General features: G+C 37.5%; 2 protein-coding genes across 2 annotated transcripts; both read right to left on the bottom strand.

Annotated features, from left to right (window-relative positions):
• Positions 1–11,827: 11,827 nt before the first annotated feature.
• LOC130461852 (uncharacterized) lies at positions 11,828–13,413 on the bottom strand. Its single transcript, XM_056830090.1, has 3 exons — positions 13,176–13,413; positions 12,714–13,094; positions 11,828–11,994 (listed from the first exon to the last, which is right to left on the bottom strand). Exons 1-3 carry the CDS (start codon positions 13,411–13,413, stop codon positions 11,828–11,830), a joined length of 786 nt encoding a protein of 261 aa, XP_056686068.1.
• A 31,250-nt stretch (positions 13,414–44,663) lies between these two features.
• LOC110789966 (amino acid permease 3) lies at positions 44,664–47,404 on the bottom strand. The gene is made up of 6 exons (XM_021994697.2): positions 47,093–47,404; positions 46,357–46,590; positions 46,185–46,278; positions 45,868–46,082; positions 45,638–45,777; positions 44,664–45,540 (listed from the first exon to the last, which is right to left on the bottom strand). The coding sequence occupies exons 1-6, from the start codon at positions 47,196–47,198 to the stop codon at positions 44,878–44,880; spliced, it is 1,452 nt and encodes a 483-aa protein (XP_021850389.1). The 5' UTR covers positions 47,199–47,404; the 3' UTR covers positions 44,664–44,877.
• Positions 47,405–72,089: the final 24,685 nt, after the last annotated feature.

Genomic DNA, 72,089 nt, shown 5'->3' with positions numbered 1-72,089 from the left:
ACTAGTTGTCTTAAAATGATCTAGAAATCAATCAACTTTCAAAAGTTTATCAAAATAGAGCTTTTGAATGTTAACTTGTTGATATGGTCTAAGCAACAATGCCAAAGATTAGTGGAACTCAAATCAAGGGGTTGATTTGAACCTAGTAAAGTTCTTTAAAGAGTTGTTTGTTTTAATCAAGCATATTGACTCAACCTGTAATTGACCATTTCATTCAAATAAACAAACAAACATTGTTTTTGTTTTTCTTTGAATGTGAGTCTTTCTGTGTTTGAAGCAGAAATTTAGGTATGCTGATTATGGAACAAAATAGCCATTAAGTTCCAGCCTTTGAAAGGACTTAAAACAAACTTAGATGACCCTACAATTAATGTAGCATTGCCATGCTTCATTTCCCACTTGTAGGTCATTAGTGTATCCTAGCTTCCATTGTTTGAGTTATTACCAAAGTAAGAACCTCAAGCGGTATATGATACCAAGGAAGTTTGATTGCTAGGTCACTTCTCTTTAAACATAAACTTATAGGTAGAAACGGAATCGTAAATTCCTTTCATTTGTTCCTTTGTTTTCCTATTTCTTGTACCCTTTCTTATAGTCTTAAGAATTGAATTCTTTAGTGTTGACTTTTATACTTTGTTAGACATGTCCAATGTCACCAACAAGGTTCTTTACCATTTATGTTGAATATTTTGTTTCAACTAGATGATCTTACCAGAAGCTTCTAAAGTTCTCTAAGCATCGATCTATTCGAATGTCTAGGGACTAGACTCATTCGAGAATTAAATGGACAAAGATATTAGGTTGTTAACCATTGGTAAAGCTGAGCGTATTAAACTCAATGCTTTATGATCTCAAAACTACATTGTATTTTGAATTCACAAGCACCAATTGGTTTGCCATTCGAATTTGATATTCGAAAACAACCATAAAAGTCGCTATAAGAAACGTACATTTTAAATTGCTCACTTTCTCTCTTTTCCGTGAATCGTTCTTGGATTCACTACCAATCGAGGAAATTTACTGTTACCTTTCTAAAAGGATTTATTGCAGTGCAAGATATTTAATTATAAACAATAATTAAAACATACATTGAAGCATGCAAAGTCTAAACATTTATCATGAATAATAACTTGAAAATAAAAGCAATCATGCAATTTAAACAAGTCATTAGCATTTTATTCGAATTATGTGTTCCGGCAGGTGTGAATAAAATGATTCCAAGATCCTAAAATCATTGAAGAACTAAGCACAGTTTGTCGACTTAATCCTAGAACATCTTAGGTAAGCAAAAGCCTTTTGCTAATAGTCTAGAAACTATTCTTGGTTGATAGGTACGTCTAAGAACTTATTAGGTAAACCTATCGAATTTGCCACGACATAAAAGGACTCCTTACTTATATCGTTGAGTTTCACCAAAACTAACATGTACTCACAATTATTTGTGTACCTTGCCCCTTTAGGACCAATAAGTAACACCTCGCTGAGCGAAAACTATTACTAGATTGATGTAAAGGATATCCAAGCAAGTGTATATTTTGGCATGGCACCTTTTAACTCAATTTTTAAGTTTGGAACTTAAGGCTCTTATTATGTTGGTTAGATTTTAAGTGAACTAAAATCCTTAATCATGCAACATAATCAAGCTTTTGATCTCATGCATTTTAAGACATATTTAAAAGCAATAAATAACTTAAAACATGCATAAGATATTTGTGATCTAGTATGGCCCGACTTCATCTTGAAGCTTTGACTTCAAAGTCCGTCTTGAAAATCTCCGTGGGAGGCACCATTTTCTTCAAATAGGATAAGCTATAACTAATTACAACTATTTGATGGTACGCAGACCATATTTGAATTGAAAAATAACTTTGGTGCTTTAGACCAATTACATTCAAATTAATGGTACGCAGACCATATTTTCTATCCTATTTGGGCCATACTAGTCACTTCATAACCTGCAAAACAGTACATATACAATATATACCATTCACCCATTCATTATCATGAATGGCCCACATAGCTGGTTAGTAAAACACATTATGCATCACGTAAACATTTGCAGCAATTAATCAAGGGCACCAATAATCTACCAATTATTCAGTCCTTATTAATTCTAATCGAGTTGTTTTAACCTTAAGGATTTGTAGACCTAATCAAGAGTTTATGACTAAAAAGCGCTCCCACTCAAACCAATAAATTCATATGCTTTACTAATTTTAAACATAAAATTGTATTTCTAGTCTAACCGGAAACATACAAATTTAATTAAAATTTAAAGCTCATATAAATTTACAATTGAATCCAAAAATTTAATTTAATTTCAGTCGCATTTAAATTAATTCATGATTTTAATTTTAGTAAAATAATTAGAATAAATTCCATTTATTATAATTATAATATTCAAAATTAAAATCCAAGAAATTAATTCAAATTATTAATTTTAAAATTAATTAAAATTACGTGAACTGAAATTTTCAAATTAAACATTCAAAACGATCTAATCGTAACGCAAACACCCTACGCGTTGCACGCCCATGGGCCGTACGCACACAGCCATTGCTGGCCATGTGCGCGCACCCCATGCGCTCGTCGCATAGCTGCTGCTGTCCTATCGCAAGCCTCCGCACAGCGCCCCATCGCACGCGAGCTATCGCTCGCAGTGCGCGCGCGCGAGATCGCTCGCTGGGCGCGCGACATCGCTCGCTGGGCGCGCTGGCTCGCTCGCTGTGCGCGCGAGCCATCGCTCGCTGGGGCGCGACATCGCTCGCTGGGCGGGCGACATCGCGCGCTGTGCGCGCGAGCCATCGCTCGCTGGGGCGCGACATCGCTCGCTGGGCGAGCGACATCGCGCGCTGTGCGCGCGAGTAGTGCTGGGCGCAGCGCTCGTGGCACGCGAGCTTGCGCTCGCTGCGCGCGAGGCTGCGCGCACTTGTGCGAGGCAGCGCGCGTTGTGGCGCAGCTCGCTTGCTGCCCACACGCGACTGCCTTGGCTCGCCCCTCGCCCATGCCCATTCGTTCATTGCTCGTGGCACACGACACAAGGCAGGGCTGCTGCCTTGTGCTCGTGCACTACGCCCTTGCTCATTGCATTCGTGCCGCACGGGCGACGAGCTCCCTTGCTCGTCGTCGCATGCCCGCATTATACAACACCCCTTAAGGGTAACACGAAGCGTCCATTGCTTCGTGCGTGCAAGTTATATGAACGAATCGCATAAAAATTTAAAATTTATATTTAAAATTAATGACAAATTAATAAATATTATTAATTTCATAATTTTAGGGCGAAAAATCGAAAATTTATTATCCAATTGATTTCCGATTGTTATGGATTCAAGTCTAGGTCATAAAAATTTAAAATTTATCGTAAATTTACAATTTTTATGGTGGTTTTTAATCATAGGTTTCTAATTAAATTACAATTAATTATGAAAATCAAATTAATTCTAAATTATTCTAATTTTCAACAAATTAATCATAATTACAGATTAGATTGCATAATTAACAAGACTAGGCATTCAAACTTGTTAAACATATGCAGTAGGTCAATCAAAAATTCAAGATTTATCAACAAGAATCGCAAATATTTAATTTAACATCTTAAATTTACGAAATTTTGCATTCGAAAAACTAAAACCTTCGAAAAGTCATAGTTAGGCTTCGAATTTGAGAATTCTGGGTTCGGCAGAAAAATACTATTTTTGTCAAAATTTTAGAATGCCTTTTACATGCGGAATTGACACAAAAATTACTCAATTCGGATGAGTAATGAAGAAACTGCCGAAAAACTGCGTACATATAATTAAATAAACGCAATTTGCAATTAATTAACAATTACGAAAATTAATCACCCCTTTTAATTCTTGCAAATTTGTAATATTTAACCATGTTCATGCAATTTAGATTATGAAAATAATAAGGGGCTCGTGATACCACTGTTAGGTTATGATACATATGACATTTACATAAATCATGCGGAAACAACCATTAACCCAGGAATCATATTATTTACACATAATCATATAGCATAATTAGATGCATACTCTTTGTTGCGTGCCCTCCCTAGCTGCGCCCGAACCGAACAAGAACAAGTCTTTTAGGACTCCAAATGTCGTCCCTCCGTAGATAGTCCACAGCACGTCCGGATCCGCCTTAAGATTGACCAACTAGAATCGCCCTTAAGGTACTAGAAAATTCGGCACTTTTGAGCAAGATGTGTGTTTGATTTTCTCTCAAAAACTCACTTTTGAATACTTTGAAACTTGTGTATAAATTATGACCCCTAGGCCTTTATTTATAGAGTTATGGAAAAGGAATCGTAATCCTAGTAGGATGCGAATTAATTGGAATTAGAATCCTACATGAATTCTATTTAATTAATTTATCCAATTAGGAATAGACATTTAATCATACACTGACTCTTGCAGATTCAGGAATCACGCATGAGCACAAACTCACACACACACGGCAGCCACAAGGACTGCCCATGCGTGCGAGCTGCAGCCCACGCAGCAAGGCCCACGCATCCGTGGCCTTGGCGCGCGCTGGGCTTGTGACGTGCGTGCTTGCTGGGTGACGGCCTGGCTTCGTGCTGGGCCTTCGTCCGGCAGGCCTCGTCCGATGCTAATTCGTACGATACGCTTCCGATTAAATTTCCATTTCCGGAATCTATTTCCGATACGAACAATATTTAATATTTCCGATTCCGGAATTAATTTCCGTTTCGAACAAATATTTAATATTTCCGTTTCCGGAATTATTTTCCGATTCCGGCAATATTTCCGATTCTGACAATATTTCCGTTTCCGGCAATATTTCCGATTCTGGTAATATTTCCATTTCCAATAATATTTTCCGATACGTACCATGTTTCCGTTTCCGGCAACATCTACGACTTGGATAATATTCATATTTCCGATACGATCCATATTTCCGTTTCCGGCAATATCATTGTTTCCGGAGTATTCATTTCTTGCCTGTGACGATCTTAGCTCCCACTGAAACCAAGATCCGTCGGTTCCGAATATTCATAGATGGAGTATTTAATGCCATTAAATACTTGATCCGTTTACGTACTATTTGTGTGACCCTACGGGTTCAGTCAAGAGTAAGCTGTGGATTAATATCATTAATTCCACTTGAACTGAAGCGGCCTCTAGCTAGGCATTCAGCTCACTTGATCTCACTGAATTATTAACTTGTTAATTAATACTGAACCGCATTTATTAGACTTAACATAGAATGCATACTTGGACCAAGGGCATTATTTCCTTCAGAGGCCGCTTCAGTTCAAGTGGAATTAATGATATTAATCCACATCTTACTCTTGACTGAACCCGTAGGGTCACACAAATAGTACGTAAACGGATCAAGTATTTAATGGCATTAAATGCTCTATCTATGGATATTCGGAATCGACGGATCTTGGTTTCAGTGGGAGCTGAGATCGTCACAAGCAAGAAATGAATACTCCAGAAACGATGATATTGCCGGAAACGGAAATATGGATCGTATCGGAAATATAAATATTATCCAAATCGTAGATGTTGCCGGAAACGGAAACATGGTACGTATTGGAAAATATTATCGGAAATGGAAATATTGCCGAAATCGGAAATATTGCCGGAAACGGAAATATTGTCAGAATCAGAAATATTATCGGAATCGGAAAATAATTCCGGAGACGGAAATATTAAATATTTGTTCGAAACGGAAATTAATTCCGGAATCGGAAATATTAAATATTGTTCGTATCGGAAATAAATTCCGGAACTGGGAATTTAATCGGAAGCGTATCGTACGAATAAGCATCGGACAAGTCCTGTCGGACGAGGGCCCAACACGAAGCCAGGCCATCGCCCAGCAAGCCAAGCGCGCCACACGAACAGCCAAGGCCACGCCAGGCCCAGCACAAGGCCAGGCCCAGCAGGCCATGGCAGCGAGCGCAGCGCGCGCAGCAATGGGCTGCGAGCTATGTTGTTGCTCGCGTGGGCTTGCGGCTCGCGTGGGCTGAGCGGCCGTGTGGGCTGTGCGCGGGCATGGCCTGCACGCTCGTGGGTCATGCTCGTGTAGAGTTTGTGTTCACATACGAAACCTAAATTGTATAGGATTTGTTTGATGATTAAATTCCTAATCCTAAAAGGATAAAATTAATTAGTTAGAGTCCTACTAGGATTCTAGTTTAACTAATTAGTATCCTAATAGGATTCCAGTTCCTTTTCCATACCTCTATAAATAAGGGCCTAGGGTCATTATTTGCAGAAACGATTTAAGTATTCAAAGGGTAAGTTTTTGAAATAAAATTAACCATACACTTGCAAACATTAGCCGAAATTCCTAGTAACCTTAAGGGCGATTCTAGTTGGTCTAACTTGAGGCGGATCCGGACGTACTGTGGACTATCTACGGAGGGACGACATTTGGAGTCCTAAAGACTTGTTCTTGTTCGGTTCGGGCGCAGCTAGGGAAGGCACGCTACAACATGTATGCATCAATTCTATGCTAAATGATTATGTGAATATAATATGCTTTCCTGGCTTTATGGTTTTTCCGCATGATTTATGAATTGTCATATGTATCATAACCTAACAAAAGAATGCTAAAAAGGTATGCAAGCTTAAGAAATCCATTTACGGATTGAAGCAAGCATCAAGTAGCTGGAATATACGTTTTGATGAAGCAGTGAGTGACTTTTGTTGTGGGGTTTTTCCGATCAGTTGATGACAAGGAGATTTCCGTTTGCCTGCAACACGATCTCAGCTCTGACCTGCAAAACAAGAATATTCCTCTCGGAATATTCCCTCCGATGCTTAAGAAGTATGAGTTTATAGAGAGAGAATGTAGAGAGAAGGCAGAGCAATTAATATTTGTGGTTGTTGTGTCATTAAAAACCTTGTCCTTGGGATTTGAGGCTTTATATAGTACTATGTTTAGAGAGAATGACCTAATATTCCTTCATATAATTGCCTGAGTTAGGAGAAGAGGACAAGTGTCCTTTCCCTTTTGCAGTCATGGCTTTTTAGGACATAAATGGGCTTTTTGGGCCTTTGTGCCATCAGAACATATTTACCAAGTATGCCATTTATATATGGATATGAATACGTATGCTTATTCTTATATGGATACGAATACGTATACTCTTCGTTCACACGGAGAAGTACGTAGACTCTCGGTAATCAGACTAAAGATTTCTTACGAGGCATAATTCGTGCCACGTGTCGTATCTTTATTGCTACAAGCTGGCACGGTAATTTTGCCTACAACATTTGCCCCTCAAGAAGGGTATTTATGGAAACGATCTTTCAGATGTCTCTTCTTGACTCTTGATATTCAGATGACACTTTGGGATATGTGGTGAGATGGTGACAAGTGTCACTTTTCTCACTTTTTCCCTTCTCTATATATATGGGGGTAAAATTTTCATTTTCACTTTTCATTTCATTTTTACAGAGCTCCAGACAGGCGATTTCCGGCGAAGATCCACCACCAGTAGGCGATTTCCGGCCACCACAAAACTCAACCTGTTCTTCACCAGACTCAACCTTTTCTTCATCAAACTCAACCAGTGCTTCACTAATCTCTTTTCAGATCTTTTAAGGTTAGTTCTTCACTTCTTTTACATGTTTTCCTGTCATATGTTCGTCATTATTATTTTTGTTTGGTAAATGGGCGGCACCCTAGTGTTAGAAGAGTTAAGCCGCCCATCCTTTGTCCGGGCAGACGCCCAATCACATCTTTGTCTTCATTGTTAGTCACCCTTGAGCCGTGCTCTTTTCACTATGAACAAGGCATGGCAAGAACTAAGCAGACGGCAGATCCAACTCGCCTGCGCTTGCGAGAGAGGGCGGCTACACCTCCTATGGAAAGATATTCTTCCACTGACCCGACAGTAGACGAGGAATATGCCGATCTCTTTCAGGAGATCGATGAATATGCCGAGGCAGAGGAGGAACAAACAGCGAGCTCATCTGAGCGTACAGCGAGCCGGGCAATTGGGGAGCCAAGTGTCGCTCCAATGCCTTTGATTGCCGAGGAGCAGGCGGCTGCTCCAGCGCTAGTTAGGCCAAGGGGCCGGGAAGAAGCTCAGCTCCTTCCTTCGGAGATTCATCCAGATCTTGGTTGGATGAAATGGCCGGAGAAGAATGGGGCTGATATGAGAGACGACCTTTGTGTCGGTGAAGGGTATCAGATGCGGGTGCGGCTGGTTTGGACTCGACGGTCAGCCTGTTGGCCGAGGGAGAATTTCCCGTGTATGCCACCGCCATTAAGCTTGACATGAGGTTCCCTCCACATCCTTTTGTTGTGGAGGTTCTGGATGGGTTCAACATTGGGGTGGCCCAAATGACCCCAAATTCTCGGGCAGACGTATTCGGCTATATTGTCAAATGCGCGCTGAACAACGTGCAGCCGTCCTTCAATGCATTCTTGCATCTGGTTTCTATCTCCCGTTCCCCTAAAGCCGCCGAGGGGTGGTTTAATCTGAGCAGCCGAGGCTCGTACCAAACTGTGGTGGGAAAACTCAACAAATGGCATAAGTGAAGAAAGAGATGGGTCGTGTTTCATACTGACGACCAGGAGATTTACTATAGGATGAGCCGCTGGAGTCGCACGGCCAATTATATGGAGCATGACGAGGCTCGATCTCCCACCCCTTACAGCGGACGAATGGGATCATATAATGGTGTTGTTTAAGGCCAACACCTATCATCTGACTACTGATAAGACATTTCATGTGTCGACTGAGTGGTTGCCGCACATAAGCCAGTTACGGAATGAAGAGTTTTTAGCTGATGTGGGTTTAGGGTATTCTATGTCCCAAGGTAGAGTGTTAGATTACGCGCCGCCTGACTTTGTTCCATTCTTTCTCTAACCATTACTTCTTTTTGTGTGCAGAGGAAGGAATGAGTAAGCTGACGGAAGCGGATAAAGGCAAGGGTGATCTGACGGACTGGATGGCCGACATCTATGAGGCCAAAATGAAGAAGGCCAAGGCCGAGTTGGAGGAGAAGGTAAGCAACGAATTTTTGATATCTCTTTTCATTTTTCCTTTTTCATAAGGTTAGAATAGTGTGCAAGCGTCTTTTGTGTGGACGGGTCACCACTGTAAATTATGGCTTGTGTTTGTTGAAGTACGCTTCGTCATAAATTAATGACGAGCGTCAATTATTAATGACGAGCCATTGCTTTGAGTGGTTTGTGATTACTAAGGTACGCCTCGTCATTTATTTTGGACGAGCGTCCCTTTTTGGGTGACGAGCAACTTACTTAGAGAGTGGCTTGTGATCACTAAGGTACGCCTCGTCATTAATTTTGGACGAGCGTCCCTTTTTGGTGACGAGCCACTACTTAGAGAGTGGCTTGTGATCACTAAGGTATGCCTCGTCATTAATTTTGGACCAGCGTCCCTTTTTGGTGACGAGCCCCTACTTAGAGAGTGGCTTGTGATCACTAAGGTACGCCTAGTCATCAATTTTGGACGAGCGTCTCTTTTTGGTGACGAGCCACTACTTAGAGAGTAGCTTGTGATCACTAAGGTACGCCTCATCATTTTGGACGAGCGTCCCTTTTTGGTGACGAGCCACTACTTAGAGAGTGGCTTGTGATCACTAAGGTACGCCTCATCATTTTGGACGAGCGTCCCTTTTTGGTGACGAGCCACTACTTAGAGAGTGGCTTGTCAATACGATGGTACGCCTCGTCATACATTTTTGACGAGCGTCTCTTTTCGAGGACGAACCACTTCTTATAGAGGCTTGTGATCTCCCACTTGCCAAATTTTCTGACATTCTTGATCTGTATTCTTTGTTAGTAAGCGAAGGATGCGGCCAAGGCGACGGCTAGGGCGAAAGGGACAAATTTTCGCAGCTGAAGAAGAGATCGGTGTCGGCTGACTCGGAGACTTCGAGCACCTTTAAGAAGCCTCGGCCCAGGCCTCGTCGTCCAGCAAAGAAGGAGGAGTCACAGGCTGCTGAAGGTGCTCACCCTGTTGGGGATGAGCAAGTAGTGGACAAGCCTTCCTCGGTTGTGGACTTGGTGTCCAAATCAAAGTCGAGTGGGAACCGGACTGAGCCGGCGGATCCTTTAGCAGGAATTCTGGAAAACGTTCGTTCATAGATCCCTGCGGAGGTGGCCCGCCGAGCTAGATCATCGGGTGGTAAGTTTTACTCGAACGTCGTACAGACGTATTGAGCCTCCTCTGGAAGTTCTTCTTACTCTCCTCGTCATCCTAAGGCCATTGTTTTTCCTATAGCTAAAGAAGACAAAGGAAAGGGAGCAGCTCTAGCGGAAGACGAGCGTATCCCTGCCACTCCTCATTATACATCAAGGGAGCGGGCGGCTATTTGCCACAAAGTCTTTAAGGTCGTTCTGCAAGAATACGTCGCTTCTCTTCCTGGTCGGACAGACGCTCAGTTTGGTGCCATCCAGGCCAGCTTGCTTGACGTGAGTTTGTGTCTTTTGATTGATTTATATATATATATATAGTTGTTCTGCCGTATGGAATTCTGCAAAAGTTGGAAGAGCCACACGGCTGAGGAGCTCAAAGCTCAGGTGGCTGAGTCCGTTCATCATGGTGACTATGCTTTCAATTCAATTGAGGAAGTTCGCCTGGAGATGCAGACGACCATAGATCTTCAGGCAAAGGAGGTGGCGTCGTTAAAATCCAACAAGGCGGAGTTGCTAAAAAAGGTCTTGAAGTAGGACACGGATATGACGAAGATGGTGGAGGAAGGCAAGAGGGCCGCGGCGGAAATATTGGCACTCCAAGCTCAGCTTGAAGAATATCCTTAGATCAAGGAGGCAGCCAGCCAAGCCGAGCGACTTCAAGGGGAATTGGAGACTGCTAGGTCGCAGATTCGCACCTTGAGAGAGCGTCTCCATGACTCCTATGATCAAGGGGAGCAGGCTGTGAAGGATGCCATCAAGCATGCCTGGGAGAACCACATGGAGGAGTATGACCTCGCGTGGTTTCAGCGGCGTTTAGAGCACAGTGCTGCTGTGTTGGCTGCTGAGCGTCTCGGGATGCCGCCTCCGGAGTTTGTGCCCTCTGATGACGAAGACGATGCTGCTGCCCCCTGATTTGCTACATGTCTTTATAAATAGATCTTTTTATTTTAGTGTTCTTATGCCTGAGGGCAAAAACAATTTATATTTCTATGTTTTGCGCCGCTGGCGTGTGTACTTTTGTGCCTACTGAGCACACAACAATTTTATTTTTTTCTACTTTTGTACGCCTAACTATGGGCGTCGTTTTATGAATAGGGTTGCTTGTTTCTTCCTTATCTCGTGTTTAACTGTTTTCCATACCTGGTTTTTCTTATCAATGGTGCTTCCAATCAATAGGTATGGGCGTCACTTTTTCTGACGAGCGTGTCTATCATTGAATTGATTGACGCAAGTCAATCAACATGTATGATTGCCGCTAACAGGCTCGTCAGGAAAATGGACGGGCCATATTCTGGACAGCAAGAAACATTGCCGCTGGTCTTTTGAGCAAACCATCCTTGGTACAAGGTCCTTTATGCCGCGGTATACTTTTGTTAGGTCGTCACTTTCCCTGACGAGCGTGTCTAATATAGAATTGATTGACGCAAGTCAATTAATAGGTATGATTACCGTTAGACAGGCTCGTCAGATGAAGTGGACGACCAAAGATCGGACGGCAAGAAACGTTGCCGCGGGACTATTGAGCAAGCAACCTTTGTTCCAAGGTCTTTTTGCCGCAGGCACCAAATTATGTCGCAGTAAGCTTTTGTTAGGTCGTCACTTTCCCTGACGAGCGTGTCTAATATAGAACTGATTGACGCTAGTCAATCAATAGGTATGATTGCCGCTAGACAGGCTCGTCAGATGAAGTGGACGACCAAAGTTTGGACGGCAAGAAATGTTGCCGCGGGACTGTTGAGCAAGCAACCTTTGTTCCAAGGTCTTTTTGCCGCAGGCACCAAATTATGCCGCAGTATGCTTTTGTAAGGTCGTCACTTTCCCTGACGAGCGTGTCTAATATAGAATTGATTGACACAAGTCAATCTATAGGTATGATTGCCGCTAGACAAGCTCGTCAGATGAAGTGGACGACCAAAGTTTGGACGGCAAGAAATTTGTCTGCAGGGACATTTCTGCCAACCTATTCTTTTTTTGGTGATTAAGTCATAGAGACTTATTACGAATTCTAGTATGCCGCATGGCGGTTAGCAGAGCAAACCTTGTTTTTACGTACAAGTTTGCCATGGTGGCATGTTGTGCTGCTGGTGTGATAGTTGGATAGGTGATCAGCCTATAACTTAGTGCTAATCTAGGCCACTTCTTAGGCTTTAAACAATTATTCTTGTTATGAACATGTGCTAATCTGGGCCACTTCTTAGGCCTTTATTCAATTAGGCTTTGGTATGCATATGTTAAATAATTTTTTATTTGACGTACGAGTAATAAAGAATGTGAAACAGGAAGAGTAGTATTATTTATAACTTTGTAAGGCAAATTTAGCCGGTTACAAGAGCGATTACTACCCTATAAGGACCGTTAGAGGTCGTTCTTTAAGCAAGAAGTCCTTGTATGAAAGACGAAGCCAGCACTTATCTAGAAGAAATATTTCTTGAGATTGTCTGCATTCCAGGTGCGCGGAATAGGTCGGCCTTGCACGTCTTGGATGCGGTAAGTTCCGTCCCTGACCTCATCATAGATCTCATAAGGTCCTTCCCAGGTGGGCGTCAGCTTACCCTGCTCATTGGCTCGTCCTATTGACTCCATTTTTCGGAGAACGAAATCTCCCCCTTTGAGCACCCTTTTGGAGACTTTCTTGTTGTATTCCCTCGCCATCCTTAACTTGTACAGTTGTTGTCTTAGTGCCGCATTTCCTCTAACCTCAGGCAGGAAGTCTAAGGCCATCTTCATCATTTCCCAATTAGCATTCTCGTCATATAGCATGACCCTCAGTGTAGGTTCATACATCTCTGTGGGAAGGACAGCCTCGGCACCATAAGCTAGTAAGAAGGGGGTTTCGCCGATGGAGTTCTTAGCCGTGGTGCGGATTGACCATAAGACATTTGGCAGGTCGTCAGCCCACCGACCCTTAGCTTCGTCCAGCTTCTTTTTTATCCCTTCAGAAATTATTTTGTTGAACGCCTAGACCTGGCCATTGGCTTGGGGTCGTCCTACAAAAGCAAAACAGTTGTGTATGCCATGGTCTGTTAACCATTCCTTCAGCTTAGGAGTCTCAAAATGAGGCCCATTATCAAAGACGATAGCTTGTGGTATTCTGAAGCGAGTCATGATATTTTTCCGAATAAATGATCTTACATCACTGGTTCTTATATTCTTGAGTGCTTCCGCTTCCACCCACTTGGTGAAGTAATCTACAGCAACAATGACATAGCGCCTCCCTCCGGGAGCGGCGGTGTACGGGCCTAGGAGATCCATTCCCCACTTAGCAAAAGGTGTTGGACTCGTGATGGGTGTCAGAACTCGAGTCGGTCGATGTATCAGGTGAGCAAAGCGTTGACACTTGTCACACTTCTTGACCAATGAGATTGCATCATCCTTAAGGGTCGGCCAGTAATAGCCAGTTCGAAGTGCTTTTTCTGCCAAGGCTCTTCCCCCAATATGCGAGCTACACAATCCTTGATGAAGGTCTTCAAAATTTCCTGCCCCTTCTCTGGCGTCACACATCGCAACAAAGGGCGGGAGTAGGCATTTTTGTAAAGTGTGTCGTTCCACATTTCAAACCAGGTGCATTTTTTCTGAAGTTTCGCCGCCTGCCTTGAGTCATCTGGCAAGACTCCATTCATTTTGAAGTTAATTATGTCATCCATCCATGTGGAGGTTCTGTCTAGGGTTGCTACTTCCATTTGCTCAATACTTTTCTGATCCTTTACTTCCCAGAACACGTGACGAGGGGTATCACAGGATGCAGAACTGGCTAATTTTGACAATGTGTCGGCTTGATTGTTTTCAGAGCGAGGGACTTGCCTTACTTCAAAGATTTTCAGTTTCTCCACCTCTTGGTGGACGGCCTGCATATACTTAATCATCGTCGGATCCCTGGCTTCATAATTTCCATTGACTTGGCTCACAATTAGCTGAGAGTCAGATAGAGCTAAGATCTCCTTGGCACCAGCTGCTTTACACATTTTAATGCCGCAGAGCAGAGCCTCATATTCGGCCTCATTATTGGACACCTGAAAGTTAAACCGCATAGCATACTCAAAAGTATCTCCTTCTGGCGATTGACAGATTATCCTAGCTCCACATCCATTCTGCGTGGATGATCCGTCCACGTAAATTGTCCACACCGTCTAGGTATTCTCGGCAAAGACAGGCCTTGTCATTTCCACAAGAAAATCTGCAAAAGCTTGCCCCTTGACGGCTTTCCTTGGTTCATAAGTAATGTCAAAAGCATTCAACTCAATAGCCCAATTTAACATTCGTCCTGACGCCTCGAGCTTCGTGAACGGCAGTTTAAGTGGTTGGTTAGTGTAAACCACTAATCTGTGGGCTAGGAAGTAAGGGCGAAGCTTTTTCCGGGCCATGAACAAGGCTAGGCCAAATTAACTTTTCCACTGTTGGGTATCTAATTTCAGCGTTTTGAAGTACATGACTCACAAAGTACACTGGCATCTGTATTCCTTCCCTTTCTGTCAGCAAACGGCACTCAGCGAGTGTTCAGATACCTCAAGGTACATGTATAAAGTCTCTCCCTGCAAAGGGCTAACAAGGGGGGGTAATGTGTGCAAATGATCCTTTAATTTTACCAGCGCCGCCTCTGCCTCATCTCACCATTCAAACTTGGCCTTCTTTCCGATTGCTCTAAAAATGTAGTGACATTTATCCCCGGCCCTGGAAAGGAACCTGCCCAGGGCGGCCAAACAACCTGTAAGCCGCTGGATTTCTTTTACCGTCTTTGGTGAGCTCATATCAATTACTGCTTGGATCTTGTCTGGGTTGGCCTCAATTCCTCTTTCGTCAATCAAGAAACCTAGGAACTTTCCCGACGTTACCCCAAACACACACTTCTTGGGATTCAACCTCATGTTGTAAGTACGAATAGTCTTAAATGTTTCCCTCAAATCAGCTATATGCATTGCCCGCTGCTTACTTTTTACTATTATATCATCAATATAAGCTTCAATGTTTCTGCCGAGCTGTTTACTAAACACAGTGTTAATGAGGCGCTGAAAGGTGGCTGGGGCGTTCTTCAACCCAAACGGCATTACTTTGTAGCAATATAGCCCTTGTTCTGTAACAAAAAATGATCGACGTCTTTTCCTGGTCGTCAGGCCATGGAGGAATCTGATGAAATCCCGAGTATGCATCCATGAAGCTCATCATGGCATGCCCCGTCGTGGAGTCGACTAGCCGGTCGATCTTTGGCAATGGGAAGCTGTCTTTAGGGCATGCCTTGTTGAGGTTGGTGTATTCAACGCACATCCTCCAGGTGCCGTTTGGTTTTGGGACGAGGCCCACATTAGCAACCCAGTCCGGATATTGGCTAGGTCGAACAAACCCTGCATCCATCAGCTTTTTTACTTCTGCCGTTGCCGCCTGATTTCTAATTTCTCCATGGTTCCTTTTCTTCTGACGGACCGGTTTAAAATTTGGGTCCACATTTAGCTTATGGACGGCCACAGCAGGGTCAATTTCGGGCATCTCCTCAACTGTAAAAGCGAAGATGTCTTCAAATTCTCTTAGTAAGTGGACCAACTCCGCCGCCAGCGGATCGTCAGGAGAAATTCCAATGGGCACTACTCTGTCTGGTTTGTCCGTATTCAACACCACATTGTAATGAGCCCCAACAGGCTCTGGCCGTCGCCCTTCCATGTGCGCCGTTGATATGGTTAGTGTTTCTTTCAAAGATTTGGGATGTGTGCCGCTACACTTTCGCTTGTTGCCTGACACATCTTTCTCCTCACCTGACCCCCATGCCTTTGGGCTCAAGGTGGTTAAATAGTAGTCTCTAGCTAGTTGCTGATCACCATGTATGGTGCTGACGCTCCCATCATCACAAACAAACTTTAGGAGCATTAGATGAGTAACGATGACAGCCTTTGCCCTGTTCAAAGTAGGACGCCCCAAAATGACATTGTAAGAAGTCAGATCTTTCACTATGAGGAAACGGACGTCCATTTGACGAAATTCTTTCTTATTTCCCATCCGCAGAGGGAGAGAAATGATGCCGACTGGATGGATGATACTACCCCCAAAGCCTATAATGGGATAGTGAATTTTTTCTATTTTTGAGGGGTCATGCTACAATCGATTTAAGCACTCCAGGCTAATTATATCTGACGAACTCCCTGTATCAACCAGGATGCGCCTAACCCTCAGGTTGGCAATTTTCAGCTCGATCACTAGTGGGTCGTCATGTGGAGTAGCTATTTTTCCACGGTCGGCCTCGCCGATTTCTACTTTTGGGAACAGGTCGGCTGTGGCTTTTCCCGACAACATCACTTGCCCTAGCCGCTTGGCATAGTCTTTGTGACCTCTCATGGTTGGCCCTCCGGCGGCCAACCCTCCTGATATGACGGCCACACACTCCAGATCAGTACGATTTCCATCCTCCTCCGAGGGAGGTGACTTGTTCTTTTTGTAGAACGGTTTTCCTGAACCTCCAGTATTTCTGCTGATATAACTCTTTAAGAAACCCTTAGCGGCAAGGCCGTCCAGTGCCCTTTTCAGGCTCTTACATTCCTTGGTGTCATGCCCAATGTCACTATGAAAGTGGCAATACAGCTTGGGGTCCCTACTTTCCGGCGGCCATTTCATGGGAAACGGCCGATCAATCTCAAACTTGGACCCTACGTCCATCAGAATTGTGTACATATCTGTGTTGTATTAAAATCGCTCCCGGTCATAGGTTATGGACCTCTTCTGACCAGCAGGTGTTGGAGCTCTATCTGACTCTTTTGCAATAGCCCAGGTCCCATTAGGCCGGCACTTCTTCTCAAATTTTTCTTTCTTTGCCGCCGGCTCAGCAGTATCACTTACTCGAGGCTCCTTTGGGACGCTGCAAATTTCCGTGGCATGGATAAAGGCTTCGGCCTCATCTAGCACCTCCGCCATGGTTCGCACACTTTTCTTTACCAAGTCAAACTTGAAGGAGCCTTTCTTAAGCCCCTTGATGAAATTATCAAATGCAACCCCATCCGGCAAATCTGGGATTTACCCTGCTTCTAAGTTGAATCTTTTCACATAACTCCTCAAAGACTCGTCCTTCCCTTGCTGGATCCGACTCAAATTCATGCTCGTCTTCTTTTCTTCCTTGTGAGCCATGAACCGAGTGGAAAACAGTAGCCATGAACCGAGGGTATGATACATATGACAATTCATAAATCATGCGGAAAAACCATTTAGCCAGGAATACATATTATTTACACATAATCATTTAGCATAGTTTAGATGCATACTCTTTGTTGCGTGCCTTCCCTAGCTGCGCCCGAACCGAACAAGAACAAGTCTTTAGGACTCCAAGTGTCGTCCCTCCGTAGATAGTCCACAGCACGTCCGGATCCGCCTTAAGATTGACCAACTAGAATCGCCCTTAAGGTACTAAAGATTTCGGCACTTTTGAGCAAGGAATGTGTCTGAATTTTTCTCTCAAAAACTCACTTTGAATACTTGAAAAACTTGTTATAAATTGTGAACCCAGGCCACATATTTATAGGGGTATGGAAAGAGAATTGGAATCGAATTAGGATACGAATTAATTAAATTAGAATCACAATAAAACTCTTATTTAATTAATTTATCAAATAGAATTAGGAATTTAATCATTAAACGAATCCTGTACGTTTTAGGTTTCGTATGTGAACACAAACACCCACGCACGCACAGCAGCCCACGAGGGGCGCCATGCGCGCGCGCGCACAGCCCGAGCATCGCAGCCCACGACTGCCGCGGCCTTGGGCGCGCGCTGGGCCTGCCTTGCGGTGGGCCTGGCGCAGCCTTGGGCTGGCGTGTTGTGCCGCGCGTTTCCCTTGCTGGACGTGGGCCTGGCTTCGTGCTGGGCCTTCGTCTAACAAGCTCGTCCGATGCTAATTCGTACGACGCGCTTCCGATTAATTTTCCGATTCCGGAATTCATTTCCGATACGAACAATATTTAACATTTCCGATTCCGGAATTAATTTCCGTTTCGAACAAATATTTAATATTTCCGTTTCCGGAATTATTTTCCGATTCCGATAATATTTCCGATTCAGACAATATTTCCGTTTCCGGCAATATTTCCGATTCCGGCAATATTTCTATTTCCGATAATATTTTCCGATACGTACCATGTTTCCGTTTCCGGCAACATCTACGACTTGGATAATATTTATATTTCCGATACGATCCATATTTCCGTTTCCGGCAATATCATCGTTTCCGGAGTATTCATTTCTTGCCTGTGACGATCTCAGCTCCCACTGAAACCAAGATCCGTCGATTCCGAATATCCATAGATGGAGTATTTAATGCCATTAAATACTTGATCCGTTTACGTACTATTTGTGTGACCCTACGGGTTCAGTCAAGAGTAAGCTGTGGATTAATATCATTAATTCCACTTGAACTGAAGCGGCCTCTAGCTAGGCATTCAGCTCACTTGATCTCACTGAATTATTAACTTGTTAATTAATACTGAACCGCATTTATTAGACTTAACATAGAATGCATACTTGGACCAAGGGCATTATTTCCTTCAGTCTCCCACTTGTCCTTAGGGACAAGTGTGCATTTCCTAATTCCTTTGTCGCTCGATGCTTGCTCTTGAACATAAGGTAAGAGTTGTCATCCTTATTATGTCCAGAGGTGTTCCTCGATTTCAGAGTTCAAATGATCAAATAAACAGATAATCATAGCCTATGATTCATCCGAGCACGGCCATGCATTTCACAGTTTCTAGCTCTCCGAGTGGCCTTGTACAACTTTTAAGCATCTCATCCCGATTTATGGGAGGACAATCCCAATCTTGCGATCTTGAGATTAGACTTCGTTTGATAGGTGATTACCTGAGTGTTGCCTTTATAGCCTCCTTTTACGGTGCGACGGTTGGTCAACGTCAAAGCAACCAGTTCTCAAACAAGTAATCTCAAATCACTCAGGTATTGAGGATTTAGTGTCTAATAATTTTAATGAAATTTACTTATGACAGATTTTCATCTCTTACAGTAAAGTTTCATAGGTCTCGTCCGATACTAGTCTTCCCAAAGTAAGTATCTATGCAAATGATTATGACATTGCCATGTCCACATAGTTCAAGAAACAGAACTACTAGTTATCTTGCATTCTAATCGTCTAACGTTTTCTATGCGTCCAATTTTATAGAAAACTCCGACTAGGGACCATATTCAACCTTTGACATTCAAGTTCACTTGATAGACATTTCTTAGTCACAGGACTGGTCCTGACAGTCTATCTTGAATACATCGTCAAATTGAAGGGACTCATCATTTAATACTAAACCAAGATTAAATGGAATATGAAAATGCATTTCATATATGATAAATGTTCAACCCCAATGTTTTACAACCATGGGCCTCAAACCCATCTTCTAAAACAGTTCATGGAATTTCAAAGCTTTGCTTGATTTCCAGTGCTACAATGTAAGTGTTGCTTCTCACTTGTTGCATAGGTTTAGTTATCATGCTTTGCCAATCTTAATATCCTTTTCATCGAATGTTCTTCGAGATAGATGATAAGATCTTTTGAGTATGTTTATTTTGTGATCTAGTCTTTCTCGCTACAATGGTGGTTCTACGCATTTCTCAATGAAGAACCATCAATTTAGCAGACCTTTTTCTTGCTTCAAGAGTGGTTCCACGCATTTTTCAATGAAGAACCATCAAGCCAGCAGATAGGTGATCTTCCCAAGTTCAGTGAAGAACTCTTTAACATAAACAACCCTGTTTTATTGCTTCTTAGGCAATAAGTACTTTTACTTCAACTGTTTAGGTTGCTAGTGATGCTTTGTTTGGATTTGCTTATCCAAGCAGTTCACAGATATGTGGAAGACTTTCCAGCTGTATCTTAGAACATAGAAATTAATATTTTAATTTCCCACGCAACAACTCATGGTCTCCAATCCATGTTGCCATTTCGAAACACGATGCTCTTTAGCTCGTCCTTGTCAATGGTTAACTCCAAAGGGTCTTTGCTTGATCCTTTGCCAGTGTTTATGCGTGTAGCATCAATATTTAGCATATCTTTATTTCCTTGAATCAAGAACTATTCCTATGTACCTTTTCAAGTACCATAAGTATTCTTGATCTCAATCTAGTTGATCTTCAGTTAGATCAATAGAGACTGGTATATGTTCGTCATGCCTAAAGTCATACGATACGTTTTTGGCGATCCTCATATTATATCATACATGATAAATTCTTTTGCAGAATAATTCTCAATTGAATTGTATTCATGTAACTTTAGCTCATTCAATTTCAGTAGATACTGAATCCAGCTAAATTCTTTGACATATAATATAGGTTAAGAATCTCACTTAGATCCTTTGATGTTTTAACTTAGTAAATGCTTATACATAGTTCAAACATTCTTTTACTTAGATTTATTCACATGGGTAGAATATCTCCAATGGAGTATTTCGTGTTTGATTTAGTAAATGCCATTACTTAATCCAAAACATTAATATAAGACCTTTGTAAATAGATCTTAATACCCAGTATGACCTAAGTTTCTCCATGGTCCATCTTTGATGAATAATCTCAAATCTAAGTCATTAGCATTTGAATGTTATTTCTCAATAGAGAGATATGTGTGATACACATAGGACCAATTAAGTTTTACGTACTCCCACTAAACTTCTTATATATCTATAAGAATCATGTTCATTTTATGAAACTAAAATACTTATTAGCTTCACTAAAATACAGTTCCCAATTCCCAATTGCTTGCTTAAATCTGTACTTAGATTTTATAAGCTAGCTTTCCTTTTCAAGCATTTATTTGGATCCACAAATTCTATGACATACCATGTACATATTATATTCAAACATTTGATTGAGGAATACGTTTTGTCATCCAATTGCTATACGTACCAATATGAAATCATTGCTTGAATATAGACTTGAGCATTACGATTATGCATGAGGTTTCAACACAATCCACACCGTGAATTTGCTTGTAACTTTTAGCAACTAATCTAGCTTTGTGTGTGAACACAATTCAATGTTTGATGGTTTTTATCCTTTAAAACAAACTTGCAACCAATAGGTGTGAAAGTATTCTTGCAAATCAACAAAATTTCAATTTTGTCATCAAAACATTGAGTATGTTTTATGGCCTCTAACCATTTAAAACATTTGAGTCTATATATGGCCTCTAACCATTTTAGGGAATCTGGGTTTCGTCATAGCTTTCTTACAAGTCACAAACTCATTAATCTACATGATAATAGTTTGACTGCAAGTTGTAGGTTTCTTCACTATCTAATAGAAGAATCTCATAGTTTCATTGACCAGAACTCTATGTTTCTTTACTATCTAATAGAAGAATCTCATAGTTCCAGTGACTTGAACTCTATGCCTACTTGGGTATAGAACATTAAACAATAGAATATCAATAGCCACTTGAAAGTCCTTTGAATATTCTGTTCTCCTTGAAGCACTTGTAAAGTCTTCTAAGAGATGTCTATTCTTTAAAGCCACTTGTAAAGTCCTTACAGAATAAGTTCGGATTTTCTGAAGCACTTCGAAAAGCCTCCGGAATGTCCGTTTATGTTTGTTGTTCGCCTCGAAGACTTTCGAGGTCTATTTTCTCCCACTTGTCATTTTGGAAACGAATCTCCAAAAGGACATCATTTCGAGCAAACAAACATTATGTTCTCAAAAATTCGTGGTAGAAACAATACCCTTGTGTCTCATTTGAATAAATCACAATGAAACATATATCTATACTTGGGCCTTAGTTTGTCGAATAGCAAACACTAAGCTCCCACTGAGTTTAGGAACTCTTTAGATATATTATGAAAAGATATTCTGAAATTACTTTTCAATAGCTTTGACGAATTTGGTTTAGTTTGGTGGTAGTTGAGCATTTTGTTTTAGAAATTATAGGAAAAGTCTTTATGATTCATCATTGATCGAATCAAGTACTAATTGACTTCGATCATTCCAACTTAGATATGCCATATCTTATGGAGCTAGATTGTGAATTTTATTTCACACAATCATTGATGATCATTCTTGACTTAAGTAATCATTAACATGATCTAACCTAGATCTTTATGATTTCTTGCCAAGTGGATTTTATACTTCTGAATCTTTGAACTAGCCAAACAGATTCAACTTATATCACATTTGAGTAAATAAACCTATATTCACTCAAATCCATGTGAAATAATAAAGTCATAAAATCTTTCTTTAGCTTTGAACTCTATTGTCTAGGCGTTCTAACAATAGTTCATATCTTTTGTTACTTTCAACAAGTAAGACTAGCTTGTCTTGAATTGATCTAGAAATCAATCAACTTTCAAAAGTCCATCAAAATAGAGCTTATGAATGTTAACTTGTTGATATGGTCTAAGCAACAATGCTAAAGGTTAGTGGAACTCAAATCAAGAGGTTGATTTGAACCTAGTAAAGTTCTTTAAAGAATTGTTTGTTTTAATCAAGCATATTGACTCAACCTGTAATTGACCATTTCATTCAAATAAACAAACAAACATTGTTTTTGTTTTTCTTGAATGTGAGTCTTTCTGTGTTTGAAAACAGAAATTTAGGTATGTTAATTATGGAACAAAATAGCCATTAAGTTCCAGCCTTTGGAAGGACTTAAAACAAACTAGATGACCCTACAACTAATGTAGCATTGCCATGCTTCATTTCCCACTTGTAGGTCATTAGTGTATCCTAGCTTTCATTGTTTGAGTTATTACCGAAGTAAGAACCTCAAGCGGTATATGATACCAAGGAAGTTTGATTGCTAGGTCACTTCTCTTTAAACATAAACTTATAGGTAGAAACGGAATCGTAAATTCCTTTCATTTGTTCCTCGTTTTCCTATTTCTTGTACCCTTTCTTATAGTCTTAAGAATTGAATTCTTTAGTGTTGACTTTTATACTTTGTTAGACATGTCCAATGTCACCCCAACAAGGTTCTTACCATTTAATTTATGTTGAATATTAAGTTTCAACTAGATGATCTTACCAGAAGCTTCTAAAGTTCTCTAAGCATCGATCTATTCGAATGTCTAGGGACTAGACTTATTCGAGAATTAAATGGACAAAGATATTAGGTTGTTAACCATTGGTAAAGCTGAGCGTATTAGACTCAATGCTTTATGATCTCAAAACTACAGTGTATTTTGAATTCACAAGCACCAATTGGTTTGCCATTCGATTTTGATGTTCGAAAAAAACCATAAAAGTCGCTATAAGAAACGTACATTTTAAATTGCTCACTTTCTCTCATTTCCGTGAATCGTTCTTGGATTCACTACCAATCGAGGAAATTTACTGTTACCTTTCTAAAAGGATTTACTGCATTGCAAGATATTTAATTATAAACAATAATTAAGACATACATTGAAGCATGCAAAGTCTAAACATTTATCATGAGTAATAACTTGAAAATTAAAGCAATCATGCAATTTTAACAAGTTATTAGCATTTTATTCGAATTTATTGTTCCGGCAGGTGTGAATAAAATGATTCCAAGATCCTAAAATCATTGAAGAACTAAGCACAGTTTGTCGACTTAATCCTAAAACATCTTAGGTAAGCAAAAACCTTTTGCTAATAGTCTAGAAACTATTCTTGGTTGATAGGTACGTCTAAGAACTTATTAGGTAAACCTATCGATTTTGCCACGACATAAAAGGACTCCTTACTTATATCGTTGAGTTTCACCAAAACTATACTCACAATTATATGTGTACCTTGCCCCTTTAGGACCAATAAGTAACACCTCGCTGAGCGAAAACTATTACTAGATTGATGTAAAGGATATCCAAGCAAGTGTATATTTTGGCATGGCACCTTTTAACTCAATTTTTAAGTTTGGAACTTAAGGCTCTTACTATGTTGGTTAGATTTTAAGTGAACTAAAATCCTTAATCATGCAACATAATTAAGCTTTTGATCTCATGCATTTTAAGACATATTTAAAAGCAATAAATAACTTAAAACATGCATAAGATAAATGTGATCTAGTATGGCCCGACTTCATCTTGAAGCTTTAACTTCAAAGTCCATCTTGAAAATCTCCGTGGGAGGCACCATTTTCTTCAAATAGGATAAGCTATAATTAAAACTAATTACAACTATTTGATGGTACGCAGACCATATTTGAATTGAAAAACAACTTTGGTACTTTAGACCAATTACATTCAAATTAATGGTACGCAGACCATATTTTCTATCCTATTTGGGCCATACTAGTCACTTCATAACCTGCAAAACAGTACATATACAATATATATATATACCATTCACCCATTCATTATCATGAATGGCCCACATAGCTGGTTAGTAAAACACATTATGCATCACGTAAACATTTGCAGCAATTAATCAAGGGCACCAATAATCTACCAATTATTCAGTCCTTATTAATTCTAATCAAGTTGTTTTAACCTTAAGGATTTGTAGACCTAATCAAGAGTTTATGACTAAAAGGGCTCCCACTTAAACCAATAAATTCATATGCTTTACTAATTTTAAACATAAAAATGTATTTCTAGTCTAACCGGAAACATACAAATTTAATTAAAATTTAAAGCTCATATAAATTTATAATTGAATCCAAAAAAGTTTAATTTAATTTCAGTCGTATTTAAATTAATTCATGATTTTAATTTTAGTAAAATAATTAGAATAAATAAAATTTATTATAATTACAATATTCAAAATTAAAATCCAAGAAAATAATTTAAATTATTAATTTTTTTTAAAATTAATTAAAATTACGTAAACTGAAAATTTCAAATTAAACATTCATAACGATTTAATCGCAACGCAAACACCCTACGCATCTCACGCCCATGGGCCACACGCACACAGCCATCGCTGGCCATGTGCGCGCAGCCCATGCGCTCGTCGCATAGCTGCTGCTTCTACCCTTCGCAAGCCATCGCACGAGTTGGTGCTTGCTGCGCGCGCGCCAGCGCTCGATGCACGCGAGCCATCTCTCGCTGTGCGCGCTCGCCAGCGCTCGCTGCGCGCGCTCCAGCGCTCGATGCACGCGAGCCATCGCTCGCTGTGCGCGCTCGCCCGCGCTCGCTGCGCGCGCTCGCCAGCGCTCGCTGTGCGCGAGCCATCGCTCGCTGTGCGCGAGCATCGACGTTGGGCGCAGCACTCGTGGCACGCGAGCTTGCGCTCGCTGCGCGCGAGGCTGCGCGCGCTTGCGCGAGGTAGTGCGCGTTGTGGCGCAGCTCGCTTGCTGCCCACACGCGACTGCCGTGCCTTGCCTTCGCCCATGCCCATTCGTCCAGTGCTCGTAGCCCACGACACAAGGCAGGGCTGCTGCCTTGTGCTCGTGCACCATGCCCTTGCTCATTGCATTCGTGCCGCACGGGGGACGAGCTCCCTTGCTCGTCGTCGCATGCCCGCACTATACAACACCCCTTAAGGGTAACACGTAGCGTCCATTGCTTTGTGCGTGCAAGTTATATGAACGAATCGCATAAAATTTAAAAAATTTATATTTAAAATTAATGACAAATTAATAAATAATATTAATTTCATAATTTTAGGGCGAAAAATCGAAAATTTATTATTCAATTGATTTCCGATTAACATGGATTCAAGTCTAGGTCATAAAAATTTAAAATTTATCATAAATTTACAATTTTTATGGTGGTTTTTAATCATAGGTATCTAATTAAATTATAATTAATTATGAAAATCAAATTAATTCTAAATTATTCTAATTTTCAACAAATTAATCATAATTACAAATTAGATTGCATAATTAACAAGGCTAGGCATTCAAACTTGTTAAACATATACAGTAGGTCAATCAAAAATTAAAGATTTATCAACAAGAATTGCAAATATTTAATTTAACATCTTAAATTTACGAAATTTTGCATTCGAAAAACTAAAACCTTCGAAAAGTCATAGTTAGGCTTCGAATTTGAGAATTCTGGGTTCGGCAGAAAAATACTTATTTTTGTCAAAATTTTAGAATGCCTTTTACATGCGGAATTGACACAAAAATCACTCGATTCGGATGAGTAACGAAGAAACTGCCGAAAAACTGCGTACGTATAATTAAATAAACGCAATTTGCAATTAATTAACAATTACGAAAATTAATCACCCCTTTTAATTCTTGCAAATTTGTAATATTTAACCATGTTCATGCAATTTAGATTATGAAAATAATAAGAGGCTCGTGATACCACTGTTAGGGTATGATACATATGACAATTCATAAATCATGCGGAAAAACCATTTAGCCAGGAATACATATTATTTACACATAATCATTTAGCATAGTTTAGATGCATACTCTTTGTTGCGTGCCTTCCCTAGCTGCGCCCGAACCGAACAAGAACAAGTCTTTAGGACTCCAAGTGTCGTCCCTCCGTAGATAGTCCACAGCACGTCCAGATCCGCCTTAAGATTGACCAACTAGAATCGCCCTTAAGGTACTAAAGATTTCGGCACTTTTGAGCAAGGAATGTGTCTGAATTTTTCTCTCAAAAACTCACTTTGAATACTTGAAAAACTTGTTATAAATTGTGAACCCAGGCCACATATTTATAGGGGTATGGAAAGAGAATTGGAATCGAATTAGGATACGAATTAATTAAATTAGAATCACAATAAAACTCTTATTTAATTAATTTATCAAATAGAATTAGGAATTTAATCATTAAACGAATCCTGTACGTTTTAGGTTTCGTATGTGAACATAAACACCCACGCACGCACAGCAGCCCACGAGGGGCGCCATGCGCGCGCGCGCACAGCCCGAGCATCGCAGCCCACGACTGCCGCGGCCTTGGGCGCGCGCTGGGCCTGCCTTGCGGTGGGCCTGGCGCAGCCTTGGGCTGGCGTGTTGTGCCGCGCGTTTCCCTTGCTGGACGTGGGCCTGGCTTCGTGCTGGGCCTTCGTCTAACAAGCTCGTCCGATGCTAATTCGTACGACGCGCTTCCGATTAATTTTCCGATTCCGGAATTCATTTCCGATACTAACAATATTTAACATTTCCGATTCCGGAATTAATTTCCGTTTCGAACAAATATTTAATATTTCCGTTTCCGGAATTATTTTCCGATTCCGATAATATTTCCGATTCAGACAATATTTCCGTTTCCGGCAATATTTCCGATTCCGGCAATATTTCTATTTCCGATAATATTTTCCGATACGTACCATGTTTCCGTTTCCGGCAACATCTACGACTTGGATAATATTTATATTTCCGATACGATCCATATTTCCGTTTCCGGCAATATCATCGTTTCCGGAGTATTCATTTCTTGCCTGTGACGATCTCAGCTCCCACTGAAACCAAGATCCGTCGATTCCGAATATCCATAGATGGAGTATTTAATGCCATTAAATACTTGATCCGTTTACGTACTATTTGTGTGACCCTACGGGTTCAGTCAAGAGTAAGCTGTGGATTAATATCATTAATTCCACTTGAACTGAAGCGGCCTCTAGCTAGGCATTCAGCTCACTTGATCTCACTGAATTATTAACTTGTTAATTAATACTGAACCGCATTTATTAGACTTATCATTGAATGCATACTTGGACCAAGGGCATTATTTCCTTCAGATTGGACTTAGTCAAAGCACTTATGTCAATAAGGTGCTTGAAAGCTTCAATATGGCAGACTCCAAGCGAGGCTACCTACCCATGTCTCATGGAATGACTCTAAGCAAGACTCAGTGCCCAAAAACACTGGATGAGTGTATACGAATGAGTGGGATTCTATATGCATCATTGATTGGTTCAATAATGTATGCGATGATATGTACAAGCCCGGATGTTGCGTACGCACTCAGAACTACGAGCAGATACCAGTCAGACCCAGGAGAGGCACATTGGACTGCTGCCAAGAATATTCTAAAGTATCTGAAAAGGCACAAAGATGATTTCCTGGTCTATGGTGGAGATGATGAATTAATTGTTAAAGGTTATACGGACGCAAGTTTCCAAACCGACAAGGATGATTTCAGATCACAGTCTGGGTTTTTCTTCTGCCTCAACGAAGGTGCAGTAAGCTGGAAAAGTGGTAAGAAGGGCATCATTGCGGATTCTACAACTGAAGCGGAGTACATTGCTGCACATGAAGAAGCAAAGGAAGCTATTTGGCTAAGGAAGTTCATAGGTGAACTTGGTGTAGTCCCCTCCATTAAAGGACCAATAGCTCTATATTGTGACAATAACGGAGCTATTGCACAAGGAAAGGAGCCTAGACACCACCAGAGAGTCAAGCATGTACTTCGTAGATTTCACCTTCTATGAGGGTTCGTTGAAAGAAAAGAAGTCGAGATAAGAAAGATTGGAACTGACGATAATATCTCAAGTCCATTAACTAAACCTCTTCCACAAGCGAAGCACAACTCGCACACTGCGGCTATGGGAATCAAACATGTTGGAGAATGGCTTTGATGTCCTTAATTAATGTTATAAAGTTTTAGGGTTTAATACTTTGTAAAACGTTTTGGTTAACAATTCATATAAATGAATAGAATTCACTTTTTCCATTTAATTTGTGGTTAATTAAATGACGAGTCCTTTCAATTTGACGATATATTCAAGATAGACTGTCAGGACCAGTCTTGTGACTAAGAAATGTCTATCAAGTGAACTTGAATGTCAAAAGTTGAAAAAGGTCCCTGGTCGGCGTTTTCTATAAAAGTGGACGCATAGAAAACGCTAGACGACTATAATGCAAGATGACTAGTAGTTCTGTTTCTTGAACTATGTGGACATGGCAATGTCGCAATCATTTGCATAGATACTTCCTTGAGAACACTAGTATCGGACAGACCCATGAAACTTTACTGTAAGAGATGAAAATCTGTCATAAGTAAATTTCATTACATTACAAGACACTAATCCTCAATACCTGAGTGATTTGTGTTTACTTGTTTGAGAACTGGTTACTTTGACGTTGTCAAGCGTCGCACCGTAAAAGGAGACTATAACGGCAACGCTCATGAAATCACCTATCAAACGAAGTCTAACCTCAAGATAACAAGATTGGGATAGTCCTCCCATAAATCGAGATGAGATGCTGAAAGTTGTACAAGGCCACTCGGAGAGTTAGAAACTGAAAAATGCATGGCCGTGCTCAGATGAATAATAGGCTATGATTATCTGTTTATTTGATCAGTTGAACTCTGAAACCGAGAAATACCTCTGGACATAATAAGGATGACTACTCTTACCTTATGTTCATGAGTAAGCATCAAGCGACAAAGGAATTAGGCAATGCACACTTGTCCCTAAGGACAAGTGGGAGACTGAAGGAAATAATGCCCTTGGTCCAAGTATGCATTCAATGTTAAGTCTAATAAATGCAGTTCAGTATTAATTGATTAAACAAGTTAATAATTCAGTGAGATCAAGTGAGTTGTATGCCTAGTTATAGGCCGCTTCAGTTCAAGTGGAATTAATAATATTAATCCACAGCTTACTCTTGACTGAACCCATAGGGTCACACAAATTGTACGTGAACGGATCAAGTATTTAAGTGAATTAAATACTCTATTTATGAGCATTCGGAAACGACGGATCTCGGTTCCAGTGGGAGCTGAAATCGTCAAAAGGCAAAATATAGAATGCTCCGAAAATTATGATATTGCCGGAAACGGAAATATGGATCGTGACGGAAATATAAATATTATCCAAGTCGTAGATGTTGCCGGAAACGGAAACATGGTACGTATCGGAAAATATTATCGGAAATAGAAATATTGCTGGAATCGAAATATTGCCGGAAACGGAAATATTACCGGAATCAGAAATATTGTCGGAATCGGAAATAAATTCTGGAATCAGAAATAAATTCTGGAATCGGAAATATTAAATATTTGTTCGAATCGGAAATAAATTATGGAATCGTAAATATTAAATATTTGTTCGAATCGGAAATGAATTCCGGAATCGGAAAACGAATCGGAAGCGCGACGTACGAAACGATCCACGAACGAGCTTGGAAGACGCAAGGCCCAGCACGAAGCCAGGCCCGGCGCCCAGCAAGCCCGCGCGCGCCGAGCAAGCAGGTCGAGCAGCAGCAGCCCCCAGTGGGCCGTGTGCATGCTGCCAGCGCGCATGGGCCAGCGAGCAAGCAGCAACACTCGTGGGTTTGCGAGTTGCGAGTTGCGGGCTGCACAGCAGCATGGGCTCAAGGGCCACGCATGCATTGCCTTGGCCGGTTAGGATTACTTCATTGTGAAGTAATCTCGTTTTCCTAATTCTACTCAAATTGGACATTTTGTTAAATATGAAATACTTAGGTATTTGATTAAACGTAAAATTCTAATGATATAATTTAACTAGAATCCTTATGGATTTAGTTATTGGAATCCTAGTAGAATTCTAACTCCGTTATTTCCACCCTATAAATATTTTGTTCATGATCACAATTTATAATGCAATTCAATAAGCATTCACATACATTAAGTTCAAGAGAGAATTTAATAATTTGCCTAAAATTAATAATAAGCTTTCCGAGTGAACATAAAACATTAGATAATATTCTAGTTAATTGAATCTGAGTCGGATCCGAACGTGCTGTGGACTATCTACGGAGGGGCAACATTTGGAGTCCTAAACTTGTTCTTGTTCGGTTCGGGAGCAGCTAGGGAAGGCACGCATCACATTGTATGTATCCTATATATGCTTATTGACTATGTGGCAATTAATTTGGATTCCTAGCTTTATGGTTTTTCGCATGAATTATATTGTTTATAATTTTTGTAACTTAACACGTATGATGCGTGATCTGGCCATTTGTTTTTAGTAAGTTCCCCACAGACGACGCCAAATTGTGTTGGGTGTAAACAATCCCTAAGAAGGTAATATGTCTGATGGGAAGATACGTACAAGTATTGACTAATGCTCGGTGATTAGTTGTGTTTATCTTAAACACGTGTGTTAAGATAAATGAATAATATGATTAGTAGGTGTAATAAATGTGGGATGCCTTTACAATTGGAAGACAGTTGGTACTTATATGCATAATAAATACAGTCTTTTGGGCTGCAGGGTTACTTAGGCTTTGACCACCTTGTGCTATTTGGACCGTGGACTTAAATCCTGAATTCCTTATTTATTCATTGGGCAACTTGGTACCTTCTTCTAGGCCGGAGCGATAAATAGGCCTAAAGGTGTGATTAGGGCTGTCATAAATTGACCCGATCCGAGAAACCGACCGAAACCGACCGACATCCGAACCGAATATATCCGAGAAGTAGAGGCTCTTGAATCAGATCCGAACCGATCCGACATTGATTCGAAATCCGATTTGACCCGTGAATCAAAGACCCGAACCCGATCCGCTAACAACCCGAGGAGACTCGTAACCCGATTAGTACCCGATTAGCTTTAACCAAACCGAACCCGCATCCGACCCGATAGCAATCCGAAATCCGATTTTACCCGATAACAACTGCAATCGACCCGAACCGATAAAACCCGATATCCGATTTAACCCGCATTGTTCTTGACCCGATCCGAATGAACCCGAAACCGACTTTCAACCGAATTATCACCTATCCGACTTGAATCTACCCGGCATCCAAAAATAACCCGACTCGATTTAACCCGATAGCCAAAAAGTAACTACCCATACTCGATTTTATTCTATCCGATTTGATCCAACTAAAATTTAGTCTACTCATTATTAATATGACTCACCTAAACAAGTGAACTATTAATTACCTAAACTCCCAACTCGATATACACATTTTTGTCATATCATAGCTAATTTATTGTCATTATTCCCATATAATTAAAGGTCTTAAACATTATAAAACAGCATGAAATTAATTAAAAATTACAATACTAGTTTTTTATATCTTTGGTCTTCCCATTTCAGTATTATTTAATCAATCAAGAACTTAGTTGATGAAGTTTGGTTCTACAAATATTATACTTCAAAACATTTGTTAATCATTATTATGTTAGAGCGAAAATGTAACCTTCAGACAATTACAATATTCATTGTTGGGATATTTAATTGTCTAAATTTAACTTTAAAAGTTCACTTTTACTTAATTTAGATATCTTCTATCACATTTATTTTACTTAACACTCCACTATCTTCTATCACATTTATTTTTTTTCTTAAGCAATAAGTAATGTCAATCCTTCGGGTGAGTTTTATGGAAACAAGTATTAACACTCCACTATGACACTATCTTCTACCACATTTATATTTCAATAAATAATACGGAGAATCTCACTATCTCATTTCACGTCTACTTTTACAATAAATTAATATTTATATGAACAATAACTTATCTTCTACTCCGTAAAATTTAGTGTCAACGAATCTTGATAAGTGTAAAGGTTAATTTTGGACGGAGGAAGTAGAATTCTAAAAATTCATTATTTGGCATGAGATATTAGAATAATAAAACGATATGATTTGATAGTGAACTCAATAGTTACTCGATCCATAAAACATCAGAATACTACCAACCCGATCCTAGCTCAAACTGCAAACTCAATATGTAATTGACCCGGATCCGAGGTATGACCGATCTGAACTTGACCCTAACCCGAGACTCACGATCCAAACTTGACCCGAAACCGAGATTTTATCCGATCCAGACATGACACATTCCAGCAGTAAACCGCTTAAAATATTAAGTGAATCCGACATTCACCCGAACCCGAGACTTATCCGATCCGAACATGACCCGTACCCGCAGTAAACCGGTCAAAATGCAACCGTATCCGATATGCACCCGAACCAAACTAGACCCGAACCAAAATAAACCGACACAAAACCGTTTTTAACCCGAACCGGTTCAAACCGAACCCGAGATTTAGCCGAACCGAAATTACCCGACCCGAAACCGACTCGAACCCAAAACAATTAATTACCCGACTTCACCCGAACCCGAAGTTATCCGAACCGATCCGAATTGACCCGGATAGAAACATTCACCCGACATTATCCGATTTCGACAGAACCCGAACCGTTTATAACCGATCCGAAACCGATCCGATGACCCAATTTGACACCCCTAGGTGTGATTACTCATTTAGGCCCCAACGGACTCTACTATAGCACCCTCAATGTTGCATCTTCTCCCTAACTTCACCGCCAACGCAAGGGCCTTAGCTTCGACTCCAATCAAAATCGGATGAATGTAATGGAGCCGTACTAGTAGAAAATACAAAAACAGAACGAGATTAAACAAAGGTGTAATATGCACGCTTATTTTTCGATGGATTTTTGACTCGTTGACCAAAACATACATAGTACTCCCTAGTGTGTGTTATCTTTATGTGAAATTTTCTTAACTGAATTAAACCGAAGTTATTGAAATTTATTGAATCTGATTGCAATTTCTTGAAATTAACTGGCCTTGGATGAAACTAAAACTGAAAAAATGCAGTATCTTTTGAAGCTTTACTTTATACCACCCCCGTCAATGCTAATGCTAGAAGATGTCATCCAAGGCTAAAATGCTAGAAGATGTAAAAATTCCAATATATGCTCTCATAAAATTCTCAATCTACTGCCCACCTCATTAAGAAAATCAAACTACCTTTTTTTTAATGAGTTATCTCTAACTCGCAATTCACTTTGCAATGTACTATAATGGTTAATGAATTGAATTTTCAATTTTTTTTTAACTATGAGGACATCGTCAATTGAATTGATAATTTAGTCATGAACAATAAGATGGCCAACTCCGTTGGCGTGAATTTTTCTTTTTTGTAAATGCTTGTTGATGTGGACGATAGATTGTGAATATGGATAAATAGGGCGTATTTCATATTGTTTTTTGACTTTTTGTAACACTTTTGCTTGAAATCTCCCTATAAAATGATATTAGTGATATTTTATGGATGTTTTCCCTCCAAAACTTCTACGACTTCATAAACAAGATATGAAAGGCTACATTCAGAAATGGCTACAGAAAAAAAAAAAAAAAAAAAAAAAAAAAAAAAAAAAACTAAGTATATATTGTTTCTATTGATCTTACAGAAAGGAATAGAAAAGGGTGAGGGGAAATGATAGTTAAATCTAAATCCTTATATGTTTAGTCGGGAAGGAGAATGAATTATCATGGAGAAAGAATCATAAGCTTCAAACTTAAAATTTTAAAACTGGTTTCACACTTTTCTCTTTGCTTATTTGTCTTTTATCAATTAACTCATTGGGCATTTATATATCCTTAAAGGAAATTTTAATGTCATACGTCTTCATTGCCAATGTGTATCGTAGTTGCTCGTGTTCTAGGGTGCCTTGTTCCTCAGTTGAAACCCAACATGTAGTGTTTCTTTTGAGCATAATTCTGTTTATATGCTGATTAAATTTTATTTCCTCAGATATTTGGCATCTGCATCCTCTGATCGTACAGTTAACATATGGAATGTCGACAATTGTTTCACCTTGGAAAGAACTCTATCTGTGTTGATCCTAAAGTTTTGATGATGACAAAGCAAACTCCTGACAATTGGTTAAGATATGTTGCATAATAGGTTCCGAGATCCTTAGAGGGATAATGCTAAGTTAAGGAGATCCTGAGTTGGATAAACTAAGCAACGTGGAATATAAGCAAGTAATTGATCCATGTCAGACACTACATTGAAGAAATAATCATTATGCAAGGCGAGATCCTTAGGCGAGTTCCTAAGGCGAGATCCTCATATATTATGTGGATCTTCGGCGTTCCAGAGAAGGAACAAATCGGGAAGTCTTCGAGTGAAGCTTCTAAAGGTGCAACATGAAGACTACAACATATGAGTTTATGTTTTAGGATTTATGTAAGTATTTAATAAAGTTTATAAGTAATTTGGTATGAAAGGGACATAGTATTTTGGTACGTTTTAAATGAAATATGTTAACTGTAATTATAAAAGAGTTTTAACTTGGAAAATCTTTTTAATAAATAAAATGTATTTAATTAATAAATGAAACATAGGATTCTGATTTACTCCCCATTGTTTCTCAAGTAAAAGTTTTTCCACGTTCCTTGAAACTCTCCCCACGTATTTCTGTTCAACGTACATTTAGTGTTTTGATTTGGTCTCCCTTGTTTCTCTCCAACTATGCCCATGTTACTGAGCAGTAACTGCTAGTGGGTGGTTGAGGGAAACATGGGTACCAAACCCTAAGTAAAACTCTCCTATAAAAGGAGAAGAGTTTTAGCTTTTCAAGACACACAACTGATCTTTGCAAAATATATTTTAAGAGCTTAAACGTTTTAAAAGAGAATCAGTTTTCAAAAGAGTGTCCCTTGAGTTCCTTATTGCTTTGAGCTTTATTACGTACTAGAGTTTTATATCAAATTGTATTTTGGGTTTAAGGGTTGAGTGATCCTTAATTGACTTAGAGTTAAGTCAAAGAGAAACAGAGCGACTTAGAGTTAAGTCAAAGAGAAAAGGAGCGACTTAGAGTTAAGTCAGAGAGAGAAAGAGGAGCACAGTAATCAAAGGGGATTGCTGTGGGGAACTCGTGTTCGAGAGGAACTCGGGTTAAAGAGTGTATTTGTAATAGAGTTATTGCATTAATACAAAAGAGTAGTGAGGTTCTTCTTGATTAGGGTCAAGAAGGTTCCTCCATTTTATATCTTTCTTCGCTCATTATTCTCAGTCTCTTTATTGTTTAAATTCCGCAAGAAACTTACCCAAGTTCCCAAGAAACAATTCACCCCCCCTCTTGTCAAGTGTTCCTACTGAACTATCAGTTGGTATCAGAGCGGGATCTCACAAAAATACAGGAAACCCTGTTGAGAAAAAGTTCCTGGAAAGTATGAACGCTTACGAGAAACTCGAGGAAGGTTATTCCACTCAAAGACCTCCAATGTTCAACGGAAAATTCTACACCTACTGGAAGAACAGGATGGAGATCTACATCAAGGCAGAGAATTATCAAGTCTGGCGAGTCATAGAAGTCGGCGATTTCGAGGTAACAATGACCAATGCTCAAAATGAGGTAGTTCCTAAACCCATGTCTGATTTTACTAAGGAAGATTTTGAGAAATTCGAAATCAACGCAATGGCTGTGAAAATCTTGCATTGCGGCCTTGGACCTCATGAACATAACAGAGTTATGGGGTGCAAGAGCGCAAAGCAAATCTGGGATCTCCTTCAAATAACTCATGAAGGAACTAATGAGGTCAAACGTTCAAAAATTGATTTATTAATGTCTAAATATGAACGTTTTGAAATGCAACCAAGAGAAACAATACAGGAAATGTTTACTCGTTTCACTAATATCACTAATGAACTAGTTTCTCTTGGAAGAAATATTCCCTCTGATGAACAGGTTAGGAAGATCCTAAGGAGCATGCCACAGGATGATAGATGGAGAACCAAGGTCACGGCATTGTTCGAAACAAAGGATTTCACCAAATTCAACATTGAACAATTGGCGGGATCCTTGATGACGCATGAATTACATCTAGGAGCAGCTGTTCCTGAGAATCCCAAGAATCGAGGCCTTGCTCTTAAGGCTGAGGAACAGGAGGACTCGGATCCTGATGAAGAAGAAGCTGCCATGTTGGTCAGAAGAATGAAAAGATTTTACAGGAACTCTAAACCTGGAAATCTAAGAGGAAGGAACTCAATGAGAAAACCAAGCGGTTCCAAGCCTGACCAAGGATGTTTCAAGTGCGGAGAATCAGACCATCTAATCAAAGACTGCCCTCAGTGGGAAAATGAAAAAGGGAAAGGCAAGGGAAAGGATCTGTCCAAGGAAAGATTCAACAAATCAACCTTTGCCAAACCCAACTTCAAGAAGGCTATGATCGCAGCTTGGGGAGATGCTACTGACTCGGAAGAAGATGAGGATCAACAAAATGAAGAAACAGCAAACCTTTGTCTTATGGCAAAGATTGATGGAACAACCCAAGATCCATCAAAAGAAGTAAGTTCCTCAACTCTTCAATCTCTGTCTAAAAATAAGTTAGTGGAATTATTGATAGAAACTCTAGATAACTTTAAAAAGCTCAATGTAATAAAGGCTCAAAGTGACAAAGCCTTGGAACTCACCAAGGGACACATGACCTACCTTAATAATGTTAGATCTGATGTACAGGGTAGGTTCTTTGACTTGCTTGATAGAAACACTGCTCTTCAAAACTCCTTTGAGAGAGTCAAAAATGAAAACATTCTTCTCAAAGTGGAACTCAGTCAATATAAACTGTTTAATTTAAGCCTAGATCCTAGCAAGTCCACTGAGATTAGCATGGGGGTCTTTAACGTTGATTTGGAAAACTTAAACAGTGAGTTGGTCACAGTAAAGGAACAAAAGGAGAAATTAACCAAGGAACTAGCCTTAGCAAATGCACATAAACAATCTCCTAGAATCACGCCTAAGTGGATTGAGAAGGCTCAATCTAAGAGAACTGAAGGCCTAGGTTTTTACTATAAAAGGAACAATGGTAAAAAGAAAAATTATGTGGAACTGCCTAGTGTCAAAGTTTGTTCATTTTGTGGTACTGGTGATCATGTTGTGACTGAGTGTTCCAAAAAGAAGGAACTGTTCAATAAAAACCAGAACATTGTCAAGAAGATATGGATTAAGAAAGATGAACCTTTAGTAGAAATGGAACTCGAGGAAACCCGAGTTCCTGTATCTAACAATTGATAATATTGAAGGTCCTAGTGAGGGGGAACAACTCGTGGTATCTTGATAGCGGGTGTTCCAAGCACATGACAGGAGATAAAACCAAATTTCTCTCACTAGAGGCCTACAACGGAGGAACTGTGACCTTTGGAGACAACAAGAAAGGTGAAATCATCGCCATTGGAAAAGTAGGAAGGTCAAGTTCCCATTCAATTGATAATGTGTTCCTGGTAAAAGGTTTAATGCACAGTCTGCTTAGTATTTCACAATTCTGTGACAAAGGAAACTCGGTAAGCTTTACTTCAGAAAGTTGTCGAATTATTAACAATAACAGTAAGGAAGTTATCTTGGAAGGAACTCGCAAAGGGAACACATATACTGTGGATCTCAACAAAGTTCCAAGGAACAACTTAACTTGTCTTAGTGTTATTGAGGAGGATCCACTTCTATGGCACAAGAGATTCGGACATGCTAGCTTTTCTTTGCTTGACAAACTGAGATCAAAGGAACTAGTGAGAGGTTTACCTTCCATCAAGTTCCTTAAAGACAAAGTTTGTGAAGCATGTGCCAAAGGAAAGCATGTCAGGAGCTCTTTCAAGCCTAAGAAAATGGTCAGCACAACTAAACCATTGGAACTCATTCATATGGATTTGTGTGGACCTATGAGAATTCAAAGTAGAAGTGGAAAACGCTATGTCTTGGTTATTGTTGACGATTTTTCTCGATTTACCTGGGTTATTTTCTTAGCAAGTAAAGATGAAACGTTTAATGAATTTGTTGCTTTTGCTAAGAGAATACAAAGATCCACAGGACGTCAGCTAATACATATAAGGTCAGATCATGGAACTGAATTCGAGAATCACAAGTTTGATGAATACTGCAAGGAACAAGGTATGGATCACAACTTTTCTGCACCTAGGACTCCACAACAAAATGGAGTCGTTGAAAGGAAAAATAGAACCTTGGAAGACATGGCTAGAACCATGTTAATTGCCAGTTCCTTACCAAGGAACTTCTGGGCTGAAGCAGTAAACACAGCTTGCTACATTGTTAATAGAGTAATGATCAGGGCCATTTTAAACAAGACTCCCTATGAGTTATTAAAAGGAAACAAACCCAATATCTCTTACTTTAGAGCCTTTGGGTGTAAATGCTTTGTTCACAACAATGGCAAAAGGAACTTAGGGAAATTCGATGAAAGAAGTGATGAGGCCGTGTTCCTAGGATACGCCTTAAACAGTAAAGCATATAGAGTTTATAATAAAAGGTCGATGTGTATTGAAGAGAGTGTACATATAATATTTGATGAAGCTAACAATGTTGATGAGATTCAGGAACAGGAAGATTTCGAAATTGGATTAACTCCTTTTACAGATTATGATGAGGAAATCTCTCCTGGAAGAAAGCAAAATGGAATAGCAGATCCACAAACACAAGAAACTGCTACTAACCAAGGAGTTCCTGGAAGAAGAACCCCTGATCCTGAGGAACCAGAAGATGACGATTCTGAGGAACCAGAAGAAGATCAAGAGACCTCTGATGCAGAGGAACAAGGATCTCAGGAAACAGAAGGAACTAAGGAGACCTTAGATGTTCCAGTGGCACAATTTCAACCTAAGCCCTGGAAACATCAAAGTTCTCACCCAATGGATCTGATTATCAGTGATATTAGGAAAGGAACTCAAACAAGGTCTCAACTAAGGAACTTCTGTGCTTTTCATGCGTTCCTCTCCACAATCGAGCCAAGGAACCACACCGAAGCTTTGGAAGATGCTGATTGGATCACTGCCATGCAAGATGAGTTAAATGAGTTCCAAAGGAACAAGGTATGGCATCTGGAACCCAAACCAAAGAATCAGAAAGTCATAGGACTAAAGTGGGTGTTCAGGAACAAGCTCGATGAACATACTACAATCATCAGGAACAAGGCAAGGTTAGTAGTCAAGGGCTACAATCAACAGGAAGGTATTGATTTCGAAGAAACCTTTGCTCCTGTTGCTAGATTAGAAGCTATTCGTATTCTAATTGCTTTTGCAGCCTTTATGGGATTCAAGTTGTATCAGATGGACGTCAAATGTGCTTTCTTAAATGGTTTTCTTGAGGAAGACGTCTATGTGGAACAACCCCCTGGTTTTGAGAATCCCAAATTTCCGAACCACATCTATAAGCTTGATAAAGCTCTTTATGGGTTAAAGCAAGCTCCTAGATCGTGGTACGAGAGATTATCAAAGTTTCTTCTACAAAATGATTTTAAACGTGGAAGAATCGATAAAACTCTATTTTTAAAATCAAAAGGATCTGACTTATTGGTTGTACAAATTTATGTCGATGATATATTATTTGGTGCTACTAACGAAAATTTGTGCAAGGATTTTGCTAATTTAATGTGCAGTGAGTTTGAAATGAGTATGATGGGGGAACTCAATTTCTTTCTTGGTTTGCAAATCAAACAAACTAAGGAAGGAATTATGATCCACCAACAAAAATATGTGAAGGAACTCCTCAAAAAGTACGAGCTAGATTCAGTGAAAACAAATCACACTCCCATGGGAACAGCCACAAGACTAGATGAGGATCCCACAGGAAAAAGTGTGAATCAAACGACGTACAGAGGAATGATTGGATCTCTGCTATACCTAACCGCAAGCAGACCAGACATATCATTCAGTGTTGGGTTATGTGCAAGATTTCAATCAAACCCAAAGGAGTCCCACATGACTGCAGTGAAGAGGATATTCAGATACCTCAAAGGAACAGACGATCTATGTCTGTTTTATCCAAGAAGTGGAACTTTCGATTTAAAAGGATATGCAGATGCAGATTATGCAGGCGATTTAGTAAACCGAAAGAGCACATCAGGTATGGTTCAATTCCTAGGATCTTGCATGGTTTCTTGGGGTTCCAAGAAACAGAATACCGTTGCCTTATCCACAGCAGAAGCTGAATATGTAGCAGCTGCTGCATGTTGCTCTCAAATACTGTGGATAAAGCAACAGTTAAGGGATTTTGGGATCATATATGATTGTGTTCCTATTTATTGTGATAACACTAGTGCAATCTGCATTTCTAAGGATCCGGTACATCATTCCCGGGTTAAGCATATTCATATTAGGCATCACTTTCTTAAGGATAATGTTGAAAAAGGTTTAATCAAGTTGGACTTTTGTCAAACTGAGAATCAAATTGCAGATATTATGACTAAACCTTTAAGCAGAGAGAAGCATGAGAAAATGAGAATGGAACTCGGGATGATCAAAATAAGATAAGGAAGCTGACAGATCCTCATGAGGTATGACTCTTTTAGATTTATGCATTACTACTGTATACCATTATAAATACATGTGCGTAAAGCATAACTAAAGTTTACCATTGTTAAGGAACAACCAAAAATTTAGAATTAAAATGTGTATTTAATTAGTCAGTAATATGAGATACGTAATTCAAACAGTTCCACTAAAATATAAGGATCATGGATATATTTTTTATGTTACAATTTTTTCCTATCTTTTATTTTTCCACAAATTATTTTTATTTTTTTCTTTTATATATCCATAATTTTTTATTCCATTAAATTTTATTTTTCCAAAATTAAAAGCTAATGGATCACTCCTATGGATCTCATACCCAAAGCCACCACAAATTAAAAATCCCCAAATTCAAACACTAACAATGAAAATCCCCAATCTGAAACCCTAGATTTTCAAATTTCAAAATCTGAAAACCTAACCACCATGGGCGGCGGCCGGCTACAAGCAACCGCCGGCGACAGCAAACCGGCCGACTCAACCAACGACAATACCGTCGACGGCCCAACCATCACACAACCCAGTCGCGACACCACCCTCCTCGCCCTCCCAGCCGCCCTCCCAGCCGCGAATCCCCCTCCTCCACTCGACCAAATCGCGACACCACCCCACTCCATCCCACCCGCGAGCCTCACACCCTTCCCCTAAACACCGAACCCTCCGCGACTACAACCCTTGCTCCGCCTTCGCGAACGCAAACCATGATATCAGACCCGTTCGCGAACACAAACACCGCCCAGACCCGACTGCGAACCAACCCGTCCACCCGCCCAGATCAAACCCCCCAACAACCCCCTGTGTTTCTGTTCGACAAAAAAAAAAAAAAAAAAAAAAAAAAAAAAAGAGAGAAAAACGAAAAAGAAATAAGGCGGATTGTTCTAAGGGGGAAGTTACCTCGTTCCGTGTTCCTTCGGTTGAGGATGCACATTTGGTAATTAATCAGATTGGGTGCGACAAATATACTGAGGAATTCGTTGTATGATATGGTGGGTTATGATTTCTTATTAAAGGGATGTCGTTACAAAAAAAAAAAAAAAAAAAAAAAAAAAAAAAAAAAAGATTAGAATGGTAGTTGATATATCTTTTGATAATGAGAATAATGATGAGAAGGTGGGAGACTTAATGGAGGCAGTAGAAATTGAGACAGGGTGTGGATTGATATGCAGTTGAGAAAGGACCAACCTAAACTTGCTACATACCCAAACCATCTTCCCTGATCCTAGCTTTTGTGTTACATTATGCTTTTGATTTTTTTTGGAATTTTTTTTATTTTTTTTATTTCTTTTTGGTATGTAACCATCTGTTGGGAAACGTACAATTTTTCTTCCTTTATTTCTGTGGAACTCCTAAAAGATCGTATCTCTAAAAACTTGGCTTGTTATTATTATGTTTTATATTCGAATTTAGTACGTTGGAACTTAACTTTGAGGCTAACTTAGTTTGCCAACCGTTGATCGGAGGGCGCTCTAATCGGTATATATTAGTATTGTGTATTTCTACTTTTTGTTAATGCCAACAGGGGGAAATGAATGCAAACTTAACTTAAAATTGATCACTTGAATCCGTCTCACTACTCTCTTCTCGATGTAAGTTTATAAAAAATTTTATTTCTCGTTTCTAATTTTATTTTCGTTTATTAAAATTAATTTTAAATTTTCCTTAATTTCATTTAGGAAGTTTAGATTAATTTTTATAAAAATAATTTATTTAGTTTATTTAGTTTATTGCTTTATATTTATGCTAATTGATTATTGCTGCATTTAGTGAAAGTTTGCTTTTGTTGTCATCACCAAAAAGGGGGAATATTGTTGATCCTAAAGTTTTGATGATGACAAAGCAAACTCCTGACAATTGGTTAAGATATGTTGCATAATAGGTTCCGAGATCCTTAGAGGGATAATGCTAAGTTAAGGAGATCCTGAGTTGGATAAACTAAGCAACGTGGAATATAAGCAAGTAATTGATCCATGTCAGACACTACATTGAAGAAATAATCATTATGCAAGGCGAGATCCTTAGGCGAGTTCCTAAGGCGAGATCCTCATATATTATGTGGATCTTCGGCGTTCCAGAGAAGGAACAAATCGGGAAGTCTTCGAGTGAAGCTTCTAAAGGTGCAACATGAAGACTACAACATATGAGTTTATGTTTTAGGATTTATGTAAGTATTTAATAAAGTTTATAAGTAATTTGGTATGAAAGGGACATAGTATTTTGGTACGTTTTAAATGAAATATGTTAACTGTAATTATAAAAGAGTTTTAACTTGGAAAATCTTTTTAATAAATAAAATGTATTTAATTAATAAATGAAACATAGGATTCTGATTTACTCCCCATTGTTTCTCAAGTAAAAGTTTTTCCACGTTCCTTGAAACTCTCCCCACGTATTTCTGTTCAACGTACATTTAGTGTTTTGATTTGGTCTCCCTTGTTTCTCTCCAACTATGCCCATGTTACTGGGCAGTAACTGCTAGTGGGTGGTTGAGGGAAACATGGGTACCAAAGCCTAAGTAAAACTCTCCTATAAAAGGAGAAGAGTTTTAGCTTTTCAAGACACACAACTGATCTTTGCAAAATATATTTTAAGAGCTTAAACGTTTTAAAAGAGAATCAGTTTTCAAAAGAGTGTCCCTTGAGTTCCTTATTGCTTTGAGCTTTATTACGTACTAGAGTTTTATATCAAATTGTATTTTGGGTTTAAGGGTTGAGTGATCCTTAATTGACTTAGAGTTAAGTCAAAGAGAAACAGAGCGACTTAGAGTTAAGTCAAAGAGAAAAGGAGCGACTTAGAGTTAAGTCAGAGAGAGAAAGAGGAGCACAGTAATCAAAGGGGATTGCTGTGGGGAACTCGTGTTCGAGAGGAACTCGGGTTAAAGAGTGTATTTGTAATAGAGTTATTGCATTAATACAAAAGAGTAGTGAGGTTCTTCTTGATTAGGGTCAAGAAGGTTCCTCCATTTTATATCTTTCTTCGCTCATTATTCTCAGTCTCTTTATTGTTTAAATTCCGCAAGAAACTTACCCAAGTTCCCAAGAAACAATTCACCCCCCCTCTTGTCAAGTGTTCCTACTGAACTATCAATCTGGGAAAGTGGTAATTAACCACTCTTAATATTGAACCTGTTTTCTTGACCTTGTCATGTTCGATTTGTTCCTGTGTTCCATTTCCAACCCATAATTTCTCTTTAAGCTTGGTTCTGTAAATGATTGGATTTGGGTGAAAATTGAAGAAGAAGGAGGAACAAGGAGGGAGAATGAGCGATTGTGTTATAAAGAAGGTAAAGTCGTGGAAGTTTTGGAGGGAAAACATAAATAAACCCAAAAGTGGGCCTACTAACAGAAAAATTGACAGAATCCGTTAACAGGTGGTAACTTTAAAAGTTTGTGATTTTATAAGGAAGTAATTTAAAATTAAAATTTTATAAGGTGGTAAGTTTGAAAAAGTGGACTTTATAAGTTGGTAATTTTAAAATTTTCCATATTTTATTTTGAAAAGTAATTGGACGGGTAATAGAAAGAAAAGTTGACCGTGTAGACTCTATGGGATGGGATGGGTTTGGGGTGTGGAGTCTAAAAGCAAAGAAGATTATTGATTTTATGATTGAATAAGAAAAGAGAAGATATGAATTAAGCATTCAATAATATGTTCCAATGTCGCCCTGAAATTAAGAAATGGAATAAGAGCTACAGATGAAAAAGGTTACATCCATCTAGTTGTAAGATAAAGCAGCTACGTACATACAATAATCAACATAAAAGCAGAGAGCCCCTGTAAATTGTAAATTGTAAATTGTAAATTGTAAATTGTAATTGTAAAATTGTAATATTGTAAGTATTAAGTAGTCTTAAAAGAATGAATCAATAAGTGGTCTTGAAAGGCTTATAAGACTTAAGATCAATAGCCACCCCGGCAATAGATCCAGCAGCTGCAGCGATGGTGATAATGAGACAAGCAGCACTTAAAATCTGAAGGGAAACCCATTTTGTAGTCCATTTGGGTATTTTCTTCTGGGATATATACATCTCCACAGGAAAGTATACTGTCAATGGCCAAAACCCGAGTGCTCCAAGCAATCCTACTACATCATTGAAGAAGGGTAAGAGCATTGAGATTACAGTTGTAATTATCACAAACACAGTCCTCCAAATTAAGCGGAATAGGTTTAGGTTGTAAGGTTTTTTTGACAGACACATAGGAAGGGGAATTTTGATATCCTTGTTGATGAAGTCACTGTGAGGGTAGGTCTGAATGGCTATTTTCTCAATGAAAGCATAGAGTGGCTGACAGTAAACTTGGTACGCCCCAACTAGATGAATTACGATGGCAGCATTGGCTATGTCTACTAGCCAATATGGGTTGTAGAATCCAAACCCGGTTAGCAGATTTCCGGGAGATAAATCCCCAAATGCTGCATAGCCGAAGCACCCACACAACAAGTAGAAAGCGGTTGTTACTACTACACTTATTAGTGTAGCCTTCCTCATTGTCTTTGATTCTGCTGGGGGTGACCTCACTGTGTCCTACACAAATACAATCAAGAATGGAATACGAATACAAATACGAATACAAATACAAATACAAATACAAATACGAATACATAGGTAAGTACTCCGGTACCTGTATTTCAATGAGAATCATGGAGTAAGAATAGGCAAATGCAATATCACCAAGTGCTTGGAAGCTCCTCCATACTTTATCAGTTTCAGTGACCACACCAATGCTAATACCCGTCATACTGCCCATCACTTTTCCGTTTACTAAATGACCGGAAAGAATTGAATAAATTAATATGAATATATATGAGTCAAAAAAGTTATTTGACAAAAATGAAATGTATTATTACTTACCAGCCACTTTAGCGATACCAAGACCAAGACCAATGGTGGAATAAGTGAAAGACATGACCGCTGCAACTATCGATAGCCACCATATTTGATCGAAATCTTTGATTTGTGAAAAGAATATCTCAGCTATTCCAAACAGAATCATGTAAGGATTTGCTGATATGTCGCACTTTCCTTTTTCTCCTTTCTCATGGAAGCAATTTGACCTCTTTATAGCCCTGTTTATTGTCTTATGTTAAACACTTAAACCACCACCCATCTTCCAAATTATACTAATAACTAATTATATAATTCAAATTCAAACTCAAACTCAAACTTACGTCATGCTTATAGAGGCTGCTATTGTATAACCAATTGCAACTCCAAACAGGTTTAAGTACTGAATTAGTCCACATATTTTCACTTGAAGTCCACCTACAAATAAACTCAATTATTTTACTAATTTTCTTTTATTTACTTTGCTTGACTGTTAAAATGAGTATATATAAATACCAAGATTAGCTTGAACGGCGTCCATGTAAGTGTAATTCCTCTTGCCGGAGACGGAGTCGCCGGAGCGGTAGCAGTCGGCAAGGAGAACAGAAGTGTAGTAAGTGACAACGGAGAACAGCAACATGACAACTGGGCCAGCAATCCATCCTAACTGGGCCGTGGCCCATGCCAAGGACAACACTCCTGACCCAATCACAGCTGTTATTATATGGGAACTTGCCGTCCATACACTCCCTGTAAAAGTTAATTAATTAATGTTTATCAAATTCTACTTTTTAAGTACCAGTAAGTCAGTAACAGTACCAATACCAATACCAATACCTGAGTACCACCATTTCTAATTTCTATAACCACATAATGATCGCCACGTAACTCAATTTCAATTCCAAAATATCTATTTATAAAAAATTCATTGTCCAATACTGTTTTCCGATTAGGCAAAGTATCACAAAAATCATCCGATCCTAATTCCGATCAAAATTAGGATAAGCACTTTAGGTGGTTTTCTATACTGATATTAAATTGAGAAAAGAGACAATGTTGATGTTTGAAAATTGAAACAGTTATCCACCTCTAGACTCTAGTAGGTACCAGAAGATTGATTTATCACTAAGTCATGTCGTGTATTGTGTTGATGTTAGTGTTCGTGTTTGTGTTGATGAGTTGGGGGTAATTGAAATAAACTTATAAAGATTAGAGGGCAAAAGAAAGTGAAAAGTGTAGAGAAATTAAGAACCTGTTCTCTTGAGACGGCCATCATCATCATATAATTTGGAGGGTGCAACATCGTGAGCAAGATTGAAGGATTGATTGTTACCGGAAGTTTGCTGCTTGCTTCCCATGTTCGATCTCCACCACTTTTAATTTCTTTGTTTTAATTTCCGATCAAAATGAATTTGTTGTTTTAAGTGAAGCACACAGAAATTCAACCATTCAAAAAATAAAGAAAGAAAACTGAAAAATATTGGAAGAACCGAACAAGTGTATGAGTTATGAGGTTCGCATCAGTTAATTATAAGTGAATTGTGGAATAAGAATCTGCCAAGTTTGTTTAAATAACAAGAGGAGTCCGAGAGAGTGAGTGTTACTGTGTTAGAAAGTAGTCGTACCAAGTGGGTAAGAGAGCCGCGTATTTTGACTATTATTTATTCGGACTCCCCTAATTACCCACTCGATGCCGAATTCAATAGTTATTGCTTTTTTGGATCTATGCTTGTATGGTGTATCCGACATCTTTTATAAATCCCTTTTTTGGATTTACTCTATTGTCCTTTTTCCATTTACTGGACTATTATATTAAGCTGCGTTTTCTTTCAATTATACTTTTTTTTTTTCTATTTATTATATTAACTTGTTCCAATCCCTATGTCAAAAAATATTTGAAAAAAAAGTTGTTCCAATTAATTACGATTATTCATCTTAAGTCGCACCGATCCTTTCATTTGAAATTTCTCAAAATGATTTGAACTGAGTTTATTGGACATGATTTCATAATTAATTCAATAAAGGAAACTCGATAGAATAAAATCATAAATCCAATTATTCGCCATTTTTGTTAAACCTTTTTGTATATTTTTGTTTTGCAGAAACGACGTAAATGGTATGGTATGTACTACGGAGTATGTAGGAATTAGGAATACTCTCTTCGTCCCGGAATATTTGAACCGATTTGACCAGCACAAAATTTAATACAAAGTAATTGACTTATTACTAAATATATGGTAGTTGATAGTGGATTATCTTTTTAATATAAACTAGCATTTGGGCCCGTTCGACGAATGGGCTGGTTATATGTTGGTCGGGTAATGGAATTTAGAAGTTATATTGTTCTTAAGTAGGTGTTAGAAGGTGTTTAAACCAAATGACAATAATTAAAACTTTAACATATGAAGTCTTGTCTTTTTATTCGTTACTTTTTTCTGCTTATGTTCATCTTCTCTGAAAAAATAGATCCACTTTAAATCACTTATTACCACCAATAACATATCATTTGTACAAAGACCAAACAAATTTGCAACTATTACAGTTTACGACTATACTTATGTTATCCAATTAAGGGAAAGACTTAACAAAGTCTAACTATTGAACTATACTGATAAAACTTTTCTTATAGGAGAACTAAAACTAATTGTAAGTTCCCCTAACAACAAAAATATACAAATAAAATCCACCTAAAAGTCTCAAAATCGATTTACCCACCTTTAATCATTTGCATGGAAACCATACATTATAAGATTATCCTTCTCTGCAAAATGAATTGCAACTAATTAAGCAAGAAAAATATACAACATACTTCCAATGTGCTTAAGAAAAATAAAAAACAACGTGCTTAGAGAGAGATGGGGGGGGGGGGGGGGAGGTGGTATTACAGCTTGAATTGCATGCATGAAAATTAACAATAGAAATGTTGAATTAAGGCATCCTATAATCTCCTACCGTTTCAAAATGGATCAGTCAAAAAGTCTATTAGTGAGGTTAAATTTTGAATTAATGCTACAGGAGAAGGGGAGAAGATTTGGGGATTGAATCAAATTGACATTGAAAATAATTAAGCTTGGAGAGTTAATGGGAAGGTGAAGAATGGGGAAGATGAAGTAGGGGACGGTAGTTTAGGCATAATCAAGTTGAGTATCGATCCTAATTTTTGGTAATCCCTCCGTCCCGTTTTTGTAGTCCTGATTCTATTTTAAGTGTCCAAAATTATAATCATGTTTCTATTTTTGGCCATTAAGTTTTCCACTTTCCCATGTACTATATTAATTAAAAATGCACTGAAAACCCAACACAACTTCTCCATGTACTATATTCCTTTATCCATGTATTATATTTCACTTTCTCATACAAATCAATTATCAATGTACTATATTCTAAATTTTCGTGTACTATATTATTGGATGGATGCAGTACAATTCTAGTAAATTAAAGAGACGGGGATTAGTAGTATACTACGTAATAACTAATGACAATAAAGTAGAATAATGAATGACCATTATTTTTTTTATAACAAAAAGTAAATAGAAAGATTAATAAAATTGAGACACGTGTTATCAAAATAGTATTGATTATGTGTCATTGAAATGGTGATGGTTATGCTTTTTAAATACTAGGTATTGATTGATATGGAATATGTGACAACTTTTCAAAGGGGGTAAGCGAGTAAGGGGTAGGGTGCATGAGACCCCAAAGTAACATGTGAATGAAGTAGTTGATATAATATTAATAAAAGTTTACCATTATAGAAACGGTCCACAAAATCCGAGACGGTTTTATAAGGAAAACGATGCAAGTATTTCGGGACAGAGGGAGTACCCCCTCCGTCCCTTAAAACTCGCACCGCTTTCCTTTTCGAGACGTTCCTTAATATTTACACCGCTTCTATAAATGGAAAATTTTACCAATATTATTTTATTTCTCACACTAACCTACTAACCCACCTACCCCCTACTCCGTACAAAAAATCATTTAAAAATTCACACTCCTCACCCCTTACACATTTCCCACTAACTATATTAAAAAATACCCCACTATCAACTAACATCTATTTAATTAATAAGTCAATTCAAGTGTATTAAACTCACCGGTGACCGGTGCAAGTATTAAGGAACGGAGAGAGTATTTGTTAAAAGAGTTTATTTTGATAATTTAGACGTCTTCTACCTTTATACTCCGTACCAGGGAATCGTTTTAAATGCTCTAATAAAACAATATAACAGCATGCTTCCGTTGGTGTTTTCCTTTTATTTTTCCGTTGACTTCGCAGTTCCGCCTACCGTAGTCGCTCATGAAGTCATGAGTATAGTTACTATAGACCTATAGTACCCATTATGCCCATTACTATTAGCTCCATACTCGGTGATGCACATCAATTAATTCAAACACTCAATATTAAAATATACTTAAAATGTCTCTAATTAATCTTTAAGCTGATCTTTTATTCTTTTATGCACATGGTACTATATGATTGTCGTGGACCTCTGCTGATTTAGCTCATCTTCCTCTACTTAACGTACGCTTGTTTTATTCGACCGTTAGACGCTATACACATACAAGCACTAACACCTTATTCTGTAGGGTAAATAGGGATACTTTCCTTAAATAATGACTGACCTTATAATGTAGGGACCTCACTGATAAACGGGTAATTTGTAGGAAATCGCCAAATACAAGAACTTTTATATGACAAAGTTAATGTGAAATGAAATGCTTAACTGAAACAACAAGCAAGTTAAACAAATATCATTGATTCATATGTAATGAAAAATTGGACAAATATTAATTTACGAAGAGATGTACCTCCATGGTTGAATGTTTGGAAAACACAGAACATAAACGGCTGGAAGTGCTTCAATACATGAGGGAAACGCTATAGACTATCCCTACGCTACTGCTAGGCAACTAAGCCTAGGGGCTACGCTAAGCGCTAGGTCTACAACTACGGAAATCTAAGAAAGTAAGAAATGCTTTATTTGTGTGTTGATGATGTCTTCTGAATGCCGGTTTCGAGTGTATATGTAATACCCCGGAATTTTTAAAGTTGATTTATTAAAATTAAAAATATTTATTAACTTAATTTCGTTTTTAAATAAATTAAATTTCATTATTTTAAACATTTTTACGATATATTTTAAACAATAAACTCATAATCGAAAATTTATTTATATTAACTATATTTTATAAGTAATTATTTCAAAAACTTTGTTTTAGTTAAACTTTTCTATTTTACTCAATTCCTAAAATAGCAACCAAATTTCAGAAATTTTGCCTAACTATGTAAAATGATCGAAATGCCCCTAAGAGCAAAATTGACATCTCTCTTTCTCTTTCCTTGCTCTTCACGTACAAGTAAGAGGGAAGGAATTCCTTCTTTCCAAATTTGAGTCTTTTTACAAAAGTTAGAACCTCAAGCGGTAATCCAATATCATAGGAGTTCAATTGCTAAGCCGCTTCTCTTTAACATAAACTTCAAGGTAGAAATAAAATTTTTAATTCATTTCTTTCGTTCCCGTCTCCTATCCTTTCTAGCACCTTTTTGATGAGTGACATTTATGTCACTCTTAAGGTAGTACTTTACCTCTTTTTATTCTTGTTTTAGTTTGTTTTATTCCCCTTTTGTGCTTATTTTAGTCCCCTTTTGTAACAGCCCACACTTAAGGAGCTGCTATTTAGAATGACTTATTAGACATTAATAAAACTTAAATCTTAATCCACAAGGAATTAAAATAGTCTCGTCATCAACTCTCATAATTAACTACAAAATACTCGAAATAAAACTATCACAACCTTATTCATACAACCTCGCTAGCACTTCTCTTTTCCATTCACGATCCTTGATTCAACTTTATGTTTACTAAACTTGCAAAATCACTAAATAGGACTCTGCCCCACCAGGACAGGTTCAAAGAACAAAGTCAGGAAAACTGAGTACATATTGTCCAACCTGAAACTCAATTTAGCAGCTAAAAACATAATATCATGATTTACTTATTTCAAACTTAAAATTAGTTCGATACGAATAAAATTGTACTTTAAGTTAAGCTCGGTAACCAAAGTGCAATAACTTTAAGAATTTCACATGAAAACTTTGAATAAAAACTTACAAATTTGATCAATAAACAAGGCAAGACTATTGACTTATGCTCACATATTTTGAAGATTGTATTACTCATAACATCCACCAATTCATATAACACTTACGAAGATTGGTACCTATTATACACCTTACAGAATATCCAACTTAGTTTCTTAACCCAATTCTCATGATTCTCATATAATCTAACATAAATTCTAGTATTGCTCCAAGAGTAATATTCATCATAATGTATATTCACATTCTCTATGTCTTACTTCTCACACCAAGATGTGATTCTCTTGAATATATTTCTTTTAAAAAAAAAAGTACTAGGACTCCATCTTTGATTCATCACGACAAATTTCCAAATTCAATCACTATAATTATACTACTTCCATAAACTGTTTTTATGAAAAATAGATAACATATCAAAAGCATACTTAGAATTCTGCATACAATATAAGTTTGATATTTCAAAACACACACACATTTCAATTCTTCCACAATATTTGCTTATTCTAGCAAAATCGAACATATTTTGTCTTTAAAACTCATATACTAAATGGGGGAAGAGAACACGAATAGAGAGGGGTTGTTCAACCACAACCTCTATACTTTTAGGGGTCGTCACCCCACACACATACACATACACATGCTTGCAAGACTTTTAGGACATGTCCCCACACAGATGTACATATGTACATTTACACAGATGCACAGATGTGCATTTACACAGATCACACACAAATACACAAGTGTTGTTCATGGCCGTTGTTAACGGCTTCTTCCCCACTAAAACAATTTGAAAGCTAATTTAACAAATTTAAGCAATATAATAATATAATTCTTCAAAGGCTTGTATCAAAAACCAAATTACATCTGAAGTAAACACAATTAAAAATCTTGGCACAAACCATACTTATACAAAATTCAATATATTCGCTTAAAGAATAAATTGAATTACTCATAACTTTTCACAAATTCCGTATACGTGATGCTTTGAAAAACAATTTTAAACATAGTATTATATAAGTTTCTACACTCTTAACCGCACCCGAGTACAAATTAAACTTTAGGGAAAATTCAAATTCCTTAAGCTTATCACAAATCATACTCTTCAGCTCAAATTTCCAAACTCACTGTTAATCCATAGAAACCCTTAATTTGAAGTACACAATTGCTCAATCAATTTGGTTTATAACACAAAGATCACACCTCTAACCATTAGCTTATAATCGCAATAGCATAATAAGCTCATGTCCTTTAATTGCATAATCTTCATAAAGTCTGATCACTTGTAAGTAGTCCTAAATGAATCTGGCTTCTCAATAAAATACTATACCCCAAAGCTCAATCCGTTCTAGTCAAACTTGACTTCATGCTCAATCGCACATGGTTACGTTCTCAACATTGTAACATAGATCTTATAAGTAATTTCTCATTAGGGTTAAAGTATAAAACGATATATAAATCCACAATTTAATCGTATTGAAATATAAATTATTTATATTATTTTATCTTTTTCAAGAATAATCTTGGTCTTTCAATTTCAAATATACTCTTTATAGAAAACCATATAAAGATCTCAAACGAAATAATTTAATAAAATGTTGAGCTTCCCAACTCAATAAAGGATATCTTGCTAAATATAGGTCATACTTCATAATTTGGAAAATCAAGTAATTAATTAAAATACATAATATGTTGAGTAGTTCAAAAACTAGATTCTAGAAGATCAATTAGTTTACTTCCTATGATTACTCAAATCATAAAACTTATTTCAAAAGTGTTTTTCGTTGTAACCAATCATTTTCGTCATACTCGAACTAAAATCATACAATAACTGGTATATTGGTGAAATCACCGTTTAGCGATAACTTTAATCATAACATAAATAAAGAAAATAATAGTCTCATAAAAATAATTTGTAGATCTTGTTATAAAATTTTATGGCTCAAATAATGGTTCAAGAAAACAAAGAGTACAAAAGAAATCTATCTCTCACGTATGGGTCAACTGGTAATTCTTGATAAACCTTATTAATCCCAAAAATAGGTCAATATATATGAGTCACATACTTATAATTTTCTAATCATGTACTCCGTAGGTTATTTCAAAATTTGTCACGCCATAGCTCGAATACTTAGAAAGAGGCTCAAACACTATTTATCAAACATACCAACATAATTACACTAGCATAGGCTTGCCCATAGCTTTCCGCAATGCAAATGACTAGTAACTTCACAACCCATATCATTCTTATATAGGCATAACTATTTTCAACAAAATCTGACACCGATTATATACCAAGACACACGTTACTTTTCACAAATCTCACACTCAAGCCTTCACAATTCGCACATTCATATCAATCATATATTTCACATTTGAAATCAAAATAGGAAGTTCTTTGAAATGTTAAAATAAATGTACATTTCATACTTTATTTCCAAAATCTCAAATTCCAAATCACAACAACATAGTACTTGAACATAAATCAAAATTTTATTCTTAAATGTGAATCATATAATTTTTAAAATCCAGGAAACAAAAGCCAACTTTTAGAAAAAATGGATGGACAATGTGTACCTTAATCAACATCACTTCCGCAAATAATTTTCAAGAGTACATGCCATCAAGCTTCCCCGATTATCAACTCCATTTGAATTCCTTAACTTTACTCCATCACCATCCTTTTCATTGAGAAGCTAACAACGCAATTAAGAAGCGGTGGAAGTGAGAACTAACAAGGACGAAATTAAGAGCAATAGCAATAACACGTTGGCAGCAACATCTGTGAGTTTCGGAAGACCGTATCTCCTAGCTCAGGATTCCGAATTGAGTGATTCTTGAGCCTAAGTTGGTTAACTTTTCAAAGGCTACAACTTTTGTGAAGAAACTATTGGTAAAATCTGAACGCATGTTGTAGTAATTTCACGAAACAGAAGCAGCAGCAACATAAACAGGTTGCATCAACAGTGAGTTAGTAGAGAGCATAGCTCTTAGGATACAATTCCGAATTGAGTGATTTTTGATCCTAAACTGAGTATCTCGAAGATATCTTCAACTTTAATGAAGAAAGCATGAGAAAATATAAAATGGAAGATGGTGTAATTGGAGGAAACAAATATTGTGACTGAAAAAAAAAAACCAAGCTAAAGGGACTAGAATAGGACATGGGTTCTTCTTCCTTAAAGGTGGTGGTGGCTCCAACTTACAGAAAATAGAAGGAAACTAATTGAAATGGGGGTTAGCTTGGCACAATACAAACTTGACAACAAGGATATGGTAGTGTGTTGGCATTCCTCCCAAATGACAAGTATAGAGAGAGAAAATGAGAAAAGAAAAATTAAGTTTTGACTTGGCTCATTATTTTGATTAAATTAAAAGAGTAAAGTACATTATCAATTATATAGGAAAATAGTTTATTTATTTATTTGTTTTATTTTCCTTAAACACATTTAATGGGAAATATTAATATGTAATTTAGCTAATAAAATAAACTTAACAATTATTTATAAGCTGCTTAAAATTTTGGGCTATTATATTTTACCACCCTTAAAATAAGTTTCGTCCTCGAAACTTCAAAATACAAGCTTTGAATCATTTGAAAAAAAACATATTGTCTTGAAATCACAGGGTAGAAAGTAAGCTAAGATGACTCGATTTGCTTGACAGATATGAGTCGAATATGGGTATTGGATTTTAAGCAACAATAGATGTATTGGATACTAATGCATGATACTATACTCATTTCGATTTGAGAGGAATAGACTAGATAGATTGATAATGACGACAAGTTGAAACCTCGATCTGGAGATGAGGAAAGAGAAAACTCTAATTGCCCAGATCAAACAATCTATTGCAGAATCTAATTCTAATAATTCAAACAAGCAATGAAATTTAAATCCTCAATCCCTCATTTCCAAATGCATAACCACACTAATATCTTAAATCCTCGACACTTCTTTCCACAGGTTAAATGGAGGTTCACCAACTCCCAAAATATATATTTTAGCTTATTTCCAATCTCCATATCTCTAAGGTATTTCACAAGCCAACTATCATCACTTCAAATTTTCCTTTCAATTCTCGACTTATTGGTTAAGACTTTGAGCTTAATATCCCAAATTAATCACATACCCAATAACTCTTTAATCAATCCAATACACCCATTTTCAATTCATATGCTATGATATGGAGATCATAGCAAACCCAAAATCAACCTTGGCTCTGATACCACCTGTAACAGCCCACACTTAAGGAGCTGCTATTTAGAATGACTTATTAGACATTAATAAAACTTAAATCTTAATCCACAAGGAATTAAAATAGTCTCGTCATCAACTCTCATAATTAACTACAAAATACTCGAAATAAAACTATCACAACCTTATTCATACAACCCCGCTAGCACTTCTCTTTTCCATTCACGATCCTTGATTCAACTTTATGTTTACTAAACTTGCAAAATCACTAAATAGGACTCTGCCCCACTAGGACAGGTTCAAAGAACAAAGTCAGGAAAACTGAGTACATATTGTCCAACCTGAAACTCAATTTAGCAGCTAAAAACATAATATCATGATTTACTTATTTCAAACTTAAAATTAGTTCGATACGAATAAAATTGTACTTTAAGTTAAGCTCGGTAACCAAAGTGCAATAACTTTAAGAATTTCACATGAAAACTTTGAATAAAAACTTACAAATTTGATCAATAAACAAGGCAAGACTATTGACTTATGCTCACATATTTTGAAGATTGTATTACTCATAACATCCACCAATTCATATAACACTTACGAAGATTGGTACCTATTATACACCTTACAGAATATCCAACTTAGTTTCTTAACCCAATTCTCATGATTCTCATATAATCTAACATAAATTCTAGTATTGCTCCAAGAGTAATATTCATCATAATGTATATTCACATTCTCTATGTCTTACTTCTCACACCAAGATGTGATTCTCTTGAATATATTTCTTTTAAAAAAAAAAGTACTAGGACTCCATCTTTGATTCATCACGACAAATTTCCAAATTCAATCGCTATAATTATACTACTTCCATAAACTGTTTTTATGAAAAATAGATAACATATCAAAAGCATACTTAGAATTCTGCATACAATATAAGTTTGATATTTCAAAACACACACACATTTCAATTCTTCCACAATATTTGCTTATTCTAGCAAAATCGAACATATTTTGTCTTTAAAACTCATATACTAAATGGGGGAAGAGAACACGAATAGAGAGGGGTTGTTCAACCACAACCTCTATACTTTTAGGGGTCGTCACCCCACACACATACACATACACATGCTTGCAAGACTTTTAGGACATGTCCCCACACAGATGTACATATGTACATTTACACAGATGCACAGATGTGCATTTACACAGATCACACACAAATACACAAGTGTTGTTCATGGCCGTTGTTAACGGCTTCTTCCCCACTAAAACAATTTGAAAGCTAATTTAACAAATTTAAGCAATATAATAATATAATTCTTCAAAGGCTTGTATCAAAAACCAAATTACATCTGAAGTAAACACAATTAAAAATCTTGGCACAAACCATACTTATACAAAATTCAATATATTCGCTTAAAGATCAAATTGAATTACTCATAACTTTTCACAAATTCCGTATACGTGATGCTTTGAAAAACAATTTTAAACATAGTATTATATAAGTTTCTACACTCTTAACCGCACCCGAGTACAAATTAAACTTTAGGGAAAATTCAAATTCCTTAAGCTTATCACAAAGCATACTCTTCAGCTCAAATTTCCAAACTCACTGTTAATCCATAGAAACCCTTAATTTGAAGTACACAATTGCTCAATCAATTTGGTTTATAACACAAAGATCACACCTCTAACCATTACCTTATAATCGCAATAGCATAATAAGCTCATGTCCTTTAATTGCATAATCTTCATAAAGTCTGATCACTTGTAAGTAGTCCTAAATGAATCTGGCTTCTCAATAAAATACTATACCCCAAAGCTCAATCCGTTCTAGTCAAACTTGACTTCATGCTCAATCGCACATGGTTACGTTCTCAACATTGTAACATAGATCTTATAAGTAATTTCTCATTAGGGTTAAAGTATAAAACGAGATATAAATCCACAATTTAATCGTATTGAAATATAAATTATTTATATTATTTTATCTTTTTCAAGAATAATCTTGGTCTTTCAATTTCAAATATACTCTTTATAGAAAACCATATAAAGATCTCAAACGAAATAATTTAATAAAATGTTGAGCTTCCCAACTCGATAAAGGATATCTTGCTAAATATAGGTCATACTTCATAATTTGGAAAATCAAGTAATTAATTAAAATACATAATATGTTGAGTAGTTCAAAAACTAGATTCTAGAAGATCAATTAGTTTACTTCCTATGATTACTCAAATCATAAAACTTATTTCAAAAGTGTTTTTCGTTGTAACCAATCATTTTCGTCATACTCGAACTAAAATCATACAATAACTGGTATATTGGTGAAATCATCGTTTAGCGATAACTTTAATCATAACATAAATAAAGAAAATAATAGTCTCATAAAAATAATTTGTAGATCTTGTTATAAAATTTTATGGCTCAAATAATGGTTCAAGAAAACAAAGAGTAGAAAAGAAATCTATCTCTCACGTATGGGTCAACTGGTAGTTCTTGATAAACCTTATAAATCCCAAAAATAGGTCAATATATATGAGTCACATACTTATAATTTTCTAATCATGTACTCCGTAGGTTATTTCAAAATTTGTCACGCCATAGCTCGAATACTTAGAAAGAGGCTCAAACACTATTTATCAAACATACCAACATAATTACACTAGCATAGGCTTGCCCATAGCTTTCCGCAATGCAAATGACTAGTAACTTCACAACCCATATCATTCTTATATAGGCATAACTATTTTCAACAAAATCTGACACCGATTATATACCAAGACACACGTTACTTTTCACAAATCTCACACTCAAGCCTTCACAATTCGCACATTCATATCAATCATATATTTCACATTTGAAATCAAAATAGGAAGTTCTTTGAAATGTTAAAATAAATGTACATTTCATACTTTATTTCCAAAATCTCAAATTCCAAATCACAACAACATAGTACTTGAACATAAATCAAAATTTTATTCTTAAATGTGAATCATATAATTTTTAAAATCCAGGAAACAAAAGCCAACTTTTAGAAAAAATGGATGGACAATGTGTACCTTAATCAACATCACTTCCGCAAATAATTTTCAAGAGTACATGCCATCTAGCTTCCCCGATTATCAACTCCATTTGAATTCCTTAACTTTACTCCATCACCATCCTTTTCATTGAGAAGCTAACAACGCAATTAAGAAGCGGTGGAAGTGAGAACTAACCAGGACGAAATTAAGAGCAATAGCAATAACACGTTGGCAGCAACATCTGTGAGTTTCGGAAGACCGTATCTCCTAGCTCAGGATTCCGAATTGAGTAATTCTTGAGCCTAAATGGGTTAACTTTTCAAAGGCTATAACTTTTGTGAAGAAACTATTGGTAAATTCTGAACGCATGTTGTAGTAATTTCACGAAACAGAAGCAGCAGCAACATAAACAGGTTGCATCAACAGTGAGTTAGTAGAGAGCATAGCTCTTAGGATACAATTCCGAATTGAGTGATTTTTGATCCTAAACTGAGTATCTCGAAGATATCTTCAACTTTAATGAAGAAAGCATGAGAAAATATAAAATGGAAGATGGTGTAATTGGAGGAAACAAATATTGTGACTGAAAAAAAAACCAAGCTAAAGGGACTAGAATAGGACATGGGTTCTTCTTCCTTAAAGGTGGTGGTGGCTCCAACTTACAGAAAATAGAAGGAAACTAATTGAAATGGGGGTTAGCTTGGCACAATACAAACTTGACAACAAGGATATGGTAGTGTGTTGGCATTCCTCCCAAATGACAAGTATAGAGAGAGAAAATGAGAAAAGAAAAATTAAGTTTTGACTTGGCTCATTATTTTGATTAAATTAAAAGAGTAAAGTACATTATCAATTATATAGGAAAATAGTTTATTTATTTATTTGTTTTATTTTCCTTAAACACATTTAATGGGAAATATTAATATGTAATTTAGCTAATAAAATAAACTTAACAATTATTTATAAGCTGCTTAAAATTTTGGGCTATTATACCTTTGCTTTTCCTTGCTTAGTTGAGTCGGTTTTTCCTAATTACCGTCCTTTTTCCTTGTTTTTCTCATCTTTTGTTGAGCTTTTGCTTTTCACGGGTTTGTTAATGTGTATGAAAGCAGGTAAAGCGGACGGAAAATTCAATGGAAGTCAACATCATCCCAAGGAAAGGTCAAAGTGAAAAAAGGAGTCAAGAAGTCAAGAGATCAAGATGTTCGGCCGAACCAAAGCAGAAATTTTGAAGCAAACAAGCCCAGAAGTTCGGTCGAACAATGCTGAAGGTTCGGCCAAACTCCCCTAAGTTCGGCCGAGCATTCCTAAAAGTTTGGTCGAACCTCATTGTGAGAAAAGTTCCTGATTCCCCTCAAGCCCGGACGAACCTGATGCTGGTTCGGCTGAACCTACCCCTTGGTTCGGCCGAACTTCTTTGTTGTTCGGCCGAACCTGCTGTCAGCGCTGGCATTTTTTCGGGACTATTTAAAGCCGTTTTGGGAACTTTTATTTTAACCTAGTTTTAGAACAAAAATAGTATGAAATTATTTTGGAGAGAGAAAGCAAGGGAACTTCATTGATTGCTCATTTTGTGCTTGGGATTCTCCCTAATCTTGGATTGAAGCTTCATTGTAAAAATTCTCAACCCTTATTTACATTTATTGTCCTTAATTTCTGATTTTTCTTACTTTTGTCTCTTTGTTTTCTCATTAATAAAAAAACCCCAAAAACAGGCACTTTTATATTTCCCCCTTTTCTATTTCTCTTGTTTACTTGGATTTGGCTAAATATTTTGCTTGATTAATTGGAAATGCATGCTCCTATTGAATATATCATGTTGAAATTTGTGGTCAATTCCATGTGTGCGTAGTCCCTCATCTAGGGGTTTGGGTGTAGCCTAGGGTTTCCATGTATGGGGGTTTTAAGGTAGAATTTATTAGCTCTTGCAATTAAACGCATAATTTTGGGGGTTCCTCGTTGCTTGCTTGGTTAGACGTAACTTTGCTTGGTCAATGGAATGCGATGCATTGATTTGGCAAGGGATTGTGAGTCCTTGCGTCGTATGATTTGGATCGGATTTATTTTGATTGATTCATAGTCTTTGGGTTGGTGCGGAAGCATGACTCATTGTCTTAAGAGTATTAAAGATCGATTCCCCTTTCAATTTGTCTTTGCAAGTCTAGTTAATTCCCAAAATTCTTAATCCCCTATTTCATGTACCCCTTGGTGAACCCCAATCCTCTAGTGTTTTTAATCCTTGTTTATCGTTTTAATCGTTTAGTTTGAATTCTCCTTTTCAACAACCAACCCCATTTCGAACTAGCTTATGTTAGCATTTCTAGCTACGAAACCGCAATTCTCTATGGATATCGACCCTTGCTTGCCACTTTACTTGTGTTTAGTGATTATTTTAGGTAATTTGTTTGATTTAGGAAAGCTAGTAACGACCTAGTTTTTCCCTTTATCACTTTTCTTATAGCCCCAAAAGATTTAACTCTTCGCTTGATCTTCTTACTTTGTTATTCTTAAAAAGTCCCTTTCCTTTTATTCATTTTGAATGACCACATATTATGATTCTAGTTCATTATTGAATCAAGCGGAAATTGGTTGTTAACCATTGGTAATACATGAGCCTTCAACTCAATACTTCATTTTTCCAAAACTACCCAATATTTTAAGTAAATGAGGTCCATTTGGTCTACCATTCATGTTTTAGTTGAAAACAACCATGAAGATAACTTATAAGAAAATGTTGCATCTAAGATACACTCTCATTCTTATTTGTTTTGAGAATTTCTCTCAAAACATGTTACCAATCGGTCGAGGAAATATTGTAGTTCTATTATCCGAAACGCAATAAAATGAAGATGAATAATTATATGCACTATAATTCATATTCTACAAAATGAAATAGCAAAGAAAAAATATTTATCATACTTTAATAACTTGAAATAAAAACATTCATTCAATCATTAAAGCTATTAAACATTTCATTCATGCGAACAAAACATGGTCCATAAATGAATGAAACGAATCCAAGACCCTAAAAGTCTCTAAGTCTTAAGCATGCTTTGGCTTGTCTTAATCCTTTTAAGATTTTAGGTAAGAAAAACCTATTTTAATAGTAATTCCAAACTACTCTTGGTTAACAAGTTAATGCCATAACTTATTCCTTTTCCACAACATGTACCAATATTGCTTGAGTTACAACCACACTCAACGTTCTCCTTTGGTCGGGATGCCTTATTATCTAGGAATATTAAAATAGCACCTCGCTTTGGCAGAAACCTATTATCTTAGGTTCGAAGATTTTCGTAAGTGCTTGATTTGGAAGGCAACTATTAAACTCAATATTCTTTGGACCTAGTTGTTTCTATGTTGGTTTGATTATTTAGTGAAATAAATCCTTAATCAAAACATACAAACAACATACACATGCATAACATATATACACCAATATATAAAAGCACATGTAAATTTGGTGAACTAGTATGGCCCCAGTTACTTGGTCTTGAAGCATCCAATCTTCTCTTAACGTTATTAGCTTGGCACCGTCTTGAAAACCATTCAAAATGTTAACTTATAATTTTTAAATAAGCTACCTAGAATAACTTGAACCAATATTCTAATTATTACAATAAAACTTCATGGTAGGCAGACCATATTTAAAAACTTCCAAAGATAAAACGGTACACAGACCGCATTTAACTATCCTAGTTGGGCCATACTAGTCACCTGCATTACCTGCAATATATAATAATATACTATGCATTCACCCATTCTTATCCTCAAAAGAATAGCCCAAGTAAGCTTACACATAATTACATGAATAATTAAAATCACGTTCATGCATGTAAACCCACTTTAAATGATTAATCAATTCCAAATTATCAATCCTTAATTTTATTCTAATCAAATATTTAATTTAATTAAAATAAATATCCTACGGAAATTAATTAAAAATAATTAATTTAAATAATTTCATTTAAACGGCTCCCACTTAAACCAATACAGTTTGGACTTTTAATTTCAAATATTTAAACTCACGATCCAACCCAAGTCAAATAAAATAAAATATTAAACAAATCCAATGTTAGCCCCTACGTGCAAACATAAGCCCAAAGCCCAAAAGTTGGGCCTCGAAGTAAAACGAAGCAAAATGCACAATTTGATGTAACGTGGGCTAGGCAAGCGCCCAACCAAATGTTGCCCTATGCATCAGCCCTGCCGCGCACAGCGCAGGTAGCAAGCCCATAAAGGAAATAATCCCCTTGGTCCAAGTATGCATTTAATGCAAAGTCTAATAAATGCAGTTCAGTATTAAACAAGTTAATAATTCAGTGAGATCAAGTGAACTGCATGCCTAGCTAGAGGCCGCTTCAATTCAAGTGGAATTAATAATATTAATCCACAACTTACTCTTGACTAAACCTGTAGGGTCACACAAATAGTACGTGAATGTATCAAGTATTTAAGTGAATATATTATTCATTAAGTACTCCATTTATGAACATTCGGAAACGACGAATCTCGGTTCCAGTGGGAGCTGAAATCGTCAAAAGGCAAAATAAAGAATACTCCGGAAATGATGATATTGCCGGAAACGGAAATATGGTTCATGACGGAAATATAAGTATTATCCAAGTCGTAGATGTTGCCGGAAACGGAAACATGGTTCGTATCGGAAAATATTATCCGAAATAGAAATATTGCCGGAATCGGAAATATTGCCGGAAACGGAAATATTATCGAAATCGGAAATATTGTCGGAAAAGGAAATTATTTTCGGAATCGGAAATATTAACGAAAACGTACATATTTGTACGAAACGAAAATGGATACGGGAATCGAAAAGCGAGTCGGAAGCTCGACAAGCAACAAGCCGGCAAACTGAGTCGGCCCATCGCTCGACAAGCAAGCAAGGCAGCAGCACACGATGGGCTGCACCAAGCGAGCAAGGCAGTAGCACCATGGGCCGCGCCAAGCAAGCAAGGCAGCAGCGCCATGGGCCGCGCCAAGCAAGCAAGGCATCAACATCTCCATGGGTCGCGCCAAGCCATTGAGCCAGACAACAGCTCCATGGGCCGCGCCAAGCCAGCGAGCAAAGCAGCGACAGTGCAGGCCCACCAAGGCAAGGCCGCAGCGCGCTGGGCCTTCGGCCAGCTGCGGCTGTGGCTGTGGCTGTGGCAGGGCCTAGGCGGGCACGCGCACCAACGTGGCCCGTTGTGGCTGCCTTGGGTTGCTTCATCTTGGACTCCAAGAAAAGTCCGATTGCTTAATTCCAACTAACCTTGGATTAAGTATTCCTAGTCCTATGGAATTGACTTAATTAAGAGTTTAATTAATGTTACAATTCTAATTGGATAAGAATTTCAATCCTAGCACGGTTGATAATTATTTTCTTAGTAAGACTCAAACTCCTTATTTCCTACCCTATAAATATGAGGCTAGGCCCTCATAATTATACACATCAATTACATTGAAAATCATATTCTTTATTCTCATTGTGTTCAAGGGAGAAAATAATATAGCCTAACCCGAATACATAAAACCTTAAGTAAAAACCTAGTTGGTTAAACCTAAGGCGGATCCGAACGTGCTGTGGACTTTCTACGGAGGGGCAACGTTTTGGGCTCTAAAGACTTGTTCTTATTCGGTTCGGGAGAAGCTAGGGAAGGCACGCATCACATTGTATGTAACCTAAATTATACTAATTGACTATGTGACAATTAATTTGGACTCTGGCTTTGTGGTTTTTCCGCATGAATTATATTATAGTATTATTCATAACCTAACAGCCCACACCCTACATAACAGTGAACAAGCACACAACGCGCACCCGTGCACAAGCACTACTCGTCGATGTTGCTTCTTCCCTCGCCCAGCGCGCGCTGGCTTGCTGCAAGGCTCGTCGAGTTGATGTGGCTGCTGTCCCACGTGCACGCCTGCTCGCCCAAAGGGCTTTTCCCAACACTGCATCCGCAACACAGCCCAGGCAGCAGGCCAAGGCCATACGCGTGCCAGGGTTTCCTTGTTCCTCTTGCCTTCGTCTTGTCAGCCATGAGCGCATGTAGCAAGGCACGAAGCCACGCGAACACACACACACATCGCACGGACAACACCTCGCCTTCGTGCGATTGGTCGCTCATCCAAACTAAAACAACAATCCAACTTTATTTTTTCGAAACTATAATTTGCACGATTTAATTTTTCATAATTTAAATAAATCTAATCGTTTTAATTAGTGCTTTGAAAATGTAAATACAGCTTCAGATCTCGACTTTCAAGCGGCGATTTCATAGAGAACGGGCAATCTATTTCTTTTATTGATACCACGTCTAGAAAAATGGTACATAAATTAGTGTTATATTCAAAACGTTCCCGATCATATGTACGTCTTCTCTTCTGCCCGGCCATTGAAGGAGCTCCAGCAGTCTCTTTCAAAATGGCCCATGTTCCATTTGGACGCGACCCTTTTTTCTCAAAATTTTCCTTTTAATTTTGTCGCTTGTTTTGCGTTATCACCTCTTCTGGGATCCTTTGGGACGCTAAAAATTTCCGTTACATGTGTGAACATCTTGGCCTCATCAAGTTCCTTGGCCATAGTTCAGACACTCTTTTTTTACCAAATTAAACCTGAAGGAACCCTTTCATCCTAAGAATGAAATTATCAAACGCAACACCATCCAAAAATCTTGGATCTGTCCAGATACCAAATTGAAATGTTTCACATAACTTCTAAGTGACTCGTCTTTTCCCCGCTGGACCCGGCTCAAATGCATACTCGTCTTCTTTTCTTCCTTGTAGGCCATGAAACGATTAGAGAACAACATTTCAAGCTCGGCAAAAGAACTAATTGTTCCTACCGGTAGCCTCTCAAACCATTTAGACGCAACTCCTTTCAGCATAGCTGGGAAATATTTGCACCAAGTTGACTAATTTGGGCCTTAAACATAAATATGATGCCGATAGGCTAATAGATACATATCCGGGTCGGTGGTTCCATCATAGGCATCAATGATGGACGACAATGATTTTGGGCTCTTCTGGTGCACTCGTGATGACGTCAACAAAGGGAGTAGAGTGGCCGAGTGTCATATGTGAAGGAAATAATGCCCTTGGTCCAAGTTTTCCTTTCATGCTAAGTCTAATACATGTTTTTCAGTATTAATTAAAAAAGTTAATTATTCACTGAGATCAAGTGATATGAATGCCTAGCTAGAGGCCGCTTCAGTTTGAGTGGAATTAATAATATTAATGCCACAACTTACTCTTGACTGAACCCGTAGGGTCATAAAAATAGTACGTGAACAGATCAAGTATGTAGTTGAGTATAATATTCAGTAAATAATCTAATTATGGACATTCGAAAATGAAGGATGTTGGTTCCAGTGGGAGCTAAAACCATCAAAAGGCAAAGAAAGAATATTAGTCGGAAATGAAGATATTGCAGGAAACAGAAATATGGTTAATGACGGAAATATAAATATTATCGAAGTTGTAGATATTTCCGGAAAAGGAAATATGGTTCTTTTCGGAAAATATTAACGGAAATAGAAATATTGCCGGAAACATAAGTATTATCGGAATTGGAAATATTGTCGAAATCGGAAAATGTTGTCGGAATCGGAAATGTTATCGGAAACGTAAATGTTGTTCAAATCGGAAATAAATTCTGGAATCGGTAAACGAAACGGAAGCACGATGAGCGACATGCCGGCAAGCGAGCCAGCCCATCACTCAATGATCAAGCCCACGAGGCACGACAAGCCATCGCCAGACATATAGCGCAGAGCCAGCGCCGAGCACAAACCCCAGTGCCAGCGCCAGGCATAGTGCCCAGCGTGGCCTGCCGACCTTAGCGTGGGCAGCAAGGCAGCGTGGGAAGCAAGGCATTGTGTGGCAAGGCAGCACGCACCAAGGCAGCAGCACGCATGACAGCGTCAAAGCTTGGGCGCCAAGGTTACTTGCGCGGCAAGTAGCTTGGGCTACAAGCTATTAGTTTTCCTTACCCTACTTGACTTAGAGTTTTATGATTGTCCTAATACTTAAGTGTTTGGATTTTCCTAAAAGACTAAGAATTTGAGGTTGACATAAATCCTAAATCTAAGGGTTTTAGTTATCCTAATCTAGTAGAATATGAATATTCTATTCTCCTATAAATATGTGATCCATGATCTTAAGTTTATATACAACTTGAATTCAATAAATTCAATATTGTTTCCTATCACTTAATGTGAGTTCCGGAGTGCATAATACCTTAGACGATATCCTAGTTGGTTAAACCTAAGGCGGATCTGAACGTGTTGTGGACTATCTATGGAGGGTGACATTTGGATCTTTGTACTTGTTCTTATTCGGTTTGAGAGAAACTAGGGAAGGCACACATCACATAGTGTGTATACTAAATTATGCTAATTGATTATGTTGCAATTAATTTGGATTCTGGCTATTTATGGTCTTTCCGAATGACAATTACACAGTTCATAACCTAACAATGGTATCGCTTGCCTCTAATTAATTTCTTAATCAATTACATTAACATGGAATACATTTTATACATTTGCAAAGAATTAAAGGGGTGAATTAATTTGGTGTAACTAATTGCAAAATCATGCGATTATTTAATTAAATGTTCGCAGGATTTTCGGGAGTTTTGTCATTATTGATCGGAATCTTATGTTTTTATAGTGTATTCTGCATGTAAACATCGTTTTAAAGTTTGAAAAAACTACTATTTTTGGCCGAACCCAGAATTCCAAAATTCCAAGCCTAACTATGACTTTTTGGAGGTTCTAGTTTTTCGGATGCAAATTTTTTAATTTTCATGACGTTAAAATAAAGGAAGACTTTTCAATGGCTACCAAAAAGTGGTAGCCATTGTAATTGTTTTAATCTGAACCTTTGAATTTACAGGACTATTCTTGACAGTTTATTTGTTTGACCATTAAAATAAAAATGAAAAAAAATCAGTTATTCGTATAAATGGAAATAAGGCACTTGAATCTTGATTATTAACTGCATGATGTTAATGGAACAAAATTCTCCTATTTCCAATTTCGAAGTCTGGAACTACTCCGAATTTCGTTGTTAAGGCGTTTATTCAAGTATTATGACTAATCCAGTAATCCTACATTATTTTACATAATAATAAAAATTAATCAACAATTTTATCTTTATTCAAGTTATAATCCATTTATGAAAAATAAAATAAAATAAGGGAACTCCATTGATTGACACTGTATATCTGTGTATCTTGATTATTAACTGCATGATGTTAATGGAACAAAATTCTCCTATTTCCAATTTCCAAGTCTGGAACGTACTACTCCGAATTTCGTTGTTAAGGCGTTTATTCAAGTATTATGACTAATCCAGTAATCCTACATTATTTTACATAATAAAAAAAATTAATCAACAATTTTATCTTTATTCAAGTTATAATCCATTTATGAAAAATAAAATAAAATAAGGGAACTCCATTGATTGACACTGTGTATCTGTCAAAAAAGAAGAAGACACTGTGTAATTAAGAATTCTATAGCAATATACTCCGTATAGCACTAATAGCAACCAGTTGTTAATGATATGAGAATGGTATAGTAATACTTTCACAAATAATCATTTAAATTACGACTGATTTGAAGGCTTCCGTCCATTAATGTTCTTGTGAGATAACAGAAGGAAGGGAAAGGGTAAAACCTGGTTTATGGAGCAGTTACTTTATTTTTCTTTATCTAAAAATAATTTTTATTTTTATTATTAGTCAACCAAACGAGTGGTGTAGATTTATTTATAAAAATGGATTGTCACGATTAATAGTTTACAGTGGCTACCAATTTTTTGTAGCCATTGTAAAATCATCCTAACATAAATATTTGCTAATCTTGTATGTTAATATTGAACTAATAAGTTACCTACTGCATAAGTTTAACAATTTCAATTATTAAATCCGTTAATTATGCAACCCAATTTGTAATTATAATTAATTTGTTGAATAATAAATTTAAGATTTTGTTTCATTTTTCATTATTAATTGATAATTTTACTAGGATAGTAGGATTAAATACCACTTCAAATTTGTTAAAGTTTGGATCTTTAAAATTTTATGGACCTAAATTTTAATCCCTTGAATTCATGTAATCGGAAATTGTTTTAATTAATAAATTTTTGATTTTTCGCCAAATTTTATGAAATTAATATGTTTTATTAATTTGTCATAATATTTAAAATATAAAATTTTAATTTTTATATAAAACGTTCAAAACACGCATACTCAAGGCACGAAGCAGCTTCGGGTGTGGGTTGTGCGGGCACATGGTATACGAGCAAAGGAGCTCGTGCATTTGCGGCGCCCAGGCAGTGTGCGACCAGTGCTGGTGCGCGCACAAGCAACGAGCTTGCTCGTGTGATGTGTGTGTGTGTTCTAGTGTAGCCATGCGTGCAAGAGCGAAGGCGAGAAGGAGCAGCAAGAAAGGCAGGCGAGGCTCCAGGCCTGCGCGCTGCCCGTGCGATGCTGCTGCGTCGGAGGGGGGGGGGGGGGGGGTTCGTGCCTTGTCCTAGTGCGGCAGTGCACTGCTGCGTGGGCTTGGGGCTTCGTGCCTTGGGCTAGCGCGACACTGCTGAAGGCTCGACGAGGCATTGGCCTTGCGCCGATGTGCCTTACCTTGGCCAATATGCATACGTTTATGTAAATTTGATTTTCCGGTTAAGCGCCGAGTTTAAATAATTTTAATTTTGTGCTTAAAAATTTTCTCGGAATTTAATTTAATTAGCTTAATTATTATAATTAATTTTATACTAATCATTTAATAAAATTAAAACCTTGAATAAATTGTGATTAATTGTTTAAATTCAAAAATCAAATAAAGGAATTTAAAATAATTTGTTTTGAGCTTTAAATTTTTAATTAAATGTGTGTTTTTGGATTGGACTTGGAAAAGCATTTTTATGTTTAAAAATTAGTAAAGCGTATAATTTATGGTTTGAGTGGGAGCTTTTTATTCATATTTGGTTTAACTCTTGATTAGGCAGGTATCCCTTTAAGGTTAACAAATTGATTAAAACTAATAAAGTTTAATAATTGGTAGTTCTTGAGTCTTAGTTAGTTGATGCAAATAGTTATGTGATGCATATTTTCTGCTAACTTGCTAAGTGGGCCATTCGTTGATAAATGAATGGGTGAATGGTATATTGTAAAAATATTGTTTTGCAGGTTGCGAAAAGTGACTACTATGCCACAAATAGGATAGAAAATATGTTCTGCGTACCATTAATTTTGAATGTAAAATATGGTCTACCATGGTTTTTATTTAAATATGGTATGTGTACCATCCATTTGTTGTAATTAGTTAAATTATTGTAAATCCTATTTGATGAAAAGGGCGCCTCTCATGGTGAAATTCAAGAACGGAGTTTCCGATCCATTTTCAAGAAGGAGTTTGAAGTTAAATGTTCAAGAAAAAGTCGGGCCATAGTAGATCACATTTAAGTCCTATGCATGTTTCAAGATATTTATTTCTTTAAATATGTCTTGATATTATGCATGAGATTATTTCATAATTATGATGCATGATTAAGGATTTTAGTTCACTTAAAATCTAACCAACATAATAAAAGCCTTAAGTTCCAAACTGCAAAATTGAGTTAAAAGGTGTTATTCCAAAATAAAGTCTCACATTTAAATCAACTAGTAATAGTTTTCCGCCATATCGAGGTGTTACTTATTGATTTCAAAGGGGTAAGGTACACATTGGTTGTGAGTACATTTTTCGATCAATTAGTGATAGTTTTCAGCCATAACGAGGTGTGACTTCTTGATCGTAGTACACAATTTGTTGTGAGTACAAGTTGATTTTGGTTGAACTCAATGATATAAGTAAGGAATCCTTCTATGTCGTGGCAAATGGGATAGGTGTTCCTAGTAAGTTGTTAGATGTACCTATCAACCAAGAATAGTTTCTAGACTATTAGCAACGGTTTTTGCTTACCTAAAATATTTTACAATTAAGTCGAATACATAATGTGCTTAATTCCTTAATGATTCTAGGGTCTTGGATTCATTTTATTCACACCTGCTGCAACTAAATATTTCGAATAAAATTCCAATGGCTTGTTTAAATTGCACGATTGCTTTAAATTTCAAGTTATTAGTCATGATAAATGTTTAGACTTTGCATGCTTCAATGTATGTTTTAATTATTGTTTATAATTAATATCGTCCACTGCAATAAATCCTTTTAGAAAGGTAACAATAAAATTCCTTGATTTGTCGTGAATCCAAGAACGAGTCACGAAAATGAGAGAAAATGAGCAATTTAAAATGTACGTTTCTTATAGAGACTTTTATGGTTGTTTTCGATTATTAAAATAAAATGGTAAACCAATTGGTGGTTGTGAATTCAAAATACAATGTAGTTTTGAAATCATAAAGCATTGAATTGAACACTCAATGTTACTAATGGTTAACAATTGTCCCTAAGGACAAGTGGGAGAATGAAGGAAATAATGCCATTGGTCCAAGTTTGCATTTAATGCATTTAATCCTAAGTCTAATAAATGCAGTTCAATATTAATTAAACAATTTAATTATTCAGTGAGATCAAGTGATCTTAATGCCTAGCTAGAGGCCTCTTTAGTTCGAGTGGAATTAATAATATTAATGCCACAACTTACCCTTGACTAAACCCGTAGAGTCACACAAATAGTACGTGAATGGATCAAGTATTTAGGTGAATATAATATTCAGTAAATACTCTAATTATGGACATTCGAAAATGATGGATGTTGGTTACAGTGGGAGCTAAAACCATCAAAAGGAAAGAAAGAATATTTGCAGGAAATGAGGATATTCTTGGAAACGAAAATATGGTTCATGACGAAAACATAAATATTATCGAATTCGAAGATATTTTCGGAAATGGAAATATGGTTCGTTTCGGAAAATAT

Source organism: Spinacia oleracea, chromosome 5, assembly GCF_020520425.1.
Source record: "Spinacia oleracea cultivar Varoflay chromosome 5, BTI_SOV_V1, whole genome shotgun sequence".
In the NCBI taxonomy this organism is placed as follows: domain Eukaryota; kingdom Viridiplantae; phylum Streptophyta; class Magnoliopsida; order Caryophyllales; family Amaranthaceae; genus Spinacia; species Spinacia oleracea.
The sequence above is the reverse complement of the archived record's forward strand: the minus strand, read 5'-3'. Positions and strand labels throughout refer to the sequence as shown.

Coding starts and splice junctions, on each gene's coding strand:
- LOC130461852 (XM_056830090.1), bottom strand. CDS start 13,413: ATGGATCTCCTAGGCCCGTACACCGCCGCTCCCGGAGGGAGGCGCTAT. Junction 13,095..13,175: donor GGAATGGTTAACAGACCATG/GCATACACAACT, acceptor TAATTTCTGAAG/GGATAAAAAAGAAGCTGGAC. Junction 11,995..12,713: donor AGGACGAGCCAATGAGCAGG/GTAAGCTGACGC, acceptor ATTCTATATTAG/ACACGCTCGTCAGGGAAAGT.
- LOC110789966 (XM_021994697.2), bottom strand. CDS start 47,198: ATGGGAAGCAAGCAGCAAACTTCCGGTAACAATCAATCCTTCAATCTT. Junction 46,591..47,092: donor TGGCCGTCTCAAGAGAACAG/GTTCTTAATTTC, acceptor TAACTTTTACAG/GGAGTGTATGGACGGCAAGT. Junction 46,279..46,356: donor CGCCGTTCAAGCTAATCTTG/GTATTTATATAT, acceptor GTTTATTTGTAG/GTGGACTTCAAGTGAAAATA.